The 59,769-nt window shown below is 48.6% G+C and overlaps 1 protein-coding gene across 1 annotated transcript; it reads left to right on the plus strand.

Moving 5' to 3' along the window:
• Positions 1–1,773: 1,773 nt before the first annotated feature.
• Ccdc42 (coiled-coil domain containing 42) lies at positions 1,774–15,531 on the plus strand. Its single transcript, XM_051167601.1, has 7 exons — positions 1,774–1,982; positions 2,369–2,474; positions 2,892–2,996; positions 6,383–6,580; positions 12,136–12,357; positions 12,663–12,821; positions 15,403–15,531. The coding sequence occupies exons 1-7, from the start codon at positions 1,900–1,902 to the stop codon at positions 15,478–15,480; spliced, it is 951 nt and encodes a 316-aa protein (XP_051023558.1). The 5' UTR covers positions 1,774–1,899; the 3' UTR covers positions 15,481–15,531.
• Positions 15,532–59,769: the final 44,238 nt, after the last annotated feature.

Genomic DNA, 59,769 nt, shown 5'->3' on the forward strand with positions numbered 1-59,769 from the left:
AACAGTCTCAGGGGATAGTGGGACAGAACAGAAAGCAAAATATCCCTATCAGTTTCCAGCATCCAAACCCATTAGATGATTAACTCAAACTCAATAAAATTTGCCTCAGAGACAAACAGCAAGACCAAAAAAAAAAAAAAAAAAAAAAAAAGGTGATGGATGGTGATGTGGGGGAGACCCGGAGGAATAAAAGGGGAGGGTGAAGAGAAGTTTTGAAAGAAAGTGTCGGTCAGGGAGGCAGAGCAGACCTGAGAGTACAAACCTTGCTACCTAATGCCTGGGAAGGGCAGTGGTTAACCCCATCCCTGCCCCGCCCACCAGGGGAATGGTTGTCAGGGACTGGAATCAAGATTGACCCGTGCAACGTACCACAAGAAACAACACAGAGAGCTTTGGGACCCAAGGAGGATCATGGGAAGGAGAGGATGTCTCAGCTGCTGTAGGACCATCCAAGCCCCAGCCTATATGCTTTGTCAGGCAAGCAAGGATCATGGGTGATTCCAGAAGCATGCTACCCGACTTCTTCAAGGGCAGCAGCAGCCCGCGGCTCCTTCAAACCGAGCAGCCGCGTGGGGAGAGAGGGGGAGGAAACAGAGAAAGCCCTAAATTGTCTTTTTGCCATCCTGCTGGGTCGGCCTGGGGTTTGGGATTAGGGATTTGGGGTAGGCTGGGGTGATGTGGAGGTGGGTGGGTGAGTTCTGAGTGAGTGCGGTCTTTTCTGTCGCCCTGTTGAACAACAGAAGGTGGAACAGGGGCGCTACAGGGGTACACAGCCAATCTCTTCCTCACAACGGGGATTTAGGAAGCCGGTGGGAATGGCTAGCAGGGTGTGCCAGGGGACCCACAGTTTCGCCTCTCTTTGTTCCTGGCTCTGGCGGAGGAGAGCCCACCCAATCCTGCCCCACCCAATCCCAGCTTGAGCTGCTACCAGAAAGGGTCCAGAGGAGTGGCAGGCTGAGAGGAGCAGGGAGGGCTCGGCACCAGGGCCTACTGTGGGCAGAGGTCCCTGTGGTGCTGTCTCACACAGCTTGGACTCACATCAGATAAGTATTTATACATGTGCCCCACGCAATGGAGGAAGGCAGCCATAATGAAATAAACCGTTTAAACAAGGGACCTATTCCGTTGCTATATTAATTGGTCGTCTCACTCCCCACCCCACCCCTACCTGCTCTTACATCTCAAAAGAATATTTCTCTCACGTTAAAGGAGCCTTGTGTGGGCCTTTTTCCAGGTTCCCAGCTGCCCCTCCCTGTATCCCCTTCCCGGTTCCCAGCGGCCCCTCCCCGTATCCCCTTACATGTCTTTGGCCCACTACTTGGTTCTAGTGCGTCTCATCTCCCCACTTTCCACACTTCGTTGTCCACCTCACCCCTCCCTGGGCTTGGCTAAGAGCCTCCGTTTTCTCTCTACTACTGCTTTTCTTCTTCGCCATCCACCTGCGGTCTAATTTCTCCTTCACCCTCACATGCTCCTAACCTTAGGAAGAGGGCCCCAGGAGTCAGCTTCACACACTGAGTTCCTCTGACAAACTTTCTTTCTCCGTGTTGCCCTGCCTCCCTGCCTGGCAAGGGAGAAGCCAGTAACATAAACAGTGCCTGAAGGGTGCGGGTCGGGTGAGAACAGAGAGGCGGCCTCAATAAGAGAGCGAGGTTAGCGGGCTCGTGGGTCAGAGGGCAAACTGCGTTCCAGATACGGTCCACAGAACCAGGCAGCTTGTTGCTAGGTAACAGATCTATCACCGCAAGAGCGCATGCACCGAGCTGTACTCTGGCTGGCTTCTCAGATACCCACTCTGAGAGCAAGAACCCAAGCACCGTCCCTGAGTGTCTTGTGGCTCTGCCACTCACCATTTCACTCTGAAAAGTAGGCCACCTGGGCTGTTAGGTAGCCGCCACCATGAGTTTGGGCGTCATGGAAGAGGAGGACTTGGCCGAATACTTCCGGCTACAGTATGGGGAGCGGCTGCTTCAACTGCTGCAGTGAGTGCCTGAGAACTCCGTCTGCCTCACTTCTGAGCTTGGGACTATACACACACACACACACACACACACACACACACACACACACACGCACACGCACACGCACACGCACACGCATACGCACACAAATTGCCCCGCGGCCTATTATTTTCTCTCCTACAGCCCAGTGCTCCTAACTGCCTTACTCCATGACCCAACTTCAACCCTGACACTTGCGCCCCCATCACTTACTGGCCCAGGAAAACCCGCATACTGTTCCTTTCATTAAAGTGAGGGTGGAGACTCCTTTTTCCTTCCCATGGGCATCCGTCTCCTAGAGTTTTTCCCTACCCCATCCTGCGCCTGCCTTAGAAGGCCCCTGTCTCCCTTTCACCCTTCTTGGGCAGGAAATTCCCAAATGCCGAGGATCAGTCGGCTTCTCCGTCCATCCGGCTCCTGGAGAAGAAGAAAGAAGCCAAGATCACGCACGAGGCTATGGAGCATAAGAAGGAGGTGGAGAGTTGGGGACGGGGTAGGGAAAGGATTGACCGGGGCTCAAGATTAACGCATGGTGGTCCCTCGCTTTTTGGGTGGGGGCGGCTAGAGCTGGAGTTCTCGCTGGAGGTTCTAGTCTCTTCCCTCCACAGAGGACAGACAGCGGGGAAAGCGGGGTCATGGGATACAACACTAGGAGCTCAGCGTAGGGTGGAGAGAGCAAGCTGCCAACAAGCCCTTCAGCAACGACACGTTGTTTGAGGTCTTGGGGGGGGACTTAGGCCGAGTACTTTTCCACTGAGCTACATCGTCAGCCTTTCAAGAGCCTCCTGGGCCAAAAGAGAAACATTAGCATCTTTCTGAACGCCCATGTCCAGCGGCTCCATGACTTCCACCTTCTCACATACCGCCCCGCCCTCCCCTCCCCCCCGCAAGACATTCCAACGCCGAATGGAAACCCTGAACCTACGCTGGGAGGAGCTAGGCATCCGGGAAGAGCAGCTGAAGACCCATATCCAGAAGTTTGAGCAGTTCATCCAGGTACGAAGTGCGGCGGGCTGGAGGGTTTACACCGTTCTCGGGCAAATTGCTCCTCCCCACTACTTGATGTAGCAGGCTCCCCGCCCCTACCCCCGGGGGTTAAAGGCATCTTCTGTGTTCTGGCTGCGCTCCCGCTCCTGCTCGATGCTTCCCCAGGCATCTTCTATAGTTTGTAATGTCCCATTTACCTGTCAGCTTCTGCTTTCTAGTTGATTCTTTCCCACGCCTCTGCCAGAGCCTGGGACAGCGTCTCAAGTGGATGTGTGCGCGTGTGTAGGTGTGACAGGTAGATGGATGCGCCCCTACCAGAGATTAGTATTTGTGGATACAGCAGTGAGTCTGGCTGGGGGGAGGGTTGGTCCACTCACTCACTGTATGCCTCTGTTGTGGTAGCGGATCTTGGGCTCTGGAGGGCTTCTCTACCCCGGCTAGTTCCCAAATAATCGAGACAGAGACCTCTTGGGTTTATAAAAGCATTAAAGCACAGCATCCGGGCAGGTGCCAACCCTTAAGCTGTTTTGCTAATTCCCCAGCTACACAGACCACGTTACGTTGCTTTACATCGTCCCTGCTGGGCTGCTTCTGTTCCATCATGCCAGCCTTCGTGGTCACGTGCTGCTCACGGTCCATACCGCCCCACGGCAGCTTCCATCTCTCCGGCTTCGTCTCTCCTCTCTTCCAGGCCTCGTGGTCTCTCTCAGACCCCAAGCCCAGAGCCTAAGCTCCACCTCCTGCTCCTCTGCCCAGTCACAGGCTTCAGCAGCGTTATTAACCCGTCAACTTTAAAATAAGTAGTAGACCAGTGCCCATGAAGGTGTACTTGTCTCTAGCCAGATCTTGGGAGCCAGTGATCAGCATTAGAATACATGGCACCAAACCAACCCCGCTATGCCTCCATCTTTGTCCTTACATCGAAAGTCGGGGGCTGGTGAAGGCAGGAAACCATTACAATGAAGAGCCGTGAAGCTATGCCTCCATCTTTGTCCTTACATCGAAAGTCAGGGGCTGGTGAAGGCAGGAAACCATTACAATGAAGAGCCGTGAAGCAAAGGAGGGCGTAAGACACGCCCTCTTTCAAGAATTTCTGCCTTGGGTTAAGGGGTTGAGCAGTGTTCCCCTTCTTCTTTCTAAGGTCTCAACGACCCTGAGTTTATTAGGGTCACTTACAGAGCATGGATGAGTAGTTATCAGCAGGGGCATGAACAGCCTGAGGCAGCCACACTGGAAGGTGTGTACTTAGCGTGGAGGACAGCTTCCGTGTTTATACACGTGTTGCCTCTCTCCTAATCCTTCCCCACCGACATACTCCAACTCCTCTCGAGATACTAGGGCCACGGACAGCTAAGGCAGAACTGCATACACCTGGCTGGAAGGAGCGGCTGGATGCTTAAGGGACGGTCCCATGATCGTCTCCCCACCTTCAATGAGGGAGCCCAGCTGTGATGATCGTTCGTAACTAGGGCCTAAAGACGGCATCAGTCTGAGCCAGGCATGCTGGCGCACGACTTTGATCCCAGCACAGAGGCAGGTCGAATGCTGTGAGCTCGAGGCCAGCCTGGTCTACAGAGTGAGTCCAGGACAGCCAAGGCTACACAGAGAAACCCTACTGGAGGCAGGGGTAGGGATGGCAAGCGTTTGGCTCAGGGGATAGTCTATACCACACTCCCCTTAATCGGTCCTCAGAGGAATGAGCGAGTGGTGCTAAAATACCGACTTGGGCTGGCAAGACGGCTCAGTGGGTGAAAGCACTAACCCAAGCCTGGGGACCTGAGCTAGACCCCTAGGACCTACATGTTGGAAAAAGAGAGTTGATTCCCACAAGTTTTCCTCTAGGTGTGCACTGTAGCATGCACTCACCCATACACATGCACACACAAAAATAAGTAAAAATGTAGACAAAAACCCCACCCGGACTTACTGGCGAGCAAGCCTCCAGGGCCAGCACTGGAGAAGCCCTGAAGGGCTGGGTCCTACTGCAGGGGGCGCTCTTTGCTGCCCTCTGCTGGAGGAACCCTACTCTTTTGTTTGTTTGCTTGCTTGTTTTGTTTTGTTAGTTTTTCTAGATGGGGGTTTCTCTGAATAGCCTTGGCTGTCCTGGACTCACTTCGTAGACCAGGCTGGCCTTGAACTCACAGCGACTCGCCTGCCTCTGCCTCCCGAGTGCTGGGATTAAAGGCGTGCACCACCATACCCAGCTGTGCAGAGTGGGGAGGGACATCAATGGCCTGGATCCACCAGGGCCAGAGCAAAGTTGAGGGAGAGTTTGGGAGGACAGGAAGTCTGAGAGGTAAGGGCTCTCCAGCTGACTCCCAGGCAGTCAGCAGCAGCCGAGGAACATCATGGAGCATGCTGCAAATACAGACGTCCTTAACTTCTGCTTCTAGCAGGGCTCAGGTTGATCCCAGACACCTATAGGTTTTTGTTTTCAAACTTACCAGGTGTCTCAGGTATGACCGATTTAGGGTCCCTCAGCCTCTCTGAGGCTCTGGCTGAAGGCACACATCTGGCACCTTTCTCCATGGCCCCTAAATGTCACGACCATTAGGAGCCCATCCACGCAGAATCCCAGGACCACAACAGGAGAAAAGAGACACCGTACAAAGTGTAGGCTTGCCCCTTGGCCTGATGCTGCAGACGGAAGAGGCAGGGTAAGAGGCCACGGTGGCTGAGCCTCATCCTTCTGCGGGTGTAGAATTACCTGTGTCATCATCTCTGCCTACCCGATGCCAGTCTCGAGCTATCAGGGATGTGTCTGCTCCACATAGGGTCCCATTACTGCTGCCCTGGGCTTTGTAAGGAAGAGAAGAGCTGACAGCTGGAGAAACAGAGGCACTAAGTACCAAATCAGGAGGTCATGTGGGCTTCCCAACCCCGGCTGGGCCATCTGCCCCATGACAAATGGCCGCCGCTAAAAACAGAAACCCGCTTCCCGCTCCCACCTAGCCTTTCTCGGCCTGCTTGGATGCAAGTTAAATCTCCTCTACCTGCTTTGCTTTTTTTTTTTTTTTTTGGTATGTTCTCTTCCCATGCCCCACTCTCTGATGCCCAGAGACCAACTTCCACAGAGTCAGCGAGTCAGCACTTCCTGCCTGTCCCTCCTAAAGGCCCTTCTTGACCTTGACCTGAATCTCTGTGCTCACAACCTCTTCGGGCCACGGAAGCTCCTGCCTTTTCACTAAGTTCCTCCAGATAACCAAAACCTCACCAAATCCTTTCCCTCCACACCCCGTCTCCCACATGGACAGCCCTGAAGGCCCTCTTGGTGGTCTGAGCTCAGCAGACAGAAGAGGCAAAGGGCGTTGTCACCAGCCCCAGGCAGGCCAGGGCCTCAGGGAGAGAGGATGAGATGCTTGCCTGACTTACGCTGCCGCCTGTCCTCATCCCAGGAGAACGACCAGAAACGGATCCGAGCCCTGAAAAAGGCCAACAAAGAACGGGAGCTGAAAAGGCAGCGCCTGCGGGAGCTGGCCAAGGCCAAGCAGGAGATGACCGCGCTGAGGCAGGAGCACCAGAGGCTGAGTAGCAAGCTGCAGGACTACGCCATCTTCAACAAGTACCTGGAGAAGGTCGTGGAGAACTCTGAGGTGGGTCCCAGGGCTGGGGTGCCCCCCTCCCCGAACCCTTCACCTGTCCAAGTTAGTGGAATACTGTTCCGCTCCAGCTGCCTAGGGGCCAGGGGCTCTTGGAATAGTTACCCTGCTCTGGGGAGATGGACAGCCAGCATGTGCACACACTATAGGGCTGGGTAGGGCCCTCAAAGGGGCAGAGCTGTGCACATCTATACGTGGGTTGTGTTTACATCTGTGTTTGTGTATGTCTGAGGGGTGTGTGTGTGTGTGTGTGTGTGTGTGTGTGTGTGTGTAGGAGGGGGTGGTTGGGAAACATTTACCCTGCCGAGACCCGGAGCGCCCTGGGAGCTGACAGAGTTTGCACAGGGAAGAAGAGGCAGGCCATCCCTTTATGGGGAGATGGAGGCTCAGAAGGTTAAGGCGCCTGCTAAGGGCCTCACAGCTTGGGCTTGGAAGCCGCAGAGGCCCCTCCAGTCCGTAGGCACCCCCTGTCTCTGCAGGTCCTGTCACCCAACCCTGGAACTTCTCAACCTTCTTTCCAAGGCGCCTCTTGCAATATTCAATGTTGCCGTTGCGCCTCTGACACCGCCTCCTGCCTCCCACCCCGCTCTCTCCTTCCCAGGCTCCTCTGGGTCTCCTCTTCCCAAGTTCTTCCTTAAGCAACACTGGCTCTGTCTCAGACTCACTACAGTCCTGCCATAACTGTGCTTTGTCCTTACCCCATGCCCCAGCCCGGTAGCCATCAATCAGATATGGTCCAGCCTGCCGCCTAAGTATTTCTGGAATCCAACCCCTGCCCCTTCCTCATGCTGTGTGCTTTGCTCTTCTGCATCCTACAACCTCCTCCTCCTCCCTCTTCTCCCCCCTCCACCCCCTCCTCCTCCTGCTCCATCTTCTCTCCCTGCCCCCAATACTGAAAAGCACAGAGAAAAACTTAACCTTCCAAGAACTTGACACATAGCTTTGTCTAATCTTAATGTTTTCTTCGTTTCTTTCTTCCCCCCCCCCGAAATTAAACAATGCTGGGAATTTTAACCCCTGTGTCCTTCTAAATCTCAATCTTTCTTTCCTTCAGGGGTCACCAGCATCATAGTATTTAAATTTCTCGCTATCATGGTTGTTTTCATTATTTTGTGACATACCAGCTGTTTGTAAACTGTGCATTGAGTCATATATATCCTCCTATGACTGACATTTTCCAATCAATTATTTTTTTAATTTGTTTGTATATTTTAAAAAATTTATTTTATGTATATGAATGTTGGACCTGTATGCATGTTTGTGTATCACTTGTATGCCTGGCGCCCTCTAGGCCAGAAGAGGGCACTGGAGCCCCTGGAACTGGAACTAGAACAGTTGTAAGTTCCCATGCTGGTGCTGGGAATTGAACCAAGATCTCTGCAAGAACAGCTAATGCTCCTAACCACTGAGCCATCATCTGTCTATGATGATTGTACACATTGCAGGAATATACTCAGAAGCACGTGTGTCTGGTGTGTGTGTGTGTGTATGTGTGTGTGTGTGATATCATTGGGGTAACTGACATGTCCATCACCTCAAACATCTATGATTTCCTTTTTTGGGGGGATATGTAGATCCTCCATACTATGTCAAAATATACAATTATTCATTTCCTCCAATTGCCCATGACCAATCAGTGATACTTTAAGGAAGTTTTTGTTAATGGAAATTTTCAAACAAACAAATGTAGATCTATGCATTGCAGTGAAGACCCATCACTCATCACGTGGCTCCAACAAAGGCCACCTGTGTGGCCCACACCTTCCCTCCTCCACCTTGCTCCATCAAAGGCCACCTGTGTGGCCCACACCTTCCCACCTCCACCTGGCTCCATCAAAGGCCACCTGTGTGGCCCACACTTTCCCACCTCCACCATTTTGCAGCAAATGCTAGTTCTTCAGCCATAAGTATTTCAGTATATATCTCTAAAGATGAAAGATTAGAAAAAAAACATAACCCACACCCCAGCCTCAAAGAAAAACAAACACAAAAACAAAAATGCTGGGTGTAGCAGTACACACTTAACCTCAGCCCTGGGGAAGCAGAGGCAGGTGGATCTCTGGGAGTTTGAGTCTATCCAGGTCTACACAGCGAGCCTTAGGTCATCCAAGGCTACATAGTGAGGCCCTACTTCAAAAAAGGGGCTGGAGAGACGGCTCAGCAGTTAAGAGCACTGGCTGCTCTTCCAGAGGACCTGGGTTCAATTCCCAGCAACCACATGGTGGCTCACGACTGTGTGTAATCAGTGGCTCTAATGCTCTCCTCTGGCCTCCTTAGACTCTACAGGCATGTAGCAGACAGACAGACATATATGCAGGCAAAACACCCAAACACATAAAATGAAAATGAAAACATTTAAATACAGCAAAAAAATCATAACCACAACAGCATTGTCACACTAGTTATGTTATTCCTTAGTAGCAGACCTAGCAGCTGTATATACCTAGTTGATATTAAGTGTCCCCAGTGGTTACAATGATGCTCTGTGTGCACTTGATTGGTTTTTTTAATTATTATTTTGGAATTATGATATAATTGTATTATTTCCCTTTTCCAAACCTCATCATATTCCCCTCCTTGCTCTCTTTCAAATTCATGACCTTGTCTTTCATTGTTACTACATGCATGCATGCGTGTGTGTGTGTGTGTGTGTGTGTGTGTGTGTGTGTGTGTATGTATGTAGGTAGGGAGAGAGAAAGAGAGGAGAGGAGAGGAGAGGGGAATGAGAGAGAAAGAGAGAGAGAATTCAGTGCTGCTTAGCCTATATGTCACTTGCATGCACATTTTCGGGGCTGATCACTTGGTGTTGGAGAAGCAGCTGCTGTGCTCTTCCCTGGGGAGACAGTTTCACCCATTCCCAGCATCCTTGGTTACCTGTCATTCTTCGTGTGGGCCTGGGGCCTTGTGGGCTTTCCCCATCAACTTTGTTGTATCTATAGCTGTCCTGTTGCACTTGATTTGTTTTGATCAAGGTCCAAACCTGTTTTCCCACACCATATCTTCCATTTCTTAAGTATTATAGACATTGCCCTAAGCTAAATAAGGCCACACTCAAAAGAGGATACGCTCTGTGGTTCCAGATTCGAAACCAGGTAAAATTAGTCTTTGCTGGTAAAAATTATAATATTAGTTTCCTCAGTGGCTGGGGACAGATACTGGCTGAGGGGCCATAACACTTCAGCACATTTTTAAAATTTAAGAATCAGAACAGCACACAAAGCAGTGGTTCCCAACCTTCCTGACCCCGCGACCCCTTAATACAGCTCTTCATGTGGTGAGGACCCCCAGCCGTAAAATTATGTCCTTGCTACTTTACAACTGTAATTTTGTTACCATTATGAATCATGCTGTAAATGTCTGATATGTGACCTCAAAGGGGTTGCAACCCACTGACATAAAGGTCTGGGCTTTGTAAAGGGCATCTTTGGGTGCCTCCAGGACTACTGTGTAGGTCTTTCTTAAGACGAAGCTTGTTCTTTTTTTTTTTTTTGAGTCAGTGTCTCACTATCTACTGTAGGCTAGCCTCAAATTCGAGATCCTCCTCTCTCTGTCTCCCAAGTGTTGGGACTGCCATGCCGACATCAAACTCTTCACAGTACTCAGAATAATAAAATAGAAATAAAATGTCAGCTGCCTCCCAAAATGACCCTCTGTGTCATTATGAACTGGTGTATTTGAATCCATGTCTCCGTCTTTTGTATTTGTTCTTACTGATGTTCAAATAGTCTCCCTCTTTGGACAAGCAGGAGCTTCTTCAAGACAGCACCTGAGGCTTTGGACATCAGAATAGAATTGCAAGTTTTCTTCCCAGTAGCTCTGACTGAAGCCATTCATTCTAACGTCTGTATTGCTGAAAGAGCTGTAGGAAATACAGACAGGACACGTGATTCCTGCTTCTTAAAACTAAAACTCTTCACGGACAAAGTTCATACTCTTTTCCTAGCCTTCTGGAGTGCTCTGTCTATCTTTGTCGGTCTGTCTCAGTCGATCCAGTCTGCCCCCCCCACATCCCCCCACACCCGAAACCCCCCACCCCGTAAACCCCCTACCTACTCACACCCCACCTCCTCACCCCCCCCACCCCCTCACCACCCCACCCCCTCATCCCCACCCCCTCATCCCTTACCTCCTACCTCCCTCACCCCCCACCCCCTCACCCCCTCACCCCCCACCCCCACCCCCTCATCCCCCACCCCCTCACCCCCTCACCCCCCCCCTCCTCAACCCCCCCCCCCCCCCCCCTCACCCCCCACCTCCTCACCCCCCCACCCCCACCCCCTCACCCCCACCCCCTCACCCCCTCACCCCCCACCCCCTTGCCCCCACCTCCTCACTCCCAACCCCCTTGCCCCCACCTCCTCACCCCCCACCCCTTGCCCCCACCCCCTTGCCCCCACCCCCTCACCCCCACCCCCTCATCCCCCACCCCCACCCCAGGTCCATCTCCTTCCCTCTGTATCTGAACCTCAAGCTGTTCAAGTTAAATTGCTGTGAGTATTCTGGACACGCTCCTCCCACCCCCACCCGAAGCCTCCACTCATCTTTCCTCAGGCTCCTCCCCCTGTCTGTGATGCAGCCTTGCATCTCCCACCTGCCTTTGCCTCATACCCCTAGTCTCATGTCAGCCTTCCTCCCCCCTCCCCCAATACTCTTCTGGCTGGTCTTCCCCAAGAAGCATTGTTTGGGAAGCTGTGAGCTGGACAGTACCTGGACGCCAACCTGCCACTGACCACTGTTGTGATAAGGACACATGCTCAGAGAGTCCCTGAGCAGGCACACTGCAGTAGCCCCTGGGGAGGCGCATTGGTGTCATGGAACTGGGGGTCACTGGGGCCCCTCTGTAGAGATGCTCACTAGGCAAACTCTGTGCTTCTGGACCCCACTGGAGCAGGTGGTTGGAGTCTTGCTGTCCCCTGTCCCACTGGCTTACCCCTCTTTCAGCACCCTGTAGGGAGTTAGTGCCTGGGCCCTGTGAAGCTCCGCCCCTCCGTCTTTATCACAGTCTTTTCTTCCTGTATGCAAGCGCCCTCTGGACTATACATTTCAAAAGAAGAGGGTCTGGCTTTCTATCTCCTGCTCTGTCCCTCGCCTCTTGGCCCATGAGCGGCTCTTGGAACACTCTTGTTGAACAGGATCAATGCTGCCTTAGGAGACAAAGTGCTTTCCAGTAGCAATTCTCATCCCTAGCTCAGCCTGCATTACCTAGAGATACTTAGAAAATTTTTAATTCATTAGGGGGTCACCGTACACACGTTATTAATCTGAATCTGTGGGGTTGAAGCTCGGCAGGTATCTTTCTCAAGGGTCCCCAGATGAGTCTAATACGCAGCTGGCATTAGAAACCCCAGGTCCAGCTGTGCAGTCCTCCAGCATCTGGAGCATAGCCCATACACACTCGGGAGAACCCACCGTTCTCACAACACCTGTATAAGGTTACGGCTGGCCTGCCCCGGTGTCCAGGTGTCCAGGCGAGAGGCTGTGGGCCGAGACAGCTGCATCAGACCCTTGGGAGCCAGCTGTCCAGTGACCCGAGCCCACTGGCCTCTCAGTTTGAAGAGATCCACGAGGTGATTGCCCGCTACAAGACACTGGTGAGCATGCACCAGGACCTCATGCAGTCGGCCCAGGAAGGCCAGGAGAAGATCGAACGCGCCAAGGCCCGGCTGGCCCGCTACATGGAGGAGAAGGATGACGAGATCCTCCAGCACAACAATGAGCTGGCAAGACTGCAGATGCGCTTCGACAGGGCCCGCAGCGACGTCATCTTCTGGGTGAGCTGCTGCGGGTCCAGTGTGGGGCTGGGGGTGGGGTGGGGGAGGTGGGGGGGCGGGGCGGGGCAAGACTGCAGATGCGCTTCGACAGGGCCCACAGCGATGTCATCTTCTGGGTGAGCTGCTGCGGATCCAGTGTAGGGCTGCGGGGGCGTCGGGGGGAGCGAAGGGTTCTGGTCGTGTGAGTTCTGTATGTACACGTACATGCGCATACAGACACCACAGAGAGAAAAGGAGACAGAGAGAGACAGAGAGAGACTCCCTCTCCTGTGCTGCTCTTAACACCCTGCTTCATCTCTCCCCAGGAATCTCGCTGGGCACACATCCAGAACACAGCAGCCAAGAAGACCCTCCTGCTCGGCACCATTAAGATGGCCACACTGAACCTCTTCCAGACCGTGAGCAAGCAGCTGAAGGAGACCACCCAGGTGTCCCTGGAGGACACACACAAACAACTGGACATGGTAGGAAGGGCCCCCGGAGCAGGGTCCAGCAAGGCGGCAGGGTCAAGGAGGCTCTAAATTGGGCTGAGCTGGGCAGAGCTGTGGCCTTCAAATACCCACAGTGTCAGGGTCACGCAGTGGTGGGACTGAGGGATAGCTGGGCCCACTCAAAATCTCTAGCATGGTCGATCTAGGGTGAGATCCCATGCCTTTGCATATTCAGCGGTTCTCCCAAGCCACACTGCCAGTCAGGGTTCCACACCCTTGAGACCCACTGCACTGGCACCTGAAATCCGTGTTGGCTTCAAACCACAGCAGCCCCAGGTGACCTCTTTGGTTATACAGAACAGTGTAGCTGCCTATAAGAACACTCTGGGAGAATCTCAGGCGGGCTTGAGCTGTCACTGTTTGGCTGCTGCTCTGTTGTGCGATGCTGAGCCTGGCCGCTGAGATCCAGAGCAAAGCTGGGCACCTTCCTGAAAAGCCAACCACATCCATTCTTCAGTTGATGTTCAGAAATAGTTTTCAACCACTTAGGTTTCCAGGGAAACCTCCAGCTAGGGCTCTGAACTTGGATCCTCATTTTACCAACTGAGCCGTCTCCAGTCCTTGAAATCTCATGGATGACTAACGTTCCAAAAAGCTGCTTTTGTGAGGAGAGTCGAGTTGTTGGACACTTTGGCAAATCCCTGTGCTGTTTCCCCCTGTTGCTCATCCTGTTGCGATGGGCAGCAAGGAAAGCCTGCTTTGGTAAATGACACTGTGTGCTTGTGACATATGAAGAAAGACATAGCTGCCGTCTTGGTGTTTGGTCACCTGGTTTCTGAGATCCCCCAGTGTGCCCTGTTGCCTTGCTTTAGCTGTCCTGAGGAAGGATGCCCTGGCGAGTGGTGACTTGCATCTCATAGCCCCAACCTGCGCATTTCCTGCTCCGCTCTGAGCCCCTATCCATCTATTCCAAATTCTGAGCTTTCTCAATCCTTGAGGAGTTTCAAAAGTTCTTTTTTCCTGAATCAAACTTCCGCACATGTGCCTGGCAAGGAAAAATCAAGCCCAGATTTCCCTTGCCAGGAACACCTCATGTTGCACAGAGGTCATCCTAGGGTATCTGTCTTCACTCCTACAGAGTGCAAGCACCTGGACAGAAACTCAAATGGCCAAGCAGCTGACAAAAACAAAGACACGAGAAAGTATAAGCCAAATAAGAGGTTGAACACACATTCTGGTCACCTTTTGAAAATGAGAAACGGGGCTCTGCGTGCAGCTAAGTGCCTCAGCATGTGCCCCGTACACACAAGGCCCTGGCTTTGGACCCCACAACCAGTCATTTCTCCAGAGCTGCTGCGTGTGGAGCCCAGCTGGGTCTTCTTAGCCTCTGAATCTATCCCATGTCACTCTGACCACAGGCTTTTTAAAAACAGAAGCCAGTGACTAGAATTTAGATTTCCCTTGAGGACCCGAGAGACCCGTCATGGTGAGCATCGGGTCTGGGCTCCCTCAAGCAAGCGCTTTGAAGTTGCCAGAGAGCCCTTTACAGCTCTGTCTGACAAATGCTTCACTCTGAGGCACGTCTGTGACCCACTTCTCTTCTTCTTCCTGCACACGTGTGACTACCTCTAAGCAGGTCCCAGAGCCCAGCTTATTCTGGTTCTCATTTATTACGGCTCAAGCCTGAAACATCCCCCTTTCTGAGTGCTTGCTCCCAGCTCGCGGCACTGCTTTGGGACAGTGAAACCTTCAACAGCAGAGCCCGGCCTGGCAGAAGCAGGTTACCAAGCTCAGGCTTTTTAAGGTGACAGCTGATCCACCTGCTCCAGTCACACTCTCGGCTCTTCCTGTGCACCCGCCTCCCGCCACCGCCCCCCAATGTGAGCAGCCACTGCCGCATGTTCCTACCGTCACAGACTGACCCACTCCATGTTTTCTATGGTGGACTGTAAACTTTGAAAGTATACACCCCCACCCCCCCAGGCCCCCACCCCCACATACTTCTGTCATGTATCTTGAGCATAGTGGATAGGAAAGTAACTAATGCATTTGCTAAGCCTGATTTTTGTTTTGTTTTGTTTTGTTTGTTTTTTGATACAGGGTTTCTCAGTGTAGCCTTGGCTGTCCTGCACTTACTTTGTAGACCAGGCTGGCTTTGAACTCACAGCAATCCACCTGCTTCTGCCTCCCGAGTGCTGGGATTAAAGGTGTGCACCACCAGCTAGGCTCACAAACAAAAATATAAGATGGATTCTTCTTCTTCTTCTTCTTCTTCTTCTTCTTCTTCTTCTTCTTCTTCTTCTTCTTCTTCTTCTTCTTTCTTTTCTTTTTTTTTTCCAAGACAGGGTTTCTCTGTGTAGCCTTGGCTGCCCTCAAACTCACAGCGATCTACCTGCCTCTGCCTCCCAAGTGTTGGGATTAAAGGCGTGCGCCACCACCACCTGGCTATAAACCAGATTCTTAAAGTCACTTAGACAACCTGAGAAATGAGGCAACCCAGCCACTTCCGGAAGTCAAGAACGAGAGCTGTGAACTCCTTCCAAGGAGGTGCCCCATCTCAGGACTCGGGGAGTGTTTGCTGGGTGAGGTCAATGCTGTCTCCCTGTCTTGCTAGATCCAGCAGTTTATACAAGACTTGTCAGACATCTGGACAGAAGTAAAGAAGAAGGAACAGCAGCAAATCCGCGTCTAAAGAAGCATAGTGCTTTCTAGAATGTTCTGAGACACTGAGAGAAAGAAAGTTTCTGATGAACTTGTGGTCCGGTCTCCCTAGTCCAGCTGTTGAAGACCAGCGGCTTCCGAATGATAACACACCCTTTGTTGATTTCTCCTCCAGGCTCAGTCTACTGCAGCCCTTAAAAGCATTAAATGCTATAAGAAGTTGGCTCTGAAGCTATCTCTCCTTTTGAAAGTCAGTTCATGAGGAAGAGTCAATGAGGGGAGAGCCCCACAAACACCCCATCTAGGAGCTGGCCACTTGGGTTGCTGGAGAGGCAGATGCCACGCCTTTGATGGGGTGTTTCTTGGGCGTTAGACTTAAATGTAGTTAAGAATCCCAGTGGATAGCATGCACCTCTAATCCCAGCACTTTGGAGGCAGAGGCAGGTGGATCTCTGAGTTCAAGGCCAGCCTGGTCTACAGAGTGAGTTCCAGGACAGCCAGAGCTACACAGAGAAATATTGTCTCAGGAGAGAGAGAGAAAGAGAGAGAGAGAGAGAGAGAGAGAGAGAGAGAGCGTAAACACAGGGGCCCTTTCTCTCTTCTACCACGTGTTGTTCCTAGTCAGGGTGCAAGGCTCCCTAGAAACTATAAAAGCAGCATCCCCAGACAAAGTTCCATAGGTGATAGATAAATCAAAAGACAGCCCTGTCCCCAATCTCCCATGTATCCCAAAACATGCAAACACAATGCAGTGTCACCAGTGCCAATGCAGGAACAGCTTGCTAGCTGCCCGGAAGCTAGCAAGGAACCATTAATGTGCCAAAGACAGCCTCAATGAGTATCCTAGCAAGCTGAAATGATTGTTAAAAGCAGTCAAACCCCAAGGCTATACAGAGAAACACTGTTTCGAAAAACCAAACCAAACCAAACCAAACCAAACAGGGGCCTTGGTGGTACATTGCTAAACTATTGATGGCAAAAGCTTTCTTTTTCTTTTTCTTTTTTTTTTTAAAGGCCACAAGGCACCTGGCACACATAGTGAGACACTTGTTCCCGGTCACTGACTACAGAGCCACAGGGCAAGGATTACGTTTGAGTCTATTTGCCCTGAACTCAGCTTTAGAAGGCAGACAAAGTGTACTTCTCACCCCCTGGCCATGATCCTCCCCAGGGCTCTCCAGGGGAGGCCATGCTGCCGCCCTCACTTGCTAGACGCATATATCCTGCAGCCTAGCTCAAAGACAAGCGGAGACTTTGATCTGAAACCCAGAAACCCAGACAAGCTCTCTGCACAAGCCTGGTGCTGTGGTCCACGACTATGGTCTCTGTTACTAAGGAGGTTGTCCCAACAGGTCATATGGACCCAGGAGTTTGAAACCAGCCTAGACAATATAGCAAGACTCCATTAAAAGAAATTTTAAGCCAGCAGGTGGTGGCACACTCCTTTAATCCCAGCACTCGGGAGGCAGAGGCAGGCAGATCTCTGTGAGTTCAAGGCCAGCCTGGTCTATAGATCAAGTTCGAGGACAGCCAGGGCTACACAGAGAAACCCTGTCTCTAAAAACAAAGGAGGAGGAGGAAGAGGTGGAAGAGGAGGAGGAGGGGGAGGAGGAGAAGAGGAGAAATAATTTGGGGAGCTGAACTCAGTGGGTAAGAATACTTGCTGAACATATGTCCGTCCATATCCAAGTTCAAATCTCCAAACCTACATACAAAACTTGAGGCGGGTGTACACACCTATAACTCCCATGCTACATTGGGGTACAGACAGGAGGCTCCCTGGGCCTTGCTGGCCACCAGCCTAGTTGCAGGTGCAGTGAGAGACCCTGTGTATTAGTTTTCTATTGCTGTGATAAAAAGCCCACAACCAAGGGCAACTGAAGGAAGGAAAAATTGGGATTACAGTTCCAAAGGGAGACGAGTCCACGGTGCCAGGGAGGCATGGCAGCAGAGCAGGAAGCTGAGATAATCACATCTTTTACCCCAAGCCAGATGCAGAGCACAAACTGCAAGTGTATTAAACTCTCACGGCTCCTCACACTGACGTATGTCTTTCAGTGAGGCTGCACTGCCCCTGAACCTCCCCAAAGAGTTTCACCAACTGTTCAAACGCCTGGGCCTATTTTTCTCATTCAAACCACCGCGCCCTGTTCAAGAGAGTAAAGAGGAGAGTGGTGGAGCAGGACAGCCCATGACCTCCACTGGCCTCTGCACACACACACACACACATGTGCAGGCACCATACATGCATGCACACACACGTGTATACACCACACACACACAGACACACACATGCAGACACCATACATGCATGCCCACACACACATGTGCAGACACCATACATGCACGCACACACACGTGTATACACCACACACACACAGACACACACATGCAGACACCACACATGCATGCCCACACACACATGTGCAGACACCATACATGCACGCACACACATGTGTATACACCACACACACACACACACACACACACACAGAACTGTATTGCTTTATAATCCTGAGAGATGGCTCAGCAGTTAAGAACACTGGCTGCTCTTCCAGAGGACCCGTGTGCAGTTCCCAGCACCCACATGGTGGCTCACAGCTATGTGTGACTCCAGTTCCAGGGGATCGATGCCCTCTTCTAGCCTCTGCAGGCACCAGGTGTGTACATGGTGCACAGACAAACATGCTGGAGAAACTTATAAAACAATGTTTGGGGGGTCTTTTTGTTTGTTTGTTTGTTTGTTTGTTTTTCAAGACAGTGTCTCACTATTTAGCCCCGGCTGCTCTGGAACTCACTCTGTAGACCAGGCTGGCCTCAAACTCATAGAGATTTGCCTGCCTTGCATCCCAAGTACTGAGATTAAAGGTGTGTACCACGATGCCTAGCTTACATGAAATGGTTTTTTTAACGTGTACTGACCAATTGCTTTCTAGTACCTGAACTTTTACTCATCTCTTATCATCAATCAGCTCATGATACTGTCTGTATCAATTAGCACTCACTCAGATGAGGACACTAATATAAGATTAAATATCCCTTAGTCAAAACACTTGGGCCAGGTGTGGTAGTGCACACCTTTAATCTCAGCACTGGGAAGCAGAGGCAAACCCGTCTCTATTCATGAACACACACACCTCCCCCACCTCCTGCCCCGTCCCATTCTAGAAACAAAACTAAAACACGGCATCATAAATGTTTCCGATTTGAGTATTTTTCAGATTGTGTAATACTCTCATATATACAATGAGATAGCATAGGGATGGGACCAAAGTCTAAACACTAAATTCACTTGTTTTATTCAATATATGTATATTTGGTCTTTTTAGACAGAGTTTCTCTGTGTGGCTCTTGCTGTCCCGGAACTCCCTCTGTAGACCAGGCTGGCCTCGAACTCACAGAGCTCCACCTGCCTCTGCCTCCTGAGTGCTGGGATTAAAGGCATGTGCCACCACCCCCCTCAGTATTTTTTAATAATTTTGTGTGGTCCATCACACCAGGCCAGATGTGAAATTTTACACTTTACACCATCACATCCATGCTCAAAGAGTTTTATATTCGGAGCACTTTAGACCCTGAGGTTTCAAATTCAGGATGGTCAGCCCGGCTACAGATGCACACAGACGCAGGTAAATATCATGTACAGCCTCATATTCAGCTGCGTTACTGGAATTCAACCTCGGGCTGATCAAGCAGTTTCTATACACCTTGCTGTATTTACATCTCATGCTGGGACTCCAAGTCAGAGGGGGTGGGGGAGGGGGTGGGAAGGGGAAGGGTGGAGTGGGGGAGGGGCTGGGAGGCAAATACAGAGGACGCTGGGGACCTGAATTTAATCCCAGGGACCCTAAATGCTCAGTGCTGCGTCATGCATCATGCCGTGCTCTGCAACCCCCTTGCTGGGGAGGCAGAGGACGAGAATCCCTAGGACTTGCTGGCTAAAGACTCTGCCTCAAAACAAAACAACAACAACAACAAAAACCAAAAAAACAAGGTGGCTGGGGCCGGGGGATGGGGATGGCTGAGCCGGTATAGGCCCCTGCACCTAGACTGATGGTCTGAGCTCAATCCCTGGGACCTATATGATGGCTTTTACATGTGTATGCTCATGCATGCATGTGTGCACATGTGTTCATGTGTGCATACATACACTAATAAAAATGTAATAAAGAATTCATTAAAATATCTAATAACAGTGAAGAAGTAACCACTCGATGTCAGCATTAGGCCTCCATACACATGCACACACACACACACACACACACACATGCACACACACACACACACATACACATGCACACACAGACGCATACACATGCACACACACATACACATGCACACACACACATACACATGCACACACACACATACACATGCACACACACATACACATGCACACACACATACACATGCACACACACACATACACATGCACACACATGCATACACACGCACACACACACATGCACACACACATACACATGCACACACCCGCATACACATGCACACACACATACACATGCACACACACACATACACATGCACACACACATACACACGCACACACACACATGCACACACATACACATGCACACACACACGTGCACACACACACATACACATGCACACACACACGCATACACACGCACACACACATACACATGCACACACACGCATACACACGCACACACACATACACACACACGCATACACATGCACACACACATACACATGCACACACACATACACATGCACACACACATGCACACACACACATACACATGCACACACACACATACACACGCACACACACATACACATGCACACACACGCATACACATGCACACACATACACATGCACACACACACATACACATGCACACACACATACACATACACATGCACACACACACACACACACACATACACATGTACACACACACATCAACACCAGAGAAGGGGGGCAGGGAAGTTGGGAAGATCAAGAACAAGATAGAAATCTCTTGGCTTTTACCCTGAGGACAGACAGAAATCTCTACCAGTCCTTGTCACCTCTGAACTGGGTAATAGGAGTGTCCTGCAGAAGCTAAGTCCTTGGTCACAGAACTGAACATACAGCCTGGCCTAGGGCAGGAGGAGGCCAGAGGAGACGGTATGAGACGAGGAAGCAACTGCACACCACACCCACCACCGAGGCAAGTTAGCAGAGCAGCGGCGAAAGCATGTGCGTGCCACAACACAGCTGCCTCTTTTCCTCAGCCCCCAAACTGCTCCCGTGACCTGCCCTCACAGGAAACAGCCAGGGAAAGGAATTCTGGGTAACATAGCTCAGTGAAGCAAACATATCACAAGCCTCCAAACTACCGCTGTCTCCACAAGCGAGGAAATGGAGGCTTTTCTTTTTGAGATAGACACGGAGTCTGGAAGACTGCAGGAGAGCTGGAGGCCAGAGGAACTGTCAAACCCAGCACAGCGAGTGCACAGAGGGGAATGAATCATGGCTGGTCAGAAATGGCCTGGGGTAGTGGGAGGACATGTCTCTGAAATAGCTGGGTCCTGGGAGGCAGAATGAGAAGCTAACAGCTCAGTCTCACTCCCAGATACACAACACTCTCTGTCTCTGTCGGCCTCCTGCTGCCCCTGGGAGGTGGTGGTTGAAAAGCCCAGCCTGTTAGGATTACACACACTTCCTGGTGGGCCAGGCCCCCTCAGCCCCACCCCCACCCCTAGTCCTGTGCCAGGAACCAGTCCCTCTGCCTCCCTCCTTCCATTCTACAGAGCCCCGCAAAGCCACGCTCCTGGCTTGAGTGAAGTCGGCAATCAGGAAGGGTCACACTTGGAACGCCTGTGATCGTGCAAAGCTCACCTTAATCCTCGCACACTCATTCTTGCGTATGCCTCATCCTGGGACTGGTTTTTTTTTTTTTTTTTTCAGGTTGAAGATAATACCCAGCCCTGGGTCTAGGCAGAGCTCTTGAATATAAGAGAAGCCACAAACGTATAAACTTATTCCCAAACCTACAGAGGAAGGAGAGAGAATCCAGAAGGTTCAGAAGCCCTGGAGAGTCAGGCAAGCGGCTTAACCATGGACAAGAAAGGGAGGAACAGAAGGCCGCCACAGACAGGCCCTCATGCCTCCTCCTTCCTAGGGACTCCCCCTCACCCCCACCCCTCCACTCCCCTTCTTACATCCTCAGCTCTGCTGCCTGAGACCCAGCATCCAGGCTCTCCCGGCTGGAAGAGACTCAGGCTCCCAGATGGATGGGATGTGGGTTCCAAGAGCAGGAAGTTAAGAGGCCGATTGGAGATTTCCCAGCAAAAAAAGACACGAGCTCATCAGAGCAGAAGTAACTCATTGGTTCCAGAGATGAATGGTTCTCATCAGTCAGGGCAGGAAGCGGGACTCCGCATGTTTCAAGGCAAGGGAGCGGAAGTGCTTCTGGGGCTCACGCTCCGTGCCAGGGTACCCTGTCCCGCAGCAAAACCTGTTAGCTTTTCCTGGGGAGGGGGGGGTTGGGCGAGGAAGGAGTAGCAGGAGAAAGGAACCGGGGAAGGTATGTGAGCGCTTAACCTCCCGGCACCCGGTGGACACAGCCCCATGTCCGGCACATGGCAGTCACAGACCCCGCCGATGCTGGTGCAGACAGGGTCAGATCAGTCAAAAGCCCTTTGAGGTGGTCTCGGATCTCTCTCGGGGAGGCAATGCCAAAAGTCCCTGTGTCTTCGGCAGCCAGCTTTTGGCCAGGTGAGCGGACTCTAGAACTGTCTCATTTGACATTGTTACATTAAAACTGGGTGCTCGGAGAGCTGAAAATTCTTCTGCTTCTGGACTTTTGATCCCTGGGGGATATATTCTGGCACCTTCTGTGTGCGCAAGCAGAGTGCCGAGGCCACACAGTATCAGAGAAGAGGACCGCATCCCCACCCGGCGCCCAGCACCTCTTCCTGGAAGAGAAGAGGTGTGACACAAGCCAGGCCAGACTTGGCCTCAGCTTTCTCCTCGCAATGGCCAAGAACCTCCTCTGCTTTAACGTTTGAAAGGAAGAAGTAGAGAGTGTGGCATAGGGGGGATAAGCCAGGCTCAGAGACATCCAGAGTGTGACATCATCCTGGGGAGAGAGATGGGGGGAGGGGGAAGGGGGAAGGGGGAGGGGAGAAGCCGCCGATTTGAGAATGTATGGGGAAAAGACCAGTGTCTAGGAACGCCCTTCAGGATGACAGCCAGCTGCAGGGCAATGCGAAACTGATTCTATTACTTCTGAAGCCTGCGTAACCGATTGCTGTAACCGAGTTCTAATCCATGCCCCCACAAGGTCTCACAGTAGAGGGTCTGGAGTCCATGTGACTGGACCAGGTTCCTATTCAATTACTCTTGTGAGACAAAACCAGAGTGTTGGCCAGCTGGGTGCTCATCTGGAGCTCAGCGGACACTACTTCCTCGCTCATTCAGGCCGTTGACATAATGCTGTCTCTACAGCTGCGGGTCTGAGGTCCTATTTCCTGGCTGGCTGTCAGCCAGGGGCTGCTCGCTGCTCCCAGAGGCCGTCTGCGTTCCTCACTGCACGGCCCCCCTTCATCTTCAAAGCAAGGGCAGCACATGGAGTGCTTGCTGGGCTTTGAACTCGGCTCCTCTGGCACCAGGCAGGGCAGCTATCCGCTTAGAAGCGCTTCTGTGGTTGGATCAGGCACAGCCAGATAAACTGCTCACTGCACATAACTGAGACTAACACCAGGGAGTCACAGTCCTGGAAGCCAGCCGAGGAGCCTACCCACCACGCCCACCAAGGAAGGAGACAAGCGGGATGAGGTACCTACCCCATGTCCATAAACCCAGCACTAGGGAGACTGAGGCAGAGGGATCGTGAGTTCAAGGCCAGCTTGGGCTACAGAGTGAAATCCTGTCTCAGAAAGAGGACAAGCAGGGAAGGCGAAGGGAAGGGAATGGGCAAGGAAAGTCAAAGTAGCCGGAAGTGGGAGAATGGGGCAAGGAAGGAGGAGATATGTAATTAAAGAGAAGACGAGGCACAGACGTGTAGAAAGCTTTTAGCTGTTGTCTTATCTTGATCCTCCATATCCACTAATTGTCACTCCCGTTTCTTCTCAGTCCCCAGCCTCAGAAAAGTATTACTTTTCCTCTACCTTTCCTGGGTATCCCATCTACCTGGGTTCACCTAGTACATGGTCTTTCTGTGCTGACTTAGTGTAATATTTTCACCTGTGATAATGACACATATACATCACTCCTCCGTTTAATTATTTTTAGATTATTTCTGTCTATGAGTGTTTTGCCTGTGTATATGACTGTGGACCATGTGGGTGCCCAGTACCCGAGAAGGTCAGAAGAGGGCTTTATATCCCCTAGAACTGGAGTAGTGGACAGTTATGTGCTGCCACGTGGGTACTGACGACAGAACCTGGGTCCTCTGCAGAGCAACCACTGCTCTTAGCCAGGAGCCGTGTGTCCAGTCTGCATCGTTTGTCTTTATGATTGAAATGAGAGCAATTCGCTGTGTGGTTTATTGTGTCTCATTAGTTCAATAATCCATTGGTGGACGTTTAGGTTGCTTCTACTTTATGGCTACTATGAATAACGCAGCTGTACACATTTTTTTTTCATGGGCATAGTTTTTATTTCTGTTAGGTTTTTACCTAGGAGTGCAATTGCTAGATTAGACAATAGCTCCACGTTTAGCTTTTGAGAAACTACCAAATGGTATTGCCTTTTGAGACCTTTTTGGAATATTACATTTCAGAGGTTAACAGCAAAATGGTTTTTAAAAAATTAAAAAAAAAAAAAAAAAGCCAGCTTGGCAAGAAAGAGAAGACTGGATTTGATGAGGCGACAATTGGGGACAGGTCAACATGGACGAATGTAAGACTCAATTATGGGCCTCCCAGACTCCAAGGAAGAGCACACAGATCATGAGTGAGAGAGTCGTCATAACCCAATCTGTAATTCACTGTCAGAGGGGAAAAATCACCTCACACCCTCAATGCAACACCCTCCACTTTGCCTCTGGTCAGCAGAACCCTCTGTCAACCAACAATGATCTGACCCAGGGCTTCCTGGATGCCACACAGAAAGCAAAGCCAAAGGGACAAGTCGGTAAACAACTAATACAATTCCTGCCCCCTGGAGCCGATGGCCTCTTAACAAAAGAAATCTAAACAGATGGTTGCGACAGGCCGCACAGCTAAAGTCATCAGACGTTTTCACCACACTGGCTGCCAAACAGTGCTTGGTGCCACGGGATCCTGGAGAGGAGAGAAGAACCCAGAACTGACAAATCTTCCTGAGGGAGTCACCCGTGAAATGTTTAGGAAGAGTGTGGTAGAAAAATATATTAGAGTCTCAAAGGCTTCTTCTTTACCCCGGCTAGTTGCCAAATAATTGACCCAAAGAGACAGTAATTTGAGCTGTAAGCACTGAAGCGGGGCCTCTAAGCTGTTTTGTTATCTCCCAGCTGTACATCCCGTGTCATCTGCCTTAATCATTGCTGTGTGGGTTGCTTCTGTTCTATCAGTCTGTCCTCATAGCCTTGTGCTCCTCATGGTCCCTCTCCTGCCTTCCTGCCTTCCATCCTTCTCCCTGGCCTCCTTGTCCTTCTCTTTCCCCCAAGCCCAGGAACCTCCACTCCACCTCCCTCTCTTATGCCCAGCCCAGGATGTCAGCGACTTTATTAGCCAATCAGGGATAACTGGGGATCATTCCTCACATCACATGGTTACAGGAGATGGTTCAACACTCATCACAATGCCTGTGGCCGAGTGGAAACCAGATCTCAGAAGGCACCGAAATCAGCATCTGAAAACACAGTGCACAAGACCCTCCTCCAACATCTCCCCTTTTTAGTCCAATAAAAGGCTCTTTTATATATAATAATAATAAACTACATACAGTAAGGGCAAATATGAAACAATTATGAAAACTATCACGTAACAACTATATTTACAATGTCTAGTTCATATGTACCCGGCACCTTTGGAGAAAGTATTTTATTGTCTATCTAATCTTGATGAGTTCAGAGTTCTGTACCTAAATCATCTTCTACCCTTGTTTGCATTGCCAATCTAAAAACATCTTCCTGGACCTAAAACATCTTAAATACTAAACAACTTAAGCTTCATAGTAAGACTATAACTACCTAGTCCTCAACTCTATCAGTGACTTGAGAAGCAAAAAAATAAAAAAATAATTTTTAAAAATTGCCTAAGTATGTAGGAAGTGTAGGCAAGCAGCTTCCAGTACGGAGAGCTGACCAGCAAGCTGGCTGCCTGGGAAGCCACCCGCCCTCCTCCACAGCGCTGGAATTTGTTTAGATTCAGCCTTCTGGCCCAGCATATCTGGCAGACATATTTGTGAAGCCAGAACCAGGAAGGACTTGCGTATGCTGTCTTGGCAGAGATGGTAGTCTACTTTGCCCACATCCAAGTTTTGACCATTTCAGACAGAATTCTGTCTGCAGAGGGAATAGGCAGTTTCTTTGTCCAGTGGCTAGCTTGCCACATTTAAAGCCATCTCCTAATGGAGGTTCTTTGATGCCCATCATCTTTTTTGAGGCAGGTTGGGGGTACTGCCAGGAGCTGACATGTCTCATTGCCAGAAATGCCTTAAAATAATAAAAGAATACTTAAATATCATATTCTGTAAGTCTCTGGAGGTTTTTTTTAAAAAATCCATGTATCTATCTATATACATTTACATAGTATATAATTATTATCTATAGTAAATCTGAATAGGCAAACATTGCTTGTTTCTAGCAATTTACTATCTATTTAACCTAGGATATGCATTTCTGTGGTAAACTAGACTACGACTTTGATTGACTAACTATTAGTCTGCATTTTTTGTTTTGCTTTTTGAGACAGGGTTTCCCTGTGTAATAGTCTTGGCTGTGCTAGACCCACTTTGTAGACCAGGCTGGCCTCAAACTCACAGCGATCCACCTGCCTCTGCCTCCCTGGGATTAAAGGCGTGCTCTATCACATCCAGCTAAAAGGGCCTCCAATCACATTATAGATGGTTGTGAGCCACCACGTGGTTGCTGGTAATTGATCTCAGGACCTCTGGAAGAGCAGACAGTGCTCTTAACTGCTGAGCCATCCCTCCAGCCCCCTTAATCTGTATTTTTTTAATATCCTAAGCAGTTTGTAATAGCAGCTTTTAAAAGGAGTGGAAGTAAACCTTGCATTTTATAAATGAGTCACAAAGGTCCAATACCTTATACAAGAGTTGAAACATACATTATATGTAATAAAAATAACCTTAAATTTATATCAATATACAATAATCTATACCAGTGTATCAAAATAATAATAACAATAGTTCTATAGTTGAAAAGTAGATGTGAATGAATAAATGATTTTTACCCAGAACAACGATGAGATGGAGAGAGAGAGAGTGACGGTGTGTTAACACAAATGGGAGGAGCCGAGGGGTGTGTTAACACAAATGGGAGGAGCCGAGGTCTAGAAGGAGTGGGCCAGAAAGGATGCTAACTCACATTGGCCAAGAAGCAAAAGAAGAAAAGTCAGTGGTCTCCAAAATGCTCTTCAAGAATGTTGCCACATTTGAAGCCATCTCCTAATGGAGATTGCCAGGGCTATGCTGTTTTGCAAAACTCTTCCATTAACTTGTTTATTTAGATTTTGCCTACCTACCTACCCTCATAGCAGATTCTGTGTACAAGTTCCCAGGCTAACAGATCACTCCCACCCCCCCCCCTTCCCACTTTGACTGTCACAAATCAGAGATAGGCCAACTGCTAGAATGTACTATGGATTACCCATCAACCACGCAGTATAAACACCCGCCTTTCCTCTGAAATTTATCAGAAGGGGAACAGGAGAGACGGGTTGGTAGTTAAGAGTACCCATTCTCAACACCCAGATAGTGGCTCACAACCATCTGTAAGTCCAGTTCCAGGGAACCTGAGGCCTCTTTTGATCTGTTGTCACTTGCATGCACAAGGCATACACACGTACACTCAGGCACACACACAGACACATAAAATTAATATTTGTAAACTTTAAAATGAATAAATAAAAATGAAGTGTGTAGGAAGGGACCCTCACCTTGCCACGTGGGCCTGACCTCACTTCGGAGCCTCGGCAATGCTCCTGTCTAGCCCTCAAGCTAGGAAATTAATGGGGTTGGGGATTTAGCTCAGTGGTAGAGCACTTCAGTCCTCAGCTCTGAAAAAAAAAAAAAAAAAAAAAAAAAAAAGAAGAAGAAGAAGAATGCTAAAACAAATTTGCTAATAGATGCAGACATGATCTTTCCTGGGGCAGAAATCAACTACATCCCTGTATAAGGCTCATTTGAAATTTTGTTCATGGCAATCAGCTGCCTCATCTCCATGATTTATCTTCCATCTCTACAGAGTTTTTAAAGAAGACAGACGGGAAGAAAGGCGCAAGCCTCTACAGATTCAGATACCCTCAGGAAGGATGCTCTAGGGGCCACGCCCTTGAAGGGAACCGAGCTGTGCTTTGGGCCCATTTCAACGTCTTTTGCAAATTTCCGTTGCTACGTGTGGTTGTCAATATGGTCCAAGATATTATGGGATGCGCTGTGGTTGAACTGAGGCATTGGGCTCCAAAACCTTTTTTGTTCCTGACAGCAGATCCAGAGACACTATACGTATCCGGGAGCCTAGAACCCAGCTTGAAAAAGGGAAAAGGGAAAAGGAAAGCCTTGTGGTCCTAAGGTTCCTCCCTTCTAAGCATTCGACGCTACCTGAATTTCTATTTCCTAACCCTGAGTCTTGCTTGTAGTATTTTAAGTGTCACCCCTCGCATATACTGAGAGACTGGGGCACTTAAGGGTGGATTGTAGGCTTGTTGGTTGGTTTTTAAAAAGGTTTTCTTAATTCAGAGTCAACACAAAAGTTTTTACAAAGAAGGTCCGGAGGCCTCCACAGTCAGCCGCCCTCCCCTGGCGTCTTCTCTCAGGTCTTACCTTCTACTCTCTTCCCCTGATCTTCCCAGTCTCAGCTGTTTTTCACCTCATGAATTTCAGGCATCTGTCAGCCATGGGAGCGGATGACCAAGGGGTTATCAGTTCCTTCCCAGGTGTGTGACCTCACACCCTGTATTTCCCTGGCCTCTGAGGTCAGCCAGCTCTGAGGGTAGCGAGACAGGAAGACTGGCTTGAGGAATGCTATATCGGGATCTCTCCTGCCCTGAAGGGTGCAGTTTACACAGATGGCATAGGAAGACACAGAAACAGAAAATGTCCAGTGAGAACCACTCTGGAGGGGGCCCCAGGCACTGCTCCTCTCCTCTTCCCTCTGAACACCAGCTTGACAAGGCAGGTAGAAAAAGAAACATTATTCTCATTTTTTATTAATTCATTAAGTCACTCAATAAACATTTATTGCCCAGTATGGGATGGTCCTTCAAGAAGCTCACAGTCTATAAAGGAGTCATAGCAGCTCTGAGTCCAGGCCTGAACACAATCTGCATTGTAGGAAGGGACTTGGTGAAGTGCCCCGGGGCTTGGAGAATCTGTTAGTGGGAAGTGTTCCGGTACCGAGGAGGTAGCTCCCATTAGCCGCTCCATTCTGTAAGTGCTAAGTCCACTGCAGTTAGCTGCTGATGTGTAACAGTCTACGCCGAACCTGGGTGACTTAAAACAGCAATCACCCCACTCCCACCCCCACCCCCAGCCCATGATTTGCTAGGCCAGAAACTGAAGCCCAGCTCATCTGCTCTCTAGTGTACTTTGCCGGGATGGGAGCAGTAAGATTGCTCACTCACTAGAGAGGAGCCCAGGGGCACAGCATCGCTTGGGGCACTTCAGTTAGCGTTGACATTTCCTATATGTAGCAGGACAGTAGGACCTTCTACTGGGACACTTAGTGTGACTAACTTCCCAGAACACCGAAAGGAACTCTTCAAGTGACAGCACCATGCCCACCACACTCAACTGGTCAATAAGTGTTGCCGAGTCAGCTGAGGCCCAAACGGAAGGAAAACTGACACAGGGGGTTGGCGCAGTCACTCCGCAAAGGGCACGAAGGATGCAGATAAGCACTATGGCCATCTTCGGAAACAATCTTCCACGGAAGTGGAGCTTAAATAACTTGCTGAAGGGCACAGGGCTAATTAGGTTCTGAAACGCCACAGGAGAAGGTCAGCCAGACATGCAGAAGGGACGAGAAGGGCTTTTCACATTAAAGGACACATGCGGATAAGGACCCACGGCATGAAGACCGTGAGTAGTCAGGGTCCTGGAAACAGTCGGCGGAGAAGACTGAGACAAAATATATAGTAATGGGACTGGGAGAGATGATGGCTCAGTGGGTAAGAGCGCATGCTGGACTGGAGGTCATCAGTCCCCAGCACCCATATTGGGCAGCTCACATTGTCTAGAATTGAAACTTCAAGGAAGACAGTGCTCTCTTCTGGCTTCTCTTGGCACTGCATTCACATGTGCGTGCACGTGCATGCGCAGACACACACACCCACACCCACACACACAGAGAGACAGACATAGAGACAGAGACAGACAGACAGACACAGAGACAGAGAGGCAGGCAGACACACATACACAGAGAGAGAGAGAGAGAGAGAGAGAGAGAGAGAGAGACAGACAGACAGACACAGACAGAGACAGAGATAGAGACAGACACACACATACACACACACACACATACACACACACACACCACTGTAGCAACACTGAAGTAAACTATTTGGACTTGTTTTCGTAGGCAGTGAGGTAGGAAGCCGAGGAAGGCCTGAGTGAGTGAAATCCTGAGTGAATATGGTGTATTGTTGACATCAGCATAGTCACTCACGCTAGTGCCTCAGCCACACAGGAGCGGCAAAGCCTTACCCAAGTGGGGCTCAAGAGGGATGTCAAAGCAGTCCTGCTGAGTCTGAGTTCAAGTGAGTGACCAGTGAGTGCAAAGACTAGCACCTGCAGCTTCCCCCACCCTCACCCTGCCCCAAAGACCAGCACCTGCAGCTTCCCCCCCCCCACCCTCGCCCTGCCCCAAAGACCAGCACCTGCAGCTTCCCCCTCCCCACCCTCGCCCTGCCCCAAAGACTAGCACCTGCAGCTTCCCCCTCCCCACCCTCGCCCTGCCCCAAAGACTAGCACCTGCAGCTTCCCCCTCCCTACTCCAAAGACCAGCTATCACCTGCAGCTTCCCCCTCCCCAAAGACTACCACCTGTAGCCTTCTCCCCCCCCCAGGACTAGCACCTGCAGCTTTCTCCCCCATGGGCTGGTTATGGCCTGAGACTACACCTCTACAGAGAACTCCAAGAGAGACTAGCTAGCCCCTGTGCTGTACGCCATCAGCACACTTATCCCAGCTTTTCTGCATCTGAGGCTTAGGGTTCTAGGACCCAAGCCAGGAGGGTCAGTGAGGAGCTATGAAAGGCTTTGGGCAGAGTGACTTGGTCAGGGCTGTGCTGCACCATGTAGCCCTGCGTGCTCCATATGAGTGGAGGCCACCCGATAGCGAGGCTCCACAAAGGCCTGGCCCAGATAGCACGCGCGAGGACAAAGGACGGCTATACACACAGGAAACATCACAGGAGCGCAGTTGGTATTTTATAGATAAAATGTAGTGCTCAGAAGGTAACTGCCCAAGCTCTCTCAGCAGGGTGATGGCAAAGACAGACAAGGTGTCAGAGAGTACGCAGGGGAGGGGCTGAGAGAGAAGAGCAGCACCCAACTACTTGTGACCCCCAGTTCTAGGGGATCCAGTACCCTTTTCTGATCTCTGTAGGCACTGGGCATCACATAGCACGCAGATATAAATGCAGGCAAAAACACCCATAACAGAGAGAGAGAGAGACAGACAGACAGACAGACAGGCAGCAGACAGACAGACAGAGACATAGAGAGAGACAGAGACAGAGACAGAGACAGAATTCCGAGGGCATAACCTCTTTGGACTGTAGTCATCCAAGCCTGAGAGCGTTTGCGGTAGGGAACTATAAAACGTGGGGGTTACACTTTTTTTCTGAGAGCGTCGGCTTCAGCATTCTGTTGGCACCTGTAGAAATGAATGTTTCTAATTGCTATGACCAAATACCAACCAACAGCCTGAGGCCAGCAGACAACCCGTGGAAAGGTTTGCGTTGGCTCTCGGTGTTGGGAGGTCTGGACGCCCACCCGTGGCTGTTTGGCCCTGGGTGGAACAGTACAGTGGCAGGAGCATGCGCAGAGGAAACAGGGTCTCTCTGGATTAGCCCTGGCTGTCCTGCACTTATAAAGACCAGCCTGCCTCTGCCTCCCGAGCGCTGGGACTAAAAGGCGTGTGCCACCATGCCCCACCCGAAACTTGTTGCTGTTTTGTTTTATTTTTCGAGACAGGGTTTCTCTGTGTAGCTTTGGCTGTCCTGAACTGGCTTTGTAGACCAGGCTAACCTCGAACTTGCAGAGATCTGCCTGCCTCAGCCTCCCGGAGTGCTGGGATTCCCTGTGAGGCAGAGTGAAGGCTGCTGTACAGTGCTGAGCTCAGGGAGCTTCTCTCTTCTCCCCTTTAACTCTGCCCCAGGCCCCCATCCCGTCCATGAAACTGCAGCTCACATTCAGGGTCTCTTCCCCCTCACTAAATCGTCTCTGGAAATACTTCTTCAAACATGCCCAGAGAAGTGCGTCACCGATCACTTAGAGGATTCTGCAGCCTAGTGGGTAGGGGAGGTCAGCCATCGTAGCATCAGTCCCCAGAGCTGGCTTGAGCTAAGAAAGTACTCACGGAGGAGGCCTGTCTGCGTCCTTCGTGCCATGAAATGTCCTCAGAAGGCAGCAAGCCTTGGTCTAGGTGGAGTAAATCGGGTTGGGTGTAAAGGAAGAAATGGGAGCTTACATTTGCCTCCCCCACATACGCAGGGAAGTGCTCTGAATGTCTTTCCAGCACAACTACTTTAAAAGGGCAGCAGGGCAGAGAGAACAGGCGTGATTCTCAGCTCCTTCAAAGCTCTTACTTTGAAGACATCGCGTTTAAAAGAAATAAAAAAAAAGCCTGCCTGCCTCTCCCCGCCCCCTGCCCCCATCTCTGCTAGTTGCCCTCTGGGATTTGACTCTCTTATTCTTCTGACACACTTCATGCTAGGAGAGCTCACTTTGGCTTCTTCAAAAATTGGACTCTAAATTTAGAATTGGCCTCAAAACTTCTGATCTTTGAGCTCAACTTGTCTGGGTTGGCCTGGACCGCAGCAGCCACCCTCATATCGTTACTGTTGCTCCTCTTTGGTTTCCTGGTTGCCTTAGAAACATGGCTTGGTAGCTCTGTCACAGGCAAGAAATGTGAACCAGAGCCCACCCACCTACCCTGGTAGGACCTTGTCCCCCCCAAGGCAGAAAACATTTCCCCTTCATCTTCCAAGAGCTGGCCTCTTGGTCCCACTCCAAATTCCTCCTGGTGTCCCTTCCATCTGTTCTAAGTTCCTTTCCTGACTTCTCATCCCTGGAATCACCAGAAAGAAGAGGAAGCAGCCTTTGAGTTGTGCCTCAACCCAGCTGCTTGCCATCTGGACTCGGGCCCATTAACCCCTGACCTTCCGCCACAGTCCTGCCCGGCACCTCCTTGGTCTACATGGCCAAGCCAGGAGAGGCGCTAAGAGTCCAGGGGCCTCCCAGACTCTGGGTGAGTGGGTCTCCAGACGCTCAGTTCTAACCAATGAGTGTCCAGCCAAAGGCAGCTGGATGTGAATCCCAGGCTCTGCCCCTCGACTCCATATCTCCTTGGGAAAGTCGCTTGCCTTCCCAACTGGCCCACTTGGCCTGCTGTTACTACAAAGGGTGGAATGGGCTGGCATCTACCCTTCTGTGCCCTCTAAGCTGCCCCTACCTCCTCAGTCACCAGCAGGCTTTGCTGGAGAAAGGCTCCTTCAGCGTGAAGGTGCCATGGAGTCTTCTGCAGCCCCTTTGATGAGCACATGGTGGTGGGCACATCAGGGAGTTCCAGCATTCGTCAGTGAAGTTCAGAGATGTAACCCCCAGACTCAGAATGATCCCACGGGGTGGGGAGGAGCTGGGGGGAGGCAAAGCCATCTGGGTCTCATCTGTGGCAGTTTCGAAGGTACGCACTGCTCTTAAGATAAAAGCAGCATTCTTAGAGCAGTGTTTTCCCCACATGGCTTTCCACAGAGCACCAGGACCCCGCGCGGGGCGAGAGCTTTAGAATCCTATTCCCAAGTGAGTTTGGGGAAAGCTGCTTTCCTGACCTCAGGGTTTATCGAAGTCTTTGATGGACTAACGTGCTTTGAGCCTACAGCTACTACCAGAGACATTGTGTTTAAGTGCTGCATTGAAGCCTGTTCGGTTTCACTCTTCGGCTATCTCCACATGACAGGTGAGAATTCAAGTCTCCCAGGAGCTGAATGATTTGTCTGAAGGGCTGTAGCCTGGAACTGCAGGTGCAGGGATTTGAACTCCAGTCTAGACTGAATCTAGACCCCCATGGCCCTTACCCTTTCCATCCATGCCAGTCAGCTCCAGGAAGAGGTCACCCGCTTGGATGCGCCACCTTTGTTCTAGTCAAAATTCCTCAGGGAAAATGGGACCAAAAAAAAACCAACCAAACAAACAAACAGATTTCCAAGTGAGAGGTGGAAATAAGACAGTGCCGGATGAGAACACATATAGTTTCAGGTGCAAGGACCTGTAGCTGTTCCCTGGGGACAATTTATTCACCAGGGGGACACTTGGGCATCTGTACTATTTCTCATAGTTTTTTTATTATTATATGTATTTGTTTATTGTATTGTGCAGACATATGTGTGCATGCATACCAGAGGTGTGCCCCAGCACATGTGTGGAAATCAGAGGAAGTCAGAACTTTCAGATATCTGTTTTCTCTGTCCACTGTGTGGGACCCAGGGACAGACCTCAAGTCAACAGGCTTGGCACCAAGTGCCTTGATCTGCTGAGCTGACCCACTTTTGAAAAAAAATTTTTAAATATATATATGTATATATATATATACATATATATATATAATTTATATTGTGTGCATGTATGCATGTGTACTAAATAAGTGTCCGGTGACCAGAAGAACCGGAAGCAGGCATCGTGTCCCCTGGAACTGAAGGTACAGGCGACTGGGAGCCACCACATGGGCGCTGGAGCTCAAACCCAGATGCACTCCAAGAGCAGCGAGTGCTCATGCCTGCTAAGCACTCTCTCCAGAGGGAGTAGGGTACAGTGACAACTTCTTAAAGCCTAGCACCTGGGAGGATGGGGCAGGGAGAGCTCTGTGAGTTCAAGGCTCGACTAGTCTCCATAGTGAGTTCCAGCCCGGCCAGGGCTATACAGTGAGACCTGCTTTAAAAAAAAAAAGTTTAATTTCAATAAAAACTTTAAAAAAAATTTTTCCCACTCTTTTTATTGTGTTTCTTTTTTAACATATACATTTATATTATTACACATGAATAAAATAAACTGCATACAGCAGGAAGAACCACGAGACAATCAGGAATTATATAAATGTTTTCATTCATAGTGATTTGGCTCTTTGTATTTGGTAAACTTGAAGTAACCACATCTTTCCTATCTTGTTGGCTCTAAATTTCTGAATGAAGATCAATATCTATCATATCTCATCTCTATTAATAAAAACTTTTTAAAAGGAGAAGAAAAGCCAATAAAGACAAAGAGGATCCATCTGAACAATAGTATTAGCCTGACCCAATTGAAAATCTGTAGAACATTCCAACCCCTGCTGTATTTTCAACAAGATAGAAGATGTGTCTCAGAACAGCTCAGCTCACTGAAATGTTCTTCAGCAGCAATGGAATTATATATGAAGCCAATTACAATAAGGTATCTAGCACAGCTCAAATATTTGAAAGTTAAGCCTATACTTTTTTTTTTTTTCTGACACAGGGTTTCCTCTGTGTAGCCTTGGCTGTCCTGGAACTCACTTTGTAGACCAGGCTGGCCTTGAACTCACAGAGATCCGCTTGCCTCTGCCTCCCAAGTGCTGGGATTAAAGGCATGAGGCACCATGCCTGGCCAAGCCTATACTTCTAAATCATCCATGGATAAAAGAAGAAACCATGGGCTAACTGAGTGGGTAAAGGTGCCTGCTGCCAAGCCCGATGACGTGAGTTCAATACCTGGGACCTACATGGTAGAAGGAGAGACTAGACTCCTTCAAGCTGTCCTCTGACCTCCACACATGTACCATGGAATTAACCCAAACAAACAAACAAAAACAGAAAGGTAGAGAGGTAGGTAGGTAGGTGGGTAAGTAGATAAATAGACACATAGATAGATAGATAGATAGACAGACAGACAGACAGACACATAGATAGATAGACAGATAGACACATAGATAGATAGATAGATAGATAGATAGATAGATAGATAGATAGACAGACAGATAGATAGGCAGACAGACAGACAGACAGACAGACAGACAGATAGATAGACAGACAGATAGACAGACAGACAGACAGACACATAGATAGATAGATAGATAGATAGATAGACAGATAGATAGACAGACAGATAGATAGACAGACAGACAGACAGACACATAGATAGATAGATAGATAGATAGATAGATAGATAGACAGATAGACAGACAGATAGATAGACAGACAGACAGACAGACACATAGATAGATAGATAGATAGATAGATAGACAGACACATAGATAGATAGATAGATAGATAGATAGATAGATAGATAGATTTTTTAAATTCACACGAATCCAGATGTGAATTGATTCCAGCACTCCTGCTCTACAGAGTGTGTTTCAGGACAGCCAGAGCTACCCAGAAAAACTCTGTCTCAAAAACCAAAACCAGAACCAAGCAAACAAAAATACACACAAGGAAAAGGAGAAGTCCAAATATATATATAATTTTTTCAACTAAATGGTGAAGGGAAATACAATCTGCCTAGTTTTATGGCGTGCAGATAAAGGAAGAAAATGCCTCACTGAAGAAGCTTGGCTTGAAGTTCCAGTGCTAAAAAGGACGACTAGACAGAGGCGCCAGCTGGCGAAGGTGACGTGCTTTCTTACCTTGCAGGCATGAGCACCTGGGTTCAATCTCCAGCACCTCTGTGACTCCCCATGCCAGTGGGGTGGGGACAGATGGGTCTCTGGCTTGACAGGTATGACAGATTAACATGTTTGGCAAATTTCAAGCCAATAAGTGACACCGTGTCAAAGAAAAAGGTGAACGGCACCCGAGGAATGCATACAAGATTGCCCTCCAGGCTTCACATGAACACACAAGCATGCGCACGGCCACCCCACAAACAGAAAGTAAGCGGGAAAATGGTTAGAAGGGTGTGTGCCTGGAATCTCATTACTCGAGAGGCAGAGGCAGGAGGACCACAAGTTCGAGGCCAGCCTGGGCCACATAGAGATATCTTGTTTCAAAACAAACAAATAAAAGCTAGAGAAAAAAAAAAAAGAGCAGAGAAATCATGAATAAATAGAAAGGGACAAAATACTGAAAAGAACAAATATTTGAGAATTGGGAAACAATTAACAAATCCAAAAGTCAGTTCCCTAAAGTACCAGCAAAGATGGCAAACACTTAACTAAGGAGATTCCAGGAGAGGAGGAAGGAGGAGAGAAAGAGGAGATTAAATAATAAAGGAAGAGGTGGCAATGGTGGCACATGCACATATTTAATCCCAGCACTCAGGAGGCAGAGGCAGGTGGATCACTGTGAGTTCGAGGCCAGCCTGATCCACAAAGTGAGTCCATGACTCAGAGCCTAAAAACATTAAAAGAAAAATAAGAAAGTATTATGTTTATACTTATGTCAATAAATCTAGTAACTGATAGGATAGGAAAATTGCTTTTTTAAAAAGTAAAACTTATCAAAATCAACACAAGATAAAATAGAAATTCTAATAGTCTTATTTATTGGGGATATTGATTTGTTATCAAATTCAAAGGAAATAGCTGTGCCTGTGTTCGTGTGTGTAGGTGCCTATGTGCTGTGTGTGTGCACGTGTGTGTACATGTGTGGTCTGTGTGTATATGTGTTGAGTTTATATCTGTGTGGTGTGTGTATGTGTACATGTGTGGTGTCTGTGTAGGTGCATGTGTGCACATGTGTGTTGTGTGTGTGGAGCTGCATGTGTGTGTATGTGTGATGTGTGTATATGTAGTGTGTGTGTGTTGTGTGTGTGTGTGTGTATGTGCACATGTGGGTGATTTTTAGGGCCAGAGTTGATATCAAGAGCCTTTCTCAGTAACTTTTCTACTTTATTTGTTGTGACAGGCTCTCTCACTGAACCTGGAGCTTGATGCTTTGGCTCAACTAATTGGGCAGTGAGTCCTGGGATCTGCCTGTCTCCACCCCCCACCCTCCACCCCCAATTCTGGGGTTAGAGCTTCCATGCCTTGCTTTTATGTGGGTGCTGGGGAACCAAGTCAGGGTTCCCATGCATGTGCAGCTAGCTCTTTACCCACTGAGCCATCACCCCAGACAGACAGACAGACACAGAGACAGAGACAGAGAGACAGGGACAGGGACAGAGGAGAGAGAGACAGACAGAAAGACAGACAGAGACAGGGACAGAGACGGAGTGACAGAGAGGAGAGAGAGACTATTACAAGTGACAGCTACATTAATTATCTGGGCTGTGGAGGGTCATTAGAATGTATGACACCAAAACATCAAGTTGTATACCTTAAGTATATGTAATTTTATGTGTTGATGATCTCTCAATAACACTGTTTAGAAAAGAAAGGAATCTCCAAGCAAAACAGTTTCCCTAGTGAATTCACTCTAAAACTAGAGGAGGAAATAACACATGTATTAGCAAAATTTCTTCAGAAAAACACAGCAGGAGGAAACGCCCCAGTTTCTTTCACAAGATTAACAATAACTGATACCAAAATATCACAGAGGATGTGGAACCAAAGAGACACCCCGTCACACTGGCAGCAGTATTTCGACATGTTCCTGCCATGCCATGCGTTCAGGACAGATCATGAGACAGACTTCATCTTAGACACTCAGGGATCAGACTGAGGAAACTCCCGTCTCAACATGCGTGTCTGCCCTCACTGAGGCAGAGCAAGGGGACATGGGCCAGTGCTTACTGACGCCGGGCTTGATTGTTTCTGTTGTTTGGTCTTTGTTAAAGCAGAGAGAACAGTGCAGGGACCTCCACTGCCTGAATTCTCACTCCTGCCCGTTGCCTCTTTCTCCACACAGCCCTCGCTTGTCTGCACGCCCCATCTGACAGTCGGCTGTCTTGTACCCTCTAGGAAATCTCAGCTTCAGCTACTTGCCAGACAAGCATCATTTCTGCAGCTTCCTGTTATGTGGATGCTGTGTTTGGGTCTTATGGGTCGTTAAAGGTCTAAGTGGTAAGGGCTGGACTCCCAGTGAAGTGAAGTAGTTTCAGAAGGTAGTGGAACCTTTAAGAAATGGAAGTGTAGACTTACACCTATTTAGAAGTACTTCCTTGGGGACATTCCACTCTTTCTTGTCAGGACACCGTCAATCCAATCCAATAGCAAACACCAAACATCAACACGAATCCATAGCAGCAGCAGCAGCAGCAGCAGCAGTGTGACCCAACAGAAACGGCAACGCTCCGCCACAAGTCAACAGAAGCAGCCAGAAACAGCTGGAATACCGTGAGAAGGTCTCTGGCATGCTTTCTTTTTTCTACAAAGCGAAGACCAGCGAAGCCCGGGAAGACCAGCAAAGCATTGCACAGCATAGCAATGCAAAGGCGTCGTCTCACTGGCTGTGGGCTTCTATTTATATTCTTTCTAAACGTCACCCGCCCTCTCATGTGTCTGTTTTCAGCAAAACACATCATGTGCCCTCTCACAAGACAGTTTAACATTATGTGCCCTCTAATGGGTCTGTTCTCTGCCAACAAGGGTCATGAGACTGTCTTCAGCAGTGGAAAAACACTCCTGCAACCCATGCTTGGCACCAAAACAAAACAAACAAACAAACAAAAAATGCATAAAAGAGGCCAAAACTTTCACTACAGGGGCGGTCTTTGGGTCACTGGAGAGAGGCCCTTGAAGGAAACGATCGGATCCCAGCTTCTTCCTTTTACTCTTTTTCCTTCTTGGCCTCCTCGAAATGAGCCACATGCTCCACCACGTGATTCGCCTGTCACATGCCACCCCAGTCCCAAAGCCAATCGGGCCAAAACCTCTAGAAACGTAAGCCCTTTCTCTTTCTTAGTTGATTAACTCGGGTGTTTATTTTAGTTGCAAAAAGCTGATTTCAGTTGTGTGTGTGTTTCTTTCTATAGATAAATCTGATTGTTTATTTATTTATTCTTGTAATGGAAAGAATTCTTTGCAATACAGAGAACCAGGGCTAAGTCTTACCTTCCACCCTGGGCCCCAGAACCTTTCAGGGACATCTATTATCTATGATTTTATGACAAAGTACACCCTTTTAATTCAGCAACTACAGTAGCCATCATCCAAAAGCTCCCCTTAAAGACGCCCCCACACACACACTGCTGTGCTGATGGGAATACAGCAGTTGTGCAAGTTCCGAAGCTGAGTCCTCAAAGGTCCTGAGCTGCCATGTTCCTCACTTGCCCTGTACGTAGATACCATCTATTGCCTTGAGATTTCTGAGTGCACACGTGGTGGGGGGTGGGGGTGGGGGAAGTGGAGCACCTGCCCTCCCAGAACAAAGGGAAGGCGACGTGGCACAATTAGGAACTGTGTTCACATACGTGATCCTGTTACCATCCTGTGATGCTGACCACCCAGTTAGGACGTACGGGCACAAAGGGACTAGAATGTAAGGGGAACCAATGAACTCTGCTGCATACAGAACTCTGCCTTGCGATGAGCATCCAGTGAACCAGGTCTGGCACAAACCAACACAGCTTCCTGGCAGAAAGCATCCTGTCCTATCTCTGTATCCAAGAATCCCACATCAGCCTAGCCCTGAGGAGCCATGAGGAAGTGATGTCTCTGCTGAGGTTGAAAACCTCATCCTCCCCTATTCATGCAGGGGATTCTGGTCTCTGACCTTATGGTCAGCGAACGACACCCCGTTACGACTAAGTAAGTCTGAAAAGAAAAATGTCATCTCTTGAAGACAGAGTTGTTTCATTTGTGACAAGGTTTCACTCTGTGGCCCAATCTGCCCTGCAAGTGGCTGTGTAAACCAGGCTGGCCTCAAACCCACAGATTTCTACCAGCTTCTTGCCTCCCTAGTGATGGGCTAAAGGTGAGCACCACCACACCCAACTGGAAGATATGTTTTTGAGAAGGAACTGGATCATGAAGGCTCATGCATTGATGAGTTCATAGCTAATGATGGGAGACGATGGACACTTTAGGAGGTGGGGACTAGTTGGAAGAAGTCACTGGGGGCATGCCTGTGAAGGATATATCTTACCTCAAGCCACTTCCTCCCCTAATGCAATGTGCCATGGTGTACTTCCTGCCTCCTCACAGACTCAAAGCAACAGTGCCAGATGAATGAGACCTCTGTAACAGTGAGCCAAAATAAACCCTTGCTTCTTTTAAGTTGTTTGTCACACGTGTTTTGTTACAGTGGCAGAAAGCTGGCTCCTAAACATACCTTTGGAATGGTCTCTCAAGCCCTGGGACACTGTCAGGGGACATAACAGGTCAACACTGTCAAGGGACATAACTGGTCAACATTTACACACAAGGACTCGACCCGTATTTCCCTCCTGGACCACATATGCATTTTCCCTGGGGCATCCTGCAGCCAGTGCCCTAGCCTCTGTGGTCAGCTCAGAGAAACTCATCTAAAAGAAGAGCCATAGTTTTCATAGGGAATTAGTAAGGATGACTGTGTGTGTGTGTGTGTGTGTCCCAGAGGGGTGTGAACTCTATGCAGCAGACACACAGGCACACACTTTTTGAGCTGGGTTGGGCTAGAAGGCTGGGCTGAGCCATGTTTCTCTCTCTGCATCTCTGGTGGCTGTCCTCTCTCCTGTCCGGGTCTCACTGGGCCCAAGGAGCCTAGCTAGAGCTTACAGGCATGTCCTGGCCTTCTCAGCCACCTCCTGTTTCTTGCACACATGCACTTCCCACTCCTCCCACCCCTTCCTGGCCCAGCCCTCACCCAAGCCTGCCTCCCCTCTCTGGCTTTCATTTCCAAGTCATCCATTTCTTCCTTCTGCAAAATTGTTTTGTTTATGTATGTGGCATCAGCAAACCTCAACACACACATTCCTCTCAGGTCTCTGACTGTGTGTGTGTGTGTGTGTGTGTGTGTGTGTGTGTGTGTGTGTGTCTGGCCTGTGGGTATGTGCATTTGTTCTGGGTGATAGGCTCAGCAGTGAGTGGAGGTGGTAGGAGGGCTGAGCTCCTGACCCTTTGATGCCTCTGGTCTAGGATCTCTGCCTCTGACGGCTACCTACCTCTCAGGCCTGCTCATCTGCTCAGGATCTCTCTCAGCTGGGGTTTCAGATCTGAAAGTCCATCCACCAAGAGGTTAAGTACTGTTTGTCCTTTAAGACTTGCTCAAGTGCCATCTCCTTCCAGAAGCTTCCTAATAGCTGGCTGGATGCCTTGTACGGCAGCTGTCCACTCCTCCAAGGTGAACTTGCCTGAGAGCCTGGATCTTCTGTGTGCTGGTCACCTTTCCCCAAGAGTGAAACCCCACTGGCAGACACTGGGTTTGGATGCTTGGGCAGTGCAGAAGAGAGAAAAATAAAAGGATGCTGGGGGACAGGGATAGGGAGATGGAGCGTGTGTGTGTGTGTGTGTGTGTGTGTGTGTGTGTGTGTGTGTGTGTGTGTGTGTGTGTGTTGTCGCCCCTCCCCCACAGAAGTTATCTGGAAAGAACTATTAACAAGGTGAGTTAAGGTGCAAGGAAAGGAAATGGAAGTGGGTGTTGGAGGCTGTGGGGTTCATTTTATCCTTAGGACTAGGGAAGAGGAGAGAGCCTAGATGTTTCTGTGTCTGCTTCCTGTTGCCGGACGAATTATCACACAGGTCCTTGCCTTCCTGTTTTAACACAAAGGTCAAACACACTTGCGAAGCTGACCCTTAAGGCAAAGTCAGCCCTGACTTGAACCACGGAAAAGGCAGCAGGGGACAAGGTTCCCCCACCCCTCCCCACCCCCAACACACACATCCAGAAGGGCTGGAAGGGGTTTTGAGCCGCACAGACAGCGTGCTCCTAGGGCTGACGCAACTGAAGAATTTGGCTTCTTTTATCACATACCATCATTTTGCCATATATGGTCACCCAGAGCTACTGGCAGCGAGACTCCTGCCCAGATGGTGGGCTCCCAGAGTGAACTGAACTACATACCAGCTCGGAGCAAACAGACCATCGCTCACCCGGGCCGGACAGGTGGGTGGGCCTGGAGACAGGGTATGTTCAGTTCTGAGCGCATTCCTTCACTAATGCATCTTGGCCCCCAAGCGCTCAAACAGTCTCCATTTCTGGCTCTTTTTACTGAATTTGCTAATTTGCTATTCTTTTATAACCAAGAGAATGACAAAAAAAAAAAAATTCCAGAGGAATGTTGGGGGAGGGTCTGCTAGCCCTCTTATTCCCTTGATCTCCGGACCCCAGCCCCACCCCAACCCCCACCCCCACCCCCAGCCCCACCCCGACCCCCACCCCCACCCCACCGCCTCCTTCCTGTCTAATCTCCCTCCCTCCCGGAGCGCTGAAGTCTTTCCCATCCCCACACACTTCTCAGAGGGCTCCTGCTAACTCTCCCTCTCTCCTCTGCCCCCCCCCCATATTATCCCCGAGTTTCCCTGATAACCCCTTGCCCAGGTGGAGAGGGGTCTCAGAAGCTGAGCCTAATTCAAAGAAATGGGGCTCACAGACAAAAATCCCCTAGTTTTCAGACCTGGGAAGGCTCACCTTTCACATCTGACCAAGCCTGGCAAAAGATGCCTCCAGCTTTCCCTGGATACAGATGAACCTAACTTGAAGGTAGCAAACTTGGTGAAACAGGGCCCTCAGAGTCTAAAAGTACTGAATCCGAATCCACATAAGAGGTCCCCCAAAAGCACAGCAGAAACCGTCCTCTGTCTCCCTCATCCTTTGGACCAGCCTTCACTTTCTATGCCTAGTCCGAGGCCGTCAGTATTCCCCAAGTTTACTCGCTCCCAGGCTCCAAAGCACAAGTCCAAGAAGCTGTTACCCAACCTGCAAGGGCTGGTGCTGCAAGCCCAGAGCTTACCTGATGACACTCAGTCTACCGACTTGAGACGGTAAACTCTTGGATACTCTCAGGCGCACCCAGACCTTGGATGTGGACGTCAAGGGCAAGGAGGCCGCCAAGCCTCGTGGCATCCTGAGAGTAAACACACTGCAAGGAAAATATGATTTCTCCCTTTCTGCAAATAAGAGATTCTGCTCCCAGCAGCGTACTCCCTACGTCTCTGGCTCAGAGCACTCACCTCCTACTTCACATAAGCAGATCAGGGGCTTTGAAAGAGCCAAGGCCTGAGCCAGGTCTGGAGACTGATGCTAAGGTCTGGGCTAGATCTCAGGCACGTGTTAAGATACACAACTGGCCTTTTTACCTGCAGATTCTGCACCTGTGTGCTCAACCAAGCTTAGACCAAAAATCCAGAAGGATTTTTTTGTAAATCCAGAAATGTAAGCAACAACAGAAACCTTGCTCTGCGGTACAGGATGCACAAGGCTCCAGGCTTCATCCACAGAACAGCCAGAAAGGAAGCAAAGCTGGGGATTCGTGGCACACACAGCACTGCACAGAGTCCTGTGGAGTTAGGAGGTGTGGTACTGGCCGTCCCAGCTGTAGCCCATCGACACATCCTCCATCTGTCTCTAGCATCCGTAGCTCAAGACTTGTCTTTAGTCTCCTGTGTGTCCTGTGAAGTTAGGCTTACAAGGACTGTGACTCTTCTAAACGTGGACAGACTTTGCTTTCTTGTCATTATTCTGTAAATATAGTGTGACAACTGTCACATTGCATTTATACATCAGACTTCAGTTATCTAGAGATGACTTAAAGTATACTGGCTGTGCTTAACTATATTCAAACGCCTTTATATATTCCATTAATTTCATTTTATGTGCATGGGTGTCTTGTTTGCATGTTTGTGCATCACATGAGTGTCTAGTGCCCAGTTCTGATAGAACTGGGGTTACAGACAGTTGTGAGCCACCATGTAGGTGCTGGGAATCAAACCCAGGCTCCCTGAAAGAACAACCAATGCTCCTAACCACTGAGCCATCTCTCTAGCCTCAAATACCTATATATGTCATGTAAGGGACTTGAGCATTGTACATATGTTCTCTGCCAATACCCTATCTGCCAAGGATCTGGTTCCTAAATCTTCACAGGTGATTCCGATGTTACAGACCAGGCTGGTACATACTGGGGTAGCTACTTGAACCCACTAGCACGTCCCCTCCAAGACTGGGGTAGCCTCAGGTCCTCCAAGCAAATCCACTGGCCAAGAGATTAAGGAGTCTTATTGATTGGTAGAAAGAGTTCATGTGCTCATGAAGTGTGTGTGTGTGTGTGTGTGTGTGTGTGTTTTGTGTGTGTAGGCTAGAAGTCAGCATGAGATTTTTTTTTCCTAGTCACTCTCCAGCTAATTTTTTGAGACAATGTGTCTCATTAAACCCAGAGGTTATTAATTCACCTAGAGTGGCTGGCCATTGAGCTCCAGGGATCCTCCTGTCCCCACTGCCCCACCTGCCACTCCCTATTCACCAAGGCCAAGTCTGAATGATTCTTGATCCTTATGATTTCATTGAGAGGAAACCTTGCCTTTTTGTGTAGACACACACACACACACACACACACACAGAGAGAGAGAGAGAGAGAGAGAGAGAGAGAGATGAGAGCGAGGAGAGAGAGAAAGTGAGATGAGAAAGAAGAGAGAGAGAGAGAAAGAGAGAGAGAGAGAGACAGAGAGAGAGAGAGAGAGAGGAGAAAATCAGTAAGTAAATGAATGTAATTTAAAAAATCATGAAAGAAACCATCCGAAAACTTGAGTAATGGCTCTGGATCATATCACGTACAGCCTGAAGGAAATAAGAGCCCAGCCCACAGTAGGGATGGCAAGACCCCCGTGAGGCTGGATCACCGAGAGCTGACCTTGAGCTGAGCATGGTAGCATGCGCCTGTAATCCCAGGACTCAGAGGCTGGGGGAGAGGAAACTGGAGCTGGAGGCTAGCCTGGGCTACAAGAGACCATCTTAAAACAAAAACAAAAACAAAAACAAAAACAGGAAAAGAAATCCAGAATCGGGGCTTCAAATCCTCAAGGGTCACATCATTGGTCTAACACAATCATCATTACTATTTTCAAACACATACCAGAAGAAACAGAAACAAAGACCCTTCCCGCCCATGTCTTGGGGTCTGCAGTCCTCAGCGCTGCCTGGTTCATTAGTTCCTCTCACGGTTTTTTCATCTTTTACTGGAGCATTTAGAGGTAATTTTCAGATATTATTTCACCCACAAGTATGTCCATAGTCATCACTAGCAGATAAAAACTGCGCCGAGCACAATCACGCCAGGAGCACGTCCAACACAAATAGCCTGCTCATCTGTGCCTGGTTCCCCCTCGCTGGCTTGCAAACGCCTGTTTCAGTCTTTTCAAATCAGGACGCAAGCACGGTTTGTATGCTGCGTTCAAGTCTTTACCCACGCCACTGCTTTGTGTCTCTCGTGGCATTTATTCTCGGATGAAACTGGGTCATTTGTCCTTCGGAATTAGCATCTTTGGCTGACTGTAGCTGCCCAGGCAGTTAGGAGTTCTTTAAACCTAAAGTCTTAATCTTATATTGAAATTCAAGGCCCACGGTGGTGGTCTGGGACTCTGAGCTCACATATCAGAATTACTGAGGAGGAATTTTTAACATTTTTGAATTCCTGACCTTTCTCTTGGTAATTTCCATTCCGCAGATCTAGGGTAGAGCCCTGGGGTGTATGTACTCAGTGATTCATTTTAAAGCAGTGCAAGTGATTCTCCTGTGCACCCCTTTGATAAGAATGGCTCACTTTGCCAGCCTTGGTGGCGCACACCTTTAATCCCAGGACTTGGAAAGCAAAGACAAGCAGATCTCAGTGAGTTCGAGGCCAGCCTAGTCTAAATAGATAGTTTCAGGCCAGCTAGTGCCAGAGAGAGAGAGAGAGAGAGAGAGAGAGAGAGAGAGAGAGAGAGAGACCCTGTTCAAACAAAACATCAAAGACCAAAGCCAAACCAAAATATAAAAAGGATTGCTAACCGTGACCATGGGTTTCTTCTCAAAGAACTACAGATTTTGTAGAAATGATATAAAGGAGAAGAAAAAGAAAGAGAGTATCTGAAGCTCGGCATGGTGGCACACACCTTTAATCCCAGCACTTGGGGAGGCAGAGGCAGGCAGAGCTCTGTGAGTTCGAGGCCAGCCTGGTCTACAAAGTGAGTTCCAGGACAGCCAAGGCTACACAGAGAAACCTTGTCTCGAAAAACAAAATACACGCAAACAAAAATAAAATAAAAAATGGAGGAGCTGAAAGAGGAAGACGAGAGAAGGGGCAGGGAAAGCGAGGAGAAGTGGGGGACAGAGAAGAAGGGCAGGCATAGGATGGGTGGGGACCATACTCACTGAGTCCCAAGCACTAATTCAGACAGGGATGAGTTAAACTGAGACATTAGGGCCAGAGCACTCAGGAGGCAGAGGCAGCCAGATCTGAGTTTGAGGCCAGCCTCGTCTACACAGTGAGTTCCAGGACAGTCAGGGCGGCTACACAGAGAAACCTTGTCTCAAAAAATCAAACAAAACAATACAAGGCGGGGGGTGGGGGGGGGAGGCATTATTGACAGAAAAAATTCTAGTCACATGTGTATAAGTTTAAACCAGGGAAATGCTCACTTTGTAAGTAAGCACTATATAGTATAACAGATGCCAGGTACAAGATCCAGCCAGTGTTCTAGCGCCTGTCCAACCAACCGAAGCTCTGGCTACCCAGAATGGGATTCTGCCCACCCAGGGGCCTATGGCTGCCCTCTGTGTGTGTGTTCTGAGCTCCTACCTTGAAGACGGTTCCAGCCACCACCACAGGTTCCTGGCATCCGTGATTCTTCAGATGTAAGATGGGACTGAAATAGAAAGCCAAGTGGGCTAAGAGCGTGCAGCATTCCGAATAAATCCCTTATGTGACATGTTTTTAAAAGCCATAGCCCACTACGATTAAAACAAAAACTGGAATTTCTTTCACTTCAAATATACACATAGCAAGTATTCAAAGACTATTAGTGTGAAGCTAGGTGCGGAGAAGCTTACACCCCAGCACTAGGGAAGTTGAGACCAGCCTGGCCTGCTGAATGAGTTTAAAGCTAGCCTAGACAAAAGCCTGTCTCAATAAATAACAAATAAAACAAACAATCAAACAAACCACCATATCAATTTGAAAAGATATCCATCATGGCTGAGGACAACAGATTTCTCACTATTCAGGGATGTGAGTCAGTAGACATTTAAATGTTTACATTGGAAAAGCCCACAAAGAAGAAAACGAGAACTGGCAAGGCGTCGCTTGCCAAGTTCAATCCTTGAACACACACAGTAAAAGGAGAAAACAGACCTCTGAAAATTGTCCTCTGACCTCCACTCAAGTGCCATACTGTGGCATATGTGTACTTACACACTCACAAAACAAATGTTTGGGGGTTTTTGTTTTTTGTATTTTTAAGGAGGAGGGTTTGCTGGCAAGAACGGTTGGTGAATAAAGGTACCTACCACCAAACTTGATGACCTGAGTTCTCTGGAACCCACATGGTGAAAGGAAAACACCAACTCCCAGAATTTGTCCTTTAAACTTCACTCTTGCACTGTGGCACATACTCAAACACACACACACACACACACACACACACACACAAAATAAAATATAAAAAGTTAAAAAGTAAATTTGATCAATTAAATTATGAATTGTAAAAAAACCCATAAACAAATATAAGTCAAAAGAAACAGTTTAAAATCCCTCTGTGATGTGAAAACACAGTGTCAAGGCATCATTTTGGAAACAGAACCCCAAATCTTTGTGGACAGCAAAAGTTTCAGGTGCCTTGATCGTCAACATCTTGGCCTTTAAAGCTCTGAGAAACATACGTCCTTCTTTTAAAAGACACCCATTCTCCAGGGTTCTGTTACAGCAGAGCAAGATGATTAAAACACAGGCCAAGTGCAATAATAGTAATAATAATAATAATAACAACAACAACATAATAAGTGAAAATTCAAACAGCAATGAGGTACAATCTGTTTCCATTCTCCAGTTAGGCAAAATTATTAGCAGCATATGAAGGCAAGAGCAGTAAAATTCTCTTTTGTGCCACTTGGTCAGATTGCAGATCTGTTCTGTGTCCGTTGAAATTTGAAATGGCTCTATCCTTTGAGTCAGCATTTCTACTAATGAAGTCGACGAGATGGGAGCGTGTTTGTTCAAAGAGCCAATCACAAAGGTAGTCTTTCATGCATCTAATTCTATGCTAACCAAATGTCCACTGTGGGCAAGACACAGTTTGTATACACCAGGAACAGCACAGAAAAAGCCTTCACTGCTTCATTTACTTTTTTTGAGTCAGGGTCTACTAAGTTTGAGAATTACAGGCATGTGCTACACCACACACATGTGGCTCAGGGACTTGTCCTGCTTTGAAGAAGTGAGGGGGAAAACCAATCAGAACAAATGAGCAGCATGGCCGGCAAACAGCTAAACAGAATGCAGCCAGGCACATTCACAGCACTGCTGGGAGAACACTTATCCACAATAAGTGCTGCAAGGAAATATTGAACACAGCATATTAGTGAAGAGAAAAACAAACTCAAATGGCCCTTAAGAGAGAAATCATTCTAAATAAAAAAATACTTGTTCCAAGGCTGGGCATGGAGGCACATGCCTGTGATCTCGGGAAAATGAGACAGGAAGATTGTGAATTCAAGGCCAGCCCGGGCTACAGAGAAACTCTGTGAGATGGCTCGGAGCAAAGGCGCTTGCTGCCAAGCCTGATGACCTGAGTTCAATCCCTGGGACCCCACAATAGAGGGAGAGAACCAGTTTCTACAAGTTCTACCCTGATCTCAACACCCATAGCATGTGTGCATACACACATACAAAAATGAACTTAAATGAATAAATGTGTATATGGATAACATATACGTACATATATATGGATACATAGCTTTCCATTATGTGCGCTACTTTGTTTCTTTTTTTTGTAATGAGCTAGTTCCATATGGATTAGCATGGCTAATTCTCCAAGACATGAATTTAAATTTTTAAAAAAATGTACGAATTGTAACATACTAGGTTTTTTTTTTTTTTAAAAGAACCAAATGGTGTATATGCCTATGTATAGAAGAAAGCAAAAGTTCCAGAAAAAGCTCAACAGATAGATAGCCTGATCGTCTCTACAGATAGATGTGACCGTCTTTACAGATAGATAGCGCGATCATTTCTGCACACAGTGTGATCATTTCTAGGCAGGAGCGTCAGAACATGAAGGGAGCCGCCGAGAGAGATTTTGCTTCCCTTGTGTGGCTTGAATTTTTTTTTTTTATGAGACTGTTTCGGTAAATGCCTCAATATTAAAAAGAAACAAAATAGCTGTTACAGAACACAGAAAATGATGGAATGCTTCCCAATTCAATTTACAAAAACCAGCATAACCCTGACATCGAAACCCGGCAACGTTAGTGACAGCAAGAGGTCCATTTCAGGTTATGAATATGGATGGAAAATTCCTATGCCGAACCCTGGCACACGGAACCCAGCAGCGTATAAAGCCTTGACTAAGCAGGCTGCATTCCAGAACCACAGGGATGAATGAATATCAGGAAATCTAGTATCACAGTTTATCGAGACAATCTGTACTGTGCGTGGACCCGGGCAACAGGGCCCTCTCACCCTCACCCTAGCCCTGCCTCTCCCGTTACCCACAAATGATCAATCTAGAATCCTGTGGGCTAAAGTGACTGGCCTGGCTAGTATTTTTTTTCTTCTCTTTAGACTATCCTTCCCAATGTGGGGGCCCCCAATTTCCCTGTCTAACTGCCCCCGAATCCAATTCCAAGATATCTGGGATCTTTCATCGGAGTGTACACAGTCCTAGACCGAAGAAGGAGCCAAGGCTAGGTTATCCGTGGGCGACTGAGGAAGGTATAAAGTTAGGGTAGAGATAAGAAAGAATGGTGTCCTGTGGTTGGATTTCTGAGCCTCTCTCCCTAATCTCACATGATAATCTAAGAAGCAGGAAAATTTCTAATTTGAACTCGGTATTTGACATTGTTATGAAGATAACTAGGTAGGTGCCTTAGTTACTGTTCTGTTGCTGTGAAGAGACACTGTGACCAAGGCAAATTATAAAAGGTAGCATTTAATTGGGGGCTGGCTTACAGTTTCAGAGAATTAGTTCATTATTATCATGATGGGGACCATGGTAGCAGGTAGGGCTCTGGAGCAGTAGCTGAGAGGTCACATCTGATCTGCAGGCAGAAAACAGAGAGAGAAAGAGAGAGAGAGAGAGAGAAAGAGAGAGAGAGAGGGGAGAGGGTCTGGTCCTGATGTGGGCTTTTAAAACCTCAAAGCCTGCCCCCAGGGAAGCATCTCCTCCATCAAGGCCACACCTTCTCCAGCTAAGCCACACCTCCTAATCCTTCTCAAATAGTTCTACTAACTGAAGACCAAGTATTCAAACATACGAGCCTACGGGGGCCATTCTCTTTCAAACTACTGCGTTAGGTGACAAGGGTGTAAGTCTTTCAGTCAGATGCTTTGGTTTATAACTTCTAGATACTTAGAAACAGAGCATGGTAGATTCCACTGTACTCTTGGCCCGGGGCTCACTACTGTGTACAGCAGCGCAGCAGTCTAAGACACAAGAAAAAGACTGACACCAATAGCAGGAAATACCTCAAGAAGAAAAGAAATTCCTAAGGAAAGATAGAAAAGGAGACTTTCCAAAACTCTGTCACTAGGGACCATGCTTTCTTTTGAAAGGTGACATATGAGGGTAAGATAGTAGAGGTGACAGGCACAGTGGCTCACGTGCCGTGTGTATTATGAATGCACATGGGCGAGCAAAGTGTGTGCCTGTGCACGTGCACGCAGAGGCCAGGTATTGTCCTCTGTCCTTATTGCCTTAAGAAAGAGTCTCTCGGGATGGCTCAGAGGTCCAGAGCACTGGCTGCTCTTCCAAAGCACCCGGGTTCAATTCCCAGCACCCACATGGCAGCTCACAACTGTCACTCCAAGATCTGACACCCTCACACAGACATACATGCAGGCAAAACACCAATACACATATAATAAAAGCAAACAAATTATTTTTAAAAAAATAAAAGAGTCTCTCACCTGTGGTAGTGGTGTATGCCTTAATTCCAGCACTCAGGGAGGCAGAGGCAGGTGTGAATTCAAGGCCAGGCTGGCCTACAGTTCCAAGACAGCCAGTGCTGCACAGAGAAATCCTGTCCTAAGAAAGAAAGAAAGAAGGAAGGAAGGAAGGAAGGAAGGAACGAAGGAACGAAGGAACGAAGGAAAAGAAAGTCTCTCACAGAAGCAGAAGACCTGTGACTAAGGATCCCCCTGTCTCTGTCCTCCTCCCTCCCCCAACCCTCACCCACACCCCGCCGCAGTGCTGTGGTCACAGGGACACAAAACTAGGCCTAATTTTTTACATGGATACTGGGGATTCAAACTCAGGTCCTCCTGCGCGCACAGGAAGTGTTCGTGCCCTCTGAGTCATCTCTCTAGCCCCCTCTCCCAGGAACTTATTAAATGCAGGTACCAAAAGCCTGTCCTGGCGACAAGTCCTTAGCAGTCGAGAACCATACACTTGGGATTCCTCACCTGGGAGCGTCAGTTTAGGTCTCGAATTGACAATAGATGAGGAAGCACAGTGACGTAAAAGCAAATAAACTACGTATGACTCAGCCGTGAAGGGAAACGCCCCATCTCCATCCCTGGGCCAGAGCAAGGAAAGTTACCCGGAGACCAGCATCTGAGCTGCCCAGCAGGGAGCCTGGCACTGGGCCAGCACCAAGGGCCTCTCCATCTTCTCCTCTTCACAGCCATTCTTTCTGTCCTCAGCGCTCTCAGTCGTGACCTAGAATGGAAACGCAGACGCGACGCTGGTGCCGTTTGTTTGAAATTACCTGAGAGCGGTCAAAAAAGCATCCAGAGCCGGGCGTGGGGGCGCATGCCTTTAATCCCAGCACTCAGGAGGCAGAAACAGATGGATCTCTGAGTTTGAGGCCAGCCTGATCTACAAAGTGAGTTGAGGACAGCCAAGGCTACACAGAGAAACCCTGTCTCTAAAAACAAAACAAAAACAAAAACAAAAAACAAAATACAAAACACAAAACAAAAACAAACAAAAAAACCAAAAAAAAAGCATCCAGAATTGAATGTCTCAGCTGGGTGTGATGGTGCACGGCAGTCACCCCAGCACTTGCGAGGCTGAGGCAGGAGCACTGAGATTTTGTGCCAGCCTAGGCTACAGAGAAAAATCCTGGCCAATACTGAACCAAACCCTAAAGTTTTGAAATACTGCTCTCAAAAACAATATAAATGTCTCCAGTTGAGGGTCTTACACTGCAGGTTTCCACATGAATTCATGGCATTTGGAAGATAATATGTTACAAGAATCTCTGACCTATTTATTTTAAAGCTTGTCCAGATTTCTTGAAGGATAGTTGCCAATGAGATGTTTGTGTCCATGGCAAACAATTGGATGTTTGTTTTCTTTTTAAAAAAAAAAAAAAAAAAAAAGGAGCCAGTTGGCGGTGGCCCACGCCTTTATTCCCAGCACCCGGGAGGCAGGCATATCTCTTTGTTCCAGGCCAGCCTTGTCTACAGAGCAAGTTCAAGGCCAGTCAGGGCTACACACAGGGTAACCTATGACCTGCCTGGGTACCAAGCAAGTACACGGTATATAGACACATGTACAAGCAAATCACCCACACACATGACATAAATAAAACTAAAAAATTTTAATAAAATCACGTTATTGTCATGAGCAATGTCACACAGCTAGATTAAATCAGCCTCTCAAGCAAACACCTGCCCAGTCCCAAACACTATGCTTCCTGTGAGCCTCTACCAGCCATTCTGAAGCTGAGGCACTTTGCTGAGGGCTTTGACACTCTCATTGTCACTTACATTTTTATGCACTTAGTCACCACAAAAAAAGAAAAAAAAATGTTGCAAAGTTGAAACTAAAAAAACAAAGTCAAGCATGGTGGCACAGGCCTGTAACCCCAGCACTCGGGGAGGCAGAGGCAGGAGGATCTCTGTGAGTTTGAGGCCAGCTTAGTCTACAAGGTGAGTCCAGGACAGCCAAGGCTACACAGAGAAACCCTGTCTCGAAAAAACAAACAAACAAACAAAGGAAGAAACTAGAAAACCAATCAGCTTTATATTTCCTTTCACAATTCCTGTCCTTTTGTCTGCTTTCTATTCTTTATTATCTCCCGTGTAGCTTTTTTTTTTTTTTTTTTTTTTTTTTGTCACTGCTCTAAATCTTGATTCTTTGTGGATTTCATAATCATGCACCATATCTGCCCTTTGCCCTTGCAACTTCCCCCAAAAGAAAACAAAAAGTTAAACTCAATAAATAAATAACAACACAACAACAACAACCACCATCTTACCATGGAAGCTGCCGTGTGTCATGGTGTGTCACACAGTAGATTCTTTTGCCCAAACAGCTTTATTTGCAAACGTTCACTTCAGTGAGTCGGTAGTGTGGTTCACGAGGCCTCTGGCTTCCGCTTCACTATCGATACTGGATCCTCACCAGGACTTCAGTGAGACGTTCTGTGTTACTCTGTGTCATGGAGATCCTGCAGCTTTGGATCTGCGGGCCCAGTCTCTTCATGCGCTCCAGCAGTTCATAGATGGGGAAGATGTTGGGGTGAGCCAACTCAGAGCCCTGGATCTGGCCCTGGGTGGTAGCTGAGTTGGTCAGCCGGCCAGCTCTCCTGCACCCACACCACCAGAGCCAGCCCTTCCATGCTGCCCAGGCAGGGGGCAGGGCCAGCTCTCCTGCATTCGGACCCTCGGGTCAGGCTCTCCCATGTCGCCCAGGTGAGGAGTGGGGCCAGCTCTCCCTGGAGCCAACTCACACAGCCCTCAGACATCCACATGGCCCCAGGCGGCAGCTCAGTCCAGGGATGTCTGCATGGCCTTTGGTGGTAACACAGAGGATAGACAATGACACTTGGACGTGGACGTTCGCAGCAGCGCCTTGGGCTGGAACCCCCCATGGCCTTAGGTGGCAGCCAAGGCTATTCATGTGAAGCTGTACCTCACTAGCCTGGAGTCTCCACCTCTGCCTCTCCTCACTGTGCCCGCACTGCTCTGCTCCTCTTTCTCTCTCACTTCACCACTTACTTGCTCATCTTAGTGGCTCCAAGGCCTTTGGGTGTCCTCACCCTGCCTGTGTGTGGTAACAAGCCTAAGTCTTGTACTAAATACACACACTTATAGCTGGTCAACTTGATGTTTTGTATCTGTATATACAGCCAAATGTTTGCCAAAATCATGCTAATCGACATAGCCTTACCTCACACGGTTATCAGGTTTTTCTTTTTCAGGTGTGATAAGAACATTTAAGATCTGCTCTCTTGGGCTGGAGAATGACTCACTTCTCTTACCTGGGAAGTCTGCCAACCTGAGTTTGATGCCCGGAGCTCACATAAAGGTGGAAAAAGAGAGCCGGCCACATAAAGTCATCCTCTGACCTCCATGTGCGCTCCACGGCTCTGTGCCCCCTGCCCCACGAACAATGTTAATAATAAAATTTAATTTAAGGAAAAAAGCCTAAGCTGGGCAGTCGTAGCACATGCCTTTAATCCCAGCAGTGGCTGGTGGATCTCTGTGAGTTCGAGGCCAGCCTGGTCTACAGAGTGAGGCCAGGACAACCAGGGCTACACAGAGAAACCCTGTCTTAAAAAGCAAACAAAGACAAAAGAAAAGAAAAGAGCCTAGCTAAAAGGAGGAACTTCAGGTTCAGGGAGTGACCCTTTCTTAAGGCGAGGAAGTGGAGAGTGGAAGAAGAAAACCCTTGTCCTTTGCATGCACATACATGGATGAGCATTGTGCACCCTCACATGCATGCACATACGTGGGTGAGCATTGTGCACCCTCACATGCATGCACCATACATGAGTGAGCATTGTGCACCCTCACATGTATGCATGCACATACATGGGTGAGCATTGTGCACCCTCACATGCATGAACCATACATACTCCTCCACTTTTCCAAAATTTTATTTTTTTACCTTAAATCAAGCTATAGTAATTACACTATTAATTATTATAAGCACATATCATATATGATTATTATAATTATACATATATATATATGTAAGTGCTTATATTTCAGGGGTCCAGGGTGGGATTTCGATACAACGTGTAGTAATTGCACCAGAGCTTTGGTGCATCTAACACATTTCTTGGTGTGGTGTGAGCATCTGTAAGGTGTGGTGAGCATCCGTAATCCTCTCTATAGGCTACTTTGAAATGCTCCATAAATTGCTGACAAGCATTGTTGTCTCACTGCAGTGTCATCCCTGGAGAACAGCATTTCATGCAATGGCCTTTCCCCTTTGTAGCCAGTGAATCTTTTTCAGGGAAACACATTGAGACTGCAAACATATGGCTCTTTATTTCAATTTTAATGTATTCGGTTTTAAATTTACAGCCTTGGAATTTTCTGTTTTATTACCATGTAACTTCCTATACTTTAGAGGGGGGACTGTGTGAATGTGCTAAGTATTGAAACTGACTTTTAAAAATTATATGTATGAGTGACTGTATGTGTGTCTCTGTGTGTGTATTTATGTGTGTGTTTATGTATGTGTTTGTGTGTGTATCTGTGTCTGTATGTCTGTGTGTCTATGTGTCTGTGTCTGTGTGTGTCTGTGTCTCTGTGTTTGTGTCTATGTGTGTGTGTGTGTCTGTCTCTATGAGTGTGTGTGTGTGTGTGTGTGTGTGTGTGTGTGTGTCGGCGTGCCTGTCTGTGTGTGTGTCTGTCTCTCTGTGTGAGTGTGTCTGTGTGTATGTGTCTGTCTGTCTGTGTTGGATGTATCTGTGTGTGTGTGTGTGTGTGTGTGTGTGTGTGTGTGTGTGTGTGTGTTTGGTGTTTGGCTGGAGTGGCACTCACGCCATCACATGTGTGTGGAGCTCTGAAGACGACTGGAAGGAGTCCTTTCTTTATAGTCTGTGGGTCCTGGTGATCAAATTCAGGCTGGCAAGCTTGGAAGCAAGCACCTTCACTCACTAAGCCATCTCACAGCCCTAAAATAAATTGTAGGGTAAGGACATGAAGTGTAAATCCTCCACCAGGCCCAGAGCTTCAGCAAGCCCATCACATTTATCCTTTGATAAAGCTTAGGCACATACCACTGAGGTTCCTGGGGTGTGTGTTTCAAGGTGGGGCTGGAGGTGTGGGAGTGGAGTGTTATTCATCCCAATGGGAGCAAGAGTGAAGGGGGTATTTCCCCAAAAGGAAACCAATGACAGGAATGGAAAGAGAAGATTTCCTAGGAAGAAATCTGAGAACAAAACACAGAAAGAGCATTCAGAGACTGGCATTGGTGCAAGGATTCTTGGAATAGAAATAGGTGCCATCAAATAAAGGCACAAGCCCTCCAAGCCAACAGGCCATCAGCGGGCAGGGGGATTCCGCCTGCTTCCTGGGGTTGACACCAAGTAGAGATGGGCAAATGCGGCCCCTGCTGAGGGGGCTATTAGGGGGTTCTAAGGGCTCTTCCCCCAAATAATGCAGGCAAGAGGCACTACAGAAAGAACAAGCTGTGAATTGGCTAGACGGTTATCCCAGGGGTAACCACCCGCCTGTGTTAGGGTGCTACAAGTAATACCAGTGGGAAGGCATAGATGGCCACGGCTGAACCCTTTGAAAGCTCCATTTTTTAGATTCAGGAAGTACCTGCCACATTACACAAATTATTCTTAATGCCCCTCATTCTCTTTCACTCCCCCAGGCTCTCCACTTCTCAGCCACAAATCTACAGGGTCTGCTTATCATTCTTGTATGTACAGGCTATTTTAGGAAACTGTTTGTGTGTTGGCAGCTGTCCCTGGCCTGACCAGAGCACACCTCCACAGACAGACACATTCTGCAGATTTCTAACAAAGCAAATATGTTGGTTTTGGCACAGATTTGCCCCAACATATCAGACTATATTGCTTGGTTGACTAGGAGAAAATATCCAGGGAAAACACATTTTATGACTTTAATTGTTATTATAGGTGCTTTCAAAAAATAAATCTGTGACCCGTAATATATTTAAGTGAAAGAACCCGCATCTGGTTCCGATTAGCTCTGGAGTCTGTTGGCTGCCTTAGCTCGGGAGCCTTTTCTGGAAGTCAACTTTGTGTCTCGGGATTTTGCTTTCACCCTGAGAGGCACAGTGGAGACCTTGTTCCCTCACAAAGGCATGAACTGTTAGTGTGACCCCTCATGAGCATGGCTAACCAGACCCCTCAAGGCAGAGGCCTGTCTTGGAGGAGCGCACAGACAAGGCAAAAGGCCAAGGCTAGGCCTTACAGGACGGAGAGTTTCAGATGCAATGTGACAAATGAGGCACTGGGTGCCATCGTTTTAACCTCCGCTCACAAGGAGGACCAACCGGAGCTTCCGTGTAGCTTGCATCTCTCATCCTTAGTCAGGGAGGGATGACAGAAGAAACGATGCATGTGGTGGCACGTCTCGCTTTCACCGTGGCAAGTTGGTGTCATTTCTAACGGACACCCTGGGGTGCTGTTCGTTTCTTCTCATGAGGCAGGAGGAGCTATAATAAACATGGAGCCATTTTCCTTTCCTTATGGGAAAGATGGCGGGACTGATGATGAGAAGTTGAATATGTACTGTGTGCCTGTAGCCCCAGCTGCTGGGGAAGCTGAGGCAGAAGGATTACTTAAGTAAGAGTTCAAGTGTAGCCTGGGCAACATAGTGAGACCTCATCTCGGAAATAAAATAATAACAACAACAAAACAACAACAACAAAACCCATCAGATTGGGTTAAAATGAAGCCAATAGCTACACTAGGGCAAAAGACCTGAGGACTCTAGAAAGTAGTGTGGCCACAGGCTGCCGCCCGCAACAGTCTGTCTACCAGGCCTGACGTACTTTTCTTTTTTTCCTTCGTTAAGACTTACTTTATTTCTAAGTGTATGGCTGTTTGCCTGCATGTATGTGTATGTCTGTACAACACATGCATGCCCGGTATTCATGGAGTCCAGAAGAGGGTATCAAAGCCCTCAGAACTGGGTTTACAGATGATCACTAGCCATCCTGTGGGTGCCGGGAACTGAATCCAGAACCTCTGGAAAGGCCCACAGCGCCTGAGCGCCTCCTCACCACCCCCTCCCGTCCGGCTCCCTGCCACCCCCGTCCTCACCACCCCCCACCCCACAACTCACATTTTCCCTGATGAGGACAGAGCATCAAGGCTTACTCACTCGCCCCAGAGCCATGTGGGAAAGTGCCCTGTTCCTGGAGCACCCCCCCCCCCCGCTGCCCATTCCCCCCCCCCCCAACAGCCTCCTCTAGCATCTCCATTTGCATGTGCTCATAGCTCATTTCAATTGCTAACTTGATAGGCGGTCAGGGTCACTTAGGGCATCACTGGGCACATCTTTGGTGGGGTAGCGAGGGCTTCTTCAGAGAGGATTAAGTGAAGGGAGGAGGAGACACGGGAACACACTCTCAGAATGTGGGCAGCACCATTCCATGCGCTGGGGTCCTGGGCTGAATATGGGAAAGGCAGAAAAACAGCCTGACTTCTTTTTTGTTGGTGGTGGTGGTGGTTGTTGTTTTTTCGAGACGGGGTTTCTCTGTGTAGCCTTGGCTGTCTCGGACTCTCTTTGTAGACCAGGCTGGCCTCGAACTCACAGTGATCCGCCTGCCTCTGCCTCCCCAAGTACTGGGATTAAAAGAATGCGCTACCATAAGGCTTCTTGCTCTGATTTCTGACCTAACCCATGTAAGCAAGTCCCCAGGTCCACGGTTGCAAACTCCTCCTCTCACCGTGCTTTCCCACCATGATGGACTCTGCTCCCCAAAACCATAAGATAAGCCTTTCCTTTCTCAAGTAGCTTCTTGTCAGACATTTGTCTTTACAACAAGAACAGTAGCTAGTGCCTGTGGCCTATGCACCCCTAACCAGTTCCTACACACCCCAAGAGCTCCATGGTTCCTTAGGTGTGTATCAAAGGAGACAGACCAGTTCCCACCAGTTATATTACTGAACACAACAACAACCTTAAACCAGTCTGACAAGGTTGGAGGAAAAACAGTCCTTTTCTCAGTTACATACAGCTGTACATGAAACAACAGTACAAAAGCCATTAATGAATTACATAAAGCTCCATGTATC

The sequence above is a fragment of the Acomys russatus genome, chromosome 25 (genome assembly GCF_903995435.1).
Source record: "Acomys russatus chromosome 25, mAcoRus1.1, whole genome shotgun sequence".
NCBI lineage: Eukaryota > Metazoa > Chordata > Mammalia > Rodentia > Muridae > Acomys > Acomys russatus.

Coding starts and splice junctions, on each gene's coding strand:
- Ccdc42 (XM_051167601.1), top strand. CDS start 1,900: ATGAGTTTGGGCGTCATGGAAGAGGAGGACTTGGCCGAATACTTCCGG. Junction 2,475..2,891: donor CTATGGAGCATAAGAAGGAG/GTGGAGAGTTGG, acceptor CCCCCCCGCAAG/ACATTCCAACGCCGAATGGA. Junction 6,581..12,135: donor AGGTCGTGGAGAACTCTGAG/GTGGGTCCCAGG, acceptor CTGGCCTCTCAG/TTTGAAGAGATCCACGAGGT.